Genomic DNA, 72,089 nt, shown 5'->3' on the forward strand with positions numbered 1-72,089 from the left:
GACAGTAGGAGAGTGACATCACAGTAGTAGTGACATCATAGTAGACAGAAGGAGAGTGACATCACAGTAGACAGTAGGAGAGTGACATCACAGTAGTAGTGACATCACAGTAGACAGAAGGAGAGTGACATCACAGTAGACAGAAGGAGAGTGACATCATAGTAGTAGTGACATCACAGTAGACAGTAGGAGAGTGACATCACAGTAGTAGTGACATCACAGTAGACAGAAGGAGAGTGACATCACAGTAGACAGTAGGAGAGTGACATCACAGTAGTAGTGACATCACAGTAGACAGAAGGAGAGTGACATCACAGTAGACAGAAGGAGAGTGACATCATAGTAGTAGTGACATCACAGTAGACAGTAGGAGAGTGACATCACAGTAGTAGTGACATCATAGTAGACAGAAGGAGAGTGACATCACAGTAGACAGTAGGAGAGTGACATCACAATAGTAGTGACATCATAGTAGACAGAAGGAGAGTGACATCACAGTAGACAGTAGGAGAGTGACATCACAGTAGTAGTGACATCACAGTAGACAGAAGGAGAGTGACATCACAGTAGACAGAAGGAGAGTGACATCATAGTAGTAGTGACATCACAGTAGTAGTGACATCATAGTAGACAGAAGGAGAGTGACATCACAGTAGACAGTAGGAGAGTGACATCACAGTAGTAGTGACATCATAGTAGACAGAAGGAGAGTGACATCACAGTAGACAGAAGGAGAGTGACATCACAGTAGACAGAAGGAGAGTGACATCACAGTAGACAGTAGGAGAGTGACATCACAGTAGTAGTGACATCACAGTAGACAGTAGGAGAGTGACATCACAGTAGTAATGACATCACAGTAGACAGTAGGAGAGTGACATCACAGTAGACAGAAGGAGAGTGACATCACAGTAGACAGTAGGAGAGTGACATCACAGTAGTAGTGACATCACAGTAGACAGAAGGAGAGTGACATCATAGTAGACAGAAGGAGAGTGACATCACCGTAGACAGTAGGAGAGTGACATCACAGTAGTAGTGACATCATAGTAGACAGAAGGAGAGTGACATCACAGTAGACAGAAGGAGAGTGACATCACAGTAGACAGAAGGAGAGTGACATCACAGTAGACAGTAGGAGAGTGACATCACAGTAGTAGTGACATCATAGTAGACAGAAGGAGAGTGACATCACAGTAAACAGAAGGAGAGTGACATCACAGTAGACAGAAGGAGAGTGACATCACAGTAGACAGTAGGAGAGTGACATCACAGTAGTAGTGACATCATAGTAGACAGAAGGAGAGTGACATCACAGTAGACAGTAGGAGAGTGACATCACAGTAGTAGTGACATCACAGTAGACAGAAGGATAGTGACATCACAGTAGACAGAATGAGAGTGACATCATAGTAGTAGTGACATCACAGTAGACAGTAGGAGAGTGACATCACAGTAGAAGTGACATCACAGTAGACAGTAGGAGAGTGACATCACAGTAGTAGTGACATCATAGTAGACAGAAGGAGAGTGACATCACAGTAGACAGTAGGAGAGTGACATCACAGTAGTAGTGACATCACAGTAAAAAGAAGGAGAGTGACATCATAGTAGTAGTGACATCACAGTAGTAGTGACATCACAGTAGACAGAAGGAGAGTGACATCACAGTAGACAGAAGGAGAGTGACATCATAGTAGTAGTGACATCACAGTAGTAGTGACATCATAGTAGACAGAAGGAGAGTGACATTACAGTAGACAGTAGGAGAGTGACATCACAGTAGTAGTGACATCATAGTAGACAGAAGGAGAGTGACATCACAGTAGACAGAAGGAGAGTGACATCACAGTAGACAGTAGGAGAGTGACATCACAGTAGTAGTGACATCACAGTAGACAGTAGGAGAGTGACATCACAGTAGACAGTAGGAGAGTGACATCACAGTAGTAATGACATCACAGTAGACAGTAGGAGAGTGCCATCACAGTAGTAATGACATCACAGTAGACAGTAGGAGAGTGACATCACAGTAGTAATGACATCACAGTATACAGAAGCAGAGTGACATCACAGTAGACAGAAGGAGAGTGACATCACAGTAGCAGCAGACAGAAGGAGAGTGACATCACAGTAGACAGAAGAAGAGTGACATCACAGTAGACAGTAGGAGAGTGACATCACAGTAGTAGTGACATCACAGTAGACAGTAGGAGAGTGACATCACAGTAGACAGAAGGAGAGTGACATCACAGTAGACAGAAGGAGAGTGACATCACAGTAGACAGTAGGAGAGTGACATCACAGTAGTAGTGACATTATAGTAGACAGAAGGAGAGTGACATCACAGTAGACAGTAGGAGAGTGTCATCACAGTAGTAGTGATCATAGTAGACAGAAGGAGAGTGACATCACAGTAGACAGAAGGAGAGTGACATCACAGTAGACAGAAGGAGAGTGACATCACAGTAGACAGTAGGAGAGTGACATCACAGTAGTAGTGACATTATAGTAGACAGAAGGAGAGTGACATCACAGTAGACAGTAGGAGAGTGTCATCACAGTAGTAGTGACATCATAGTAGACAGAAGGAGAGTGACATTACAGTAGACAGAAGGAGAGTGACATCACAGTAGACAGAAGGAGAGTGACATCACAGTAGACAGTAGGAGAGTGACATCACAGTAGTAGTGACATCACAGTAGACAGAAGGAGAGTGACATCACAGTAGACAGAAGGAGAGTGACATCATAGTAGTAGTGACATCACAGTAGACAGTAGGAGAGTGACATCACAGTAGTAGTGACATCACAGTAGACAGTAGGAGAGTGACATCACAGTAGTAGTGACATCATAGTAGACAGAAGGAGAGTGACATCACAGTAGACAGTAGGAGAGTGACATCACAATAGTAGTGACATCATAGTAGACAGAAGGAGAGTGACATCACAGTAGCAGCAGACAGAAGGAGAATGACATCACAGTAGACAGAAGGAGAGTGACATCACAGTAGCAGCAGACAGAAGGAGAGTGACATCACAGTAGACAGAAGAAGAGTGACATCACAGTAGACAGTAGGAGAGTGACATCACAGTAGTAGTGACATCACAGTAGACAGTAGGAGAGTGACATCACAGTAGTAATGACATCACAGTAGACAGTAGGAGAGTGACATCACAGTAGACAGAAGGAGAGTGACATCACAGTAGACAGTAGGAGAGTGACATCACAGTAGTAGTGACATCACAGTAGACAGAAGGAGAGTGACATCATAGTAGACAGAAGGAGAGTGACATCACCGTAGACAGTAGGAGAGTGACATCACAGTAGTAGTGACATCATAGTAGACAGAAGGAGAGTGACATCACAGTAGACAGAAGGAGAGTGACATCACAGTAGACAGAAGGAGAGTGACATCACAGTAGACAGTAGGAGAGTGACATCACAGTAGTAGTGACATCATAGTAGACAGAAGGAGAGTGACATCACAGTAGACAGAAGGAGAGTGACATCACAGTAGACAGAAGGAGAGTGACATCACAGTAGACAGTAGGAGAGTGACATCACAGTAGTAGTGACATCATAGTAGACAGAAGGAGAGTGACATCACAGTAGACAGTAGGAGAGTGACATCACAGTAGTAGTGACATCACAGTAGACAGAAGGATAGTGACATCACAGTAGACAGAATGAGAGTGACATCATAGTAGTAGTGACATCACAGTAGACAGTAGGAGAGTGACATCACAGTAGTAGTGACATCACAGTAGACAGTAGGAGAGTGACATCACAGTAGTAGTGACATCATAGTAGACAGAAGGAGAGTGACATCACAATAGATAGTAGGAGAGTGACATCACAGTAGTAGTGACATCACAGTAGAAAGAAGGAGAGTGACATCATAGTAGTAGTGACATCACAGTAGTAGTGACATCACAGTAGACAGAAGGAGAGTGACATCACAGTAGACAGAAGGAGAGTGACATCATAGTAGTAGTGACATCACAGTAGTAGTGACATCATAGTAGACAGAAGGAGAGTGACATCACAGTAGACAGTAGGAGAGTGACATCACAGTAGACAGTAGGAGAGTGACATCACAGTAGTAATGACATCACAGTAGACAGTAGGAGAGTGACATCACAGTAGTAATGACATCACAGTAGACAGTAGGAGAGTGACATCACAGTAGTAATGACATCACAGTATACAGAAGCAGAGTGACATCACAGTAGACAGAAGGAGAGTGACATCACAGTAGCAGCAGACAGAAGGAGAGTGACATCACAGTAGACAGAAGAAGAGTGACATCACAGTAGACAGTAGGAGAGTGACATCACAGTAGTATTGACATCACAGTAGACAGTAGGAGAGTGACATCACAGTAGACAGAAGGAGAGTGACATCACAGTAGACAGAAGGAGAGTGACATCACAGTAGACAGTAGGAGAGTGACATCACAGTAGTAGTGACATTATAGTAGACAGAAGGAGAGTGACATCACAGTAGACAGTAGGAGAGTGTCATCACAGTAGTAGTGACATCATAGTAGACAGAAGGAGAGTGACATCACAGTAGACAGAAGGAGAGTGACATCACAGTAGACAGAAGGAGAGTGACATCACAGTAGTAGTGACATTATAGTAGACAGAAGGAGAGTGACATCACAGTAGACAGTAGGAGAGTGTCATCACAGTAGTAGTGACATCATAGTAGACAGAAGGAGAGTGACATTACAGTAGACAGAAGGAGAGTGACATCACAGTAGACAGAAGGAGAGTGACATCACAGTAGACAGTAGGAGAGTGACATCACAGTAGTAGTGACATCACAGTAGACAGAAGGAGAGTGACATCACAGTAGACAGAAGGAGAGTGACATCATAGTAGTAGTGACATCACAGTAGACAGTAGGAGAGTGACATCACAGTAGTAGTGACATCACAGTAGACAGTAGGAGAGTGACATCACAGTAGTAGTGACATCATAGTAGACAGAAGGAGAGTGACATCACAGTAGACAGTAGGAGAGTGACATCACAATAGTAGTGACATCATAGTAGACAGAAGGAGAGTGACATCACAGTAGCAGCAGACAGAAGGAGAATGACATCACAGTAGACAGAGGGAGAGTGACATCACAGTAGCAGCAGACAGAAGGAGAGTGACATCACAGTAGACAGAAGAAGAGTGACATCACAGTAGACAGTAGGAGAGTGACATCACAGTAGTAGTGACATCACAGTAGACAGTAGGAGAGTGACATCACAGTAGTAATGACATCACAGTAGACAGTAGGAGAGTGACATCACAGTAGACAGAAGGAGAGTGACATCACAGTAGACAGTAGGAGAGTGACATCACAGTAGTAGTGACATCACAGTAGACAGAAGGAGAGTGACATCATAGTAGACAGAAGGAGAGTGACATCACCGTAGACAGTAGGAGAGTGACATCACAGTAGTAGTGACATCATAGTAGACAGAAGGAGAGTGACATCACAGTAGACAGAAGGAGAGTGACATCACAGTAGACAGAAGGAGAGTGACATCACAGTAGACAGTAGGAGAGTGACATCACAGTAGTAGTGACATCATAGTAGACAGAAGGAGAGTGACATCACAGTAGACAGAAGGAGAGTGACATCACAGTAGACAGAAGGAGAGTGACATCACAGTAGACAGTAGGAGAGTGACATCACAGTAGTAGTGACATCATAGTAGACAGAAGGAGAGTGACATCACAGTAGACAGTAGGAGAGTGACATCACAGTAGTAGTGACATCACAGTAGACAGAAGGATAGTGACATCACAGTAGACAGAATGAGAGTGACATCATAGTAGTAGTGACATCACAGTAGACAGTAGGAGAGTGACATCACAGTAGTAGTGACATCACAGTAGACAGTAGGAGAGTGACATCACAGTAGTAGTGACATCATAGTAGACAGAAGGAGAGTGACATCACAGTAGACAGTAGGAGAGTGACATCACAGTAGTAGTGACATCACAGTAGAAAGAAGGAGAGTGACATCATAGTAGTAGTGACATCACAGTAGTAGTGACATCACAGTAGACAGAAGGAGAGTGACATCACAGTAGACAGAAGGAGAGTGACATCATAGTAGTAGTGACATCACAGTAGTAGTGACATCATAGTAGACAGAAGGAGAGTGACATCACAGTAGACAGTAGGAGAGTGACATCACAGTAGACAGTAGGAGAGTGACATCTCAGTAGTAATGACATCACAGTAGACAGTAGGAGAGTGACATCACAGTAGTAATGACATCACAGTATACAGAAGCAGAGTGACATCACAGTAGACAGAAGGAGAGTGACATCACAGTAGCAGCAGACAGAAGGAGAGTGACATCACAGTAGACAGAAGAAGAGTGACATCACAGTAGACAGTAGGAGAGTGACATCACAGTAGTATTGACATCACAGTAGACAGTAGGAGAGTGACATCACAGTAGTAGTGACATCATAGTAGACAGAAGGAGAGTGACATCACAGTAGACAGTAGGAGAGTGACATCACAATAGTAGTGACATCATAGTAGACAGAAGGAGAGTGACATCACAGTAGCAGCAGACAGAAGGAGAATGACATCACAGTAGACAGAGGGAGAGTGACATCACAGTAGCAGCAGACAGAAGGAGAGTGACATCACAGTAGACAGAAGAAGAGTGACATCACAGTAGACAGTAGGAGAGTGACATCACAGTAGTAGTGACATCACAGTAGACAGTAGGAGAGTGACATCACAGTAGTAATGACATCACAGTAGACAGTAGGAGAGTGACATCACAGTAGACAGAAGGAGAGTGACATCACAGTAGACAGTAGGAGAGTGACATCACAGTAGTAGTGACATCACAGTAGACAGAAGGAGAGTGACATCATAGTAGACAGAAGGAGAGTGACATCACCGTAGACAGTAGGAGAGTGACATCACAGTAGTAGTGACATCATAGTAGACAGAAGGAGAGTGACATCACAGTAGACAGAAGGAGAGTGACATCACAGTAGACAGAAGGAGAGTGACATCACAGTAGACAGTAGGAGAGTGACATCACAGTAGTAGTGACATCATAGTAGACAGAAGGAGAGTGACATCACAGTAGACAGAAGGAGAGTGACATCACAGTAGACAGAAGGAGAGTGACATCACAGTAGACAGTAGGAGAGTGACATCACAGTAGTAGTGACATCATAGTAGACAGAAGGAGAGTGACATCACAGTAGACAGTAGGAGAGTGACATCACAGTAGTAGTGACATCACAGTAGACAGAAGGATAGTGACATCACAGTAGACAGAATGAGAGTGACATCATAGTAGTAGTGACATCACAGTAGACAGTAGGAGAGTGACATCACAGTAGTAGTGACATCACAGTAGACAGTAGGAGAGTGACATCACAGTAGTAGTGACATCATAGTAGACAGAAGGAGAGTGACATCACAGTAGACAGTAGGAGAGTGACATCACAGTAGTAGTGACATCACAGTAGAAAGAAGGAGAGTGACATCATAGTAGTAGTGACATCACAGTAGTAGTGACATCACAGTAGACAGAAGGAGAGTGACATCACAGTAGACAGAAGGAGAGTGACATCATAGTAGTAGTGACATCACAGTAGTAGTGACATCATAGTAGACAGAAGGAGAGTGACATCACAGTAGACAGTAGGAGAGTGACATCACAGTAGACAGTAGGAGAGTGACATCACAGTAGTAATGACATCACAGTAGACAGTAGGAGAGTGACATCACAGTAGTAATGACATCACAGTAGACAGTAGGAGAGTGACATCACAGTAGTAATGACATCACAGTATACAGAAGCAGAGTGACATCACAGTAGACAGAAGGAGAGTGACATCACAGTAGCAGCAGACAGAAGGAGAGTGACATCACAGTAGACAGAAGAAGAGTGACATCACAGTAGACAGTAGGAGAGTGACATCACAGTAGTATTGACATCACAGTAGACAGTAGGAGAGTGACATCACAGTAGACAGAAGGAGAGTGACATCACAGTAGACAGAAGGAGAGTGACATCACAGTAGACAGTAGGAGAGTGACATCACAGTAGTAGTGACATTATAGTAGACAGAAGGAGAGTGACATCACAGTAGACAGTAGGAGAGTGTCATCACAGTAGTAGTGACATCATAGTAGACAGAAGGAGAGTGACATCACAGTAGACAGAAGGAGAGTGACATCACAGTAGACAGAAGGAGAGTGACATCACAGTAGTAGTGACATTATAGTAGACAGAAGGAGAGTGACATCACAGTAGACAGTAGGAGAGTGTCATCACAGTAGTAGTGACATCATAGTAGACAGAAGGAGAGTGACATTACAGTAGACAGAAGGAGAGTGACATCACAGTAGACAGAAGGAGAGTGACATCACAGTAGACAGTAGGAGAGTGACATCACAGTAGTAGTGACATCACAGTAGACAGAAGGAGAGTGACATCACAGTAGACAGAAGGAGAGTGACATCATAGTAGTAGTGACATCACAGTAGACAGTAGGAGAGTGACATCACAGTAGTAGTGACATCACAGTAGACAGTAGGAGAGTGACATCACAGTAGTAGTGACATCATAGTAGACAGAAGGAGAGTGACATCACAGTAGACAGTAGGAGAGTGACATCACAATAGTAGTGACATCATAGTAGACAGAAGGAGAGTGACATCACAGTAGCAGCAGACAGAAGGAGAATGACATCACAGTAGACAGAAGGAGAGTGACATCACAGTAGCAGCAGACAGAAGGAGAGTGACATCACAGTAGACAGAAGAAGAGTGACATCACAGTAGACAGAAGGAGAGTGACATCACAGTAGTAGTGACATCACAGTAGACAGTAGGAGAGTGACATCACAGTAGTAATGACATCACAGTAGACAGTAGGAGAGTGACATCACAGTAGACAGAAGGAGAGTGACATCACAGTAGACAGTAGGAGAGTGACATCACAGTAGTAGTGACATCACAGTAGACAGAAGGAGAGTGACATCATAGTAGACAGAAGGAGAGTGACATCACCGTAGACAGTAGGAGAGTGACATCACAGTAGTAGTGACATCATAGTAGACAGAAGGAGAGTGACATCACAGTAGACAGAAGGAGAGTGACATCACAGTAGACAGAAGGAGAGTGACATCACAGTAGACAGTAGGAGAGTGACATCACAGTAGTAGTGACATCATAGTAGACAGAAGGAGAGTGACATCACAGTAAACAGAAGGAGAGTGACATCACAGTAGACAGAAGGAGAGTGACATCACAGTAGACAGTAGGAGAGTGACATCACAGTAGTAGTGACATCATAGTAGACAGAAGGAGAGTGACATCACAGTAGACAGTAGGAGAGTGACATCACAGTAGTAGTGACATCACAGTAGACAGAAGGATAGTGACATCACAGTAGACAGAATGAGAGTGACATCATAGTAGTAGTGACATCACAGTAGACAGAAGGAGAGTGACATCACAGTAGACAGAAGGAGAGTGACATCATAGTAGTAGTGACATCATAGTAGACAGAAGGAGAGTGACATCACAGTAGACAGTAGGAGAGTGACATCACAGTAGAAGTGACATCATAGTAGACAGAAGGAGAGTGACATCACAGTAGACAGAAGGAGAGTGACATCACAGTAGACAGAAGGAGAGTGACATCACAGTAGACAGTAGGAGAGTGACATCACAGTAGTAGTGACATCACAGTAGACAGTAGGAGAGTGACATCACAGTAGACAGTAGGAGAGTGACATCACAGTAGTAATGACATCACAGTAGACAGTAGGAGAGTGACATCACAGTAGTAATGACATCACAGTAGACAGTAGGAGAGTGACATCACAGTGGTAATGACATCACAGTAGACAGTAGGAGAGTGACATCACAGTAGTAATGACATCACAGTATACAGAAGCAGAGTGACATCACAGTAGACAGAAGGAGAGTGACATCACAGTAGCAGCAGACAGAAGGAGAGTGACATCACAGTAGACAGAAGAAGAGTGACATCACAGTAGACAGTAGGAGAGTGACATCACAGTAGACAGAAGGAGAGTGACATCACAGTAGACAGTAGGAGAGTGACATCACAGTAGTAGTGACATTATAGTAGACAGAAGGAGAGTGACATCACAGTAGACAGTAGGAGAGTGTCATCACAGTAGTAGTGACATCATAGTAGACAGAAGGAGAGTGAGATTACAGTAGACAGAAGGAGAGTGACATCACAGTAGACAGAAGGAGAGTGACATCACAGTAGACAGTAGGAGAGTGACATCACAGTAGTAGTGACATCAAAGTAGACAGAAGGAGAGTGACATCACAGTAGACAGTAGGAGAGTGACATCACAATAGTAATGACATCACAGTAGTAGTGACATCACAGTGGCAGCAGACAGAAGGAGAGTGACATCACAGAAGACAGTAGGAGAGTGACATCACAGTAGTAGTGACATCACAGTAGACAGAAGGAGAGTGACATCACAGTAGACAGAAGGAGAGTGACATCATAGTAGTAGTGACATCACAGTAGACAGTAGGAGAGTGACATCACAGTAGTAGTGACATCATAGTAGACAGAAGGAGAGTGACATCACAGTAGACAGTAGGAGAGTGACATCACAATAGTAGTGACATCATAGTAGACAGAAGGAGAGTGACATCACAGTAGACAGTAGGAGAGTGACATCACAGTAGTAGTGACATCACAGTAGACAGAAGGAGAGTGACATCACAGTAGACAGAAGGAGAGTGACATCATAGTAGTAGTGACATCACAGTAGTAGTGACATCATAGTAGACAGAAGGAGAGTGACATCACAGTAGACAGTAGGAGAGTGACATCACAGTAGTAGTGACATCATAGTAGACAGAAGGAGAGTGACATCACAGTAGACAGAAGGAGAGTGACATCACAGTAGACAGAAGGAGAGTGACATCACAGTAGACAGTAGGAGAGTGACATCACAGTAGTAGTGACATCATAGTAGACAGAAGGAGAGTGACATCACAGTAGACAGTAGGAGAGTGACATCACAGTAGTAGTGACATCACAGTAGACAGAAGGAGAGTGACATCACAGTAGACAGAAGGAGAGTGACATCATAGTAGTAGTGACATCACAGTAGACAGTAGGAGAGTGACATCACAGTAGTAGTGACATCACAGTAGACAGAAGGAGAGTGACATCACAGTAGACAGTAGGAGAGTGACATCACAGTAGTAGTGACATCACAGTAGACAGAAGGAGAGTGACATCACAGTAGACAGAAGGAGAGTGACATCATAGTAGTAGTGACATCACAGTAGACAGTAGGAGAGTGACATCACAGTAGTAGTGACATCATAGTAGACAGAAGGAGAGTGACATCACAGTAGACAGTAGGAGAGTGACATCACAATAGTAGTGACATCATAGTAGACAGAAGGAGAGTGACATCACAGTAGACAGTAGGAGAGTGACATCACAGTAGTAGTGACATCACAGTAGACAGAAGGAGAGTGACATCACAGTAGACAGAAGGAGAGTGACATCACAGTAGACAGTAGGAGAGTGACATCACAGTAGTAGTGACATCATAGTAGACAGAAGGAGAGTGACATCACAGTAGACAGTAGGAGAGTGACATCACAGTAGTAGTGACATCACAGTAGACAGAAGGATAGTGACATCACAGTAGACAGAATGAGAGTGACATCATAGTAGTAGTGACATCACAGTAGACAGAAGGAGAGTGACATCACAGTAGACAGAAGGAGAGTGACATCATAGTAGTAGTGACATCACAGTAGTAGTGACATCATAGTAGACAGAAGGAGAGTGACATCACAGTAGACAGTAGGAGAGTGACATCACAGTAGAAGTGACATCATAGTAGACAGAAGGAGAGTGACATCACAGTAGACAGAAGGAGAGTGACATCACAGTAGACAGAAGGAGAGTGACATCACAGTAGACAGTAGGAGAGTGACATCACAGTAGTAGTGACATCACAGTAGACAGTAGGAGAGTGACATCACAGTAGACAGTAGGAGAGTGACATCACAGTAGTAATGACATCACAGTAGACAGTAGGAGAGTGACATCACAGTAGTAATGACATCACAGTAGACAGTAGGAGAGTGACATCACAGTGGTAATGACATCACAGTAGACAGTAGGAGAGTGACATCACAGTAGTAATGACATCACAGTATACAGAAGCAGAGTGACATCACAGTAGACAGAAGGAGAGTGACATCACAGTAGCAGCAGACAGAAGGAGAGTGACATCACAGTAGACAGAAGAAGAGTGACATCACAGTAGACAGTAGGAGAGTGACATCACAGTAGACAGAAGGAGAGTGACATCACAGTAGACAGTAGGAGAGTGACATCACAGTAGTAGTGACATTATAGTAGACAGAAGGAGAGTGACATCACAGTAGACAGTAGGAGAGTGTCATCACAGTAGTAGTGACATCATAGTAGACAGAAGGAGAGTGAGATTACAGTAGACAGAAGGAGAGTGACATCACAGTAGACAGAAGGAGAGTGACATCACAGTAGACAGTAGGAGAGTGACATCACAGTAGTAGTGACATCAAAGTAGACAGAAGGAGAGTGACATCACAGTAGACAGTAGGAGAGTGACATCACAATAGTAATGACATCACAGTAGTAGTGACATCACAGTGGCAGCAGACAGAAGGAGAGTGACATCACAGAAGACAGTAGGAGAGTGACATCACAGTAGTAGTGACATCACAGTAGACAGAAGGAGAGTGACATCACAGTAGACAGAAGGAGAGTGACATCATAGTAGTAGTGACATCACAGTAGACAGTAGGAGAGTGACATCACAGTAGTAGTGACATCATAGTAGACAGAAGGAGAGTGACATCACAGTAGACAGTAGGAGAGTGACATCACAATAGTAGTGACATCATAGTAGACAGAAGGAGAGTGACATCACAGTAGACAGTAGGAGAGTGACATCACAGTAGTAGTGACATCACAGTAGACAGAAGGAGAGTGACATCACAGTAGACAGAAGGAGAGTGACATCATAGTAGTAGTGACATCACAGTAGTAGTGACATCATAGTAGACAGAAGGAGAGTGACATCACAGTAGACAGTAGGAGAGTGACATCACAGTAGTAGTGACATCATAGTAGACAGAAGGAGAGTGACATCACAGTAGACAGAAGGAGAGTGACATCACAGTAGACAGAAGGAGAGTGACATCACAGTAGACAGTAGGAGAGTGACATCACAGTAGTAGTGACATCATAGTAGACAGAAGGAGAGTGACATCACAGTAGACAGTAGGAGAGTGACATCACAGTAGTAGTGACATCACAGTAGACAGAAGGAGAGTGACATCACAGTAGACAGAAGGAGAGTGACATCATAGTAGTAGTGACATCACAGTAGACAGTAGGAGAGTGACATCACAGTAGTAGTGACATCACAGTAGACAGAAGGAGAGTGACATCACAGTAGACAGTAGGAGAGTGACATCACAGTAGTAGTGACATCACAGTAGACAGAAGGAGAGTGACATCACAGTAGACAGAAGGAGAGTGACATCATAGTAGTAGTGACATCACAGTAGACAGTAGGAGAGTGACATCACAGTAGTAGTGACATCATAGTAGACAGAAGGAGAGTGACATCACAGTAGACAGTAGGAGAGTGACATCACAATAGTAGTGACATCATAGTAGACAGAAGGAGAGTGACATCACAGTAGACAGTAGGAGAGTGACATCACAGTAGTAGTGACATCACAGTAGACAGAAGGAGAGTGACATCACAGTAGACAGAAGGAGAGTGACATCATAGTAGTAGTGACATCACAGTAGTAGTGACATCATAGTAGACAGAAGGAGAGTGACATCACAGTAGACAGTAGGAGAGTGACATCACAGTAGTAGTGACATCATAGTAGACAGAAGGAGAGTGACATCACAGTAGACAGAAGGAGAGTGACATCACAGTAGACAGAAGGAGAGTGACATCACAGTAGACAGTAGGAGAGTGACATCACAGTAGTAGTGACATCACAGTAGACAGTAGGAGAGTGACATCACAGTAGTAATGACATCACAGTAGACAGTAGGAGAGTGACATCACAGTAGACAGAAGGAGAGTGACATCACAGTAGACAGTAGGAGAGTGACATCACAGTAGTAGTGACATCACAGTAGACAGAAGGAGAGTGACATCATAGTAGACAGAAGGAGAGTGACATCACCGTAGACAGTAGGAGAGTGACATCACAGTAGTAGTGACATCATAGTAGACAGAAGGAGAGTGACATCACAGTAGACAGAAGGAGAGTGACATCACAGTAGACAGAAGGAGAGTGACATCACAGTAGACAGTAGGAGAGTGACATCACAGTAGTAGTGACATCATAGTAGACAGAAGGAGAGTGACATCACAGTAAACAGAAGGAGAGTGACATCACAGTAGACAGAAGGAGAGTGACATCACAGTAGACAGTAGGAGAGTGACATCACAGTAGTAGTGACATCATAGTAGACAGAAGGAGAGTGACATCACAGTAGACAGTAGGAGAGTGACATCACAGTAGTAGTGACATCACAGTAGACAGAAGGATAGTGACATCACAGTAGACAGAATGAGAGTGACATCATAGTAGTAGTGACATCACAGTAGACAGTAGGAGAGTGACATCACAGTAGAAGTGACATCACAGTAGACAGTAGGAGAGTGACATCACAGTAGTAGTGACATCATAGTAGACAGAAGGAGAGTGACATCACAGTAGACAGTAGGAGAGTGACATCACAGTAGTAGTGACATCACAGTAAAAAGAAGGAGAGTGACATCATAGTAGTAGTGACATCACAGTAGTAGTGACATCACAGTAGACAGAAGGAGAGTGACATCACAGTAGACAGAAGGAGAGTGACATCATAGTAGTAGTGACATCACAGTAGTAGTGACATCATAGTAGACAGAAGGAGAGTGACATTACAGTAGACAGTAGGAGAGTGACATCACAGTAGTAGTGACATCATAGTAGACAGAAGGAGAGTGACATCACAGTAGACAGAAGGAGAGTGACATCACAGTAGACAGTAGGAGAGTGACATCACAGTAGTAGTGACATCACAGTAGACAGTAGGAGAGTGACATCACAGTAGACAGTAGGAGAGTGACATCACAGTAGTAATGACATCACAGTAGACAGTAGGAGAGTGCCATCACAGTAGTAATGACATCACAGTAGACAGTAGGAGAGTGACATCACAGTAGTAATGACATCACAGTATACAGAAGGAGAGTGACATCACAGTAGCAGCAGACAGAAGGAGAGTGACATCACAGTAGACAGAAGAAGAGTGACATCACAGTAGACAGTAGGAGAGTGACATCACAGTAGTAGTGACATCACAGTAGACAGTAGGAGAGTGACATCACAGTAGCAGCAGACAGAAGGAGAGTGACATCACAGTAGACAGAAGAAGAGTGACATCACAGTAGACAGTAGGAGAGTGACATCACAGTAGTAGTGACATCACAGTAGACAGTAGGAGAGTGACATCACAGTAGACAGAAGGAGAGTGACATCACAGTAGACAGAAGGAGAGTGACATCACAGTAGACAGTAGGAGAGTGACATCACAGTAGTAGTGACATTATAGTAGACAGAAGGAGAGTGACATCACAGTAGACAGTAGGAGAGTGTCATCACAGTAGTAGTGATCATAGTAGACAGAAGGAGAGTGACATCACAGTAGACAGAAGGAGAGTGACATCACAGTAGACAGAAGGAGAGTGACATCACAGTAGACAGTAGGAGAGTGACATCACAGTAGTAGTGACATTATAGTAGACAGAAGGAGAGTGACATCACAGTAGACAGTAGGAGAGTGTCATCACAGTAGTAGTGACATCATAGTAGACAGAAGGAGAGTGACATTACAGTAGACAGAAGGAGAGTGACATCACAGTAGACAGAAGGAGAGTGACATCACAGTAGACAGTAGGAGAGTGACATCACAGTAGTAGTGACATCACAGTAGACAGAAGGAGAGTGACATCACAGTAGACAGAAGGAGAGTGACATCATAGTAGTAGTGACATCACAGTAGACAGTAGGAGAGTGACATCACAGTAGTAGTGACATCACAGTAGACAGTAGGAGAGTGACATCACAGTAGTAGTGACATCATAGTAGACAGAAGGAGAGTGACATCACAGTAGACAGTAGGAGAGTGACATCACAATAGTAGTGACATCATAGTAGACAGAAGGAGAGTGACATCACAGTAGCAGCAGACAGAAGGAGAATGACATCACAGTAGACAGAAGGAGAGTGACATCACAGTAGCAGCAGACAGAAGGAGAGTGACATCACAGTAGACAGAAGAAGAGTGACATCACAGTAGACAGTAGGAGAGTGACATCACAGTAGTAGTGACATCACAGTAGACAGTAGGAGAGTGACATCACAGTAGTAATGACATCACAGTAGACAGTAGGAGAGTGACATCACAGTAGACAGAAGGAGAGTGACATCACAGTAGACAGTAGGAGAGTGACATCACAGTAGTAGTGACATCACAGTAGACAGAAGGAGAGTGACATCATAGTAGACAGAAGGAGAGTGACATCACCGTAGACAGTAGGAGAGTGACATCACAGTAGTAGTGACATCATAGTAGACAGAAGGAGAGTGACATCACAGTAGACAGAAGGAGAGTGACATCACAGTAGACAGAAGGAGAGTGACATCACAGTAGACAGTAGGAGAGTGACATCACAGTAGTAGTGACATCATAGTAGACAGAAGGAGAGTGACATCACAGTAGACAGAAGGAGAGTGACATCACAGTAGACAGAAGGAGAGTGACATCACAGTAGACAGTAGGAGAGTGACATCACAGTAGTAGTGACATCATAGTAGACAGAAGGAGAGTGACATCACAGTAGACAGTAGGAGAGTGACATCACAGTAGTAGTGACATCACAGTAGACAGAAGGATAGTGACATCACAGTAGACAGAATGAGAGTGACATCATAGTAGTAGTGACATCACAGTAGACAGTAGGAGAGTGACATCACAGTAGTAGTGACATCACAGTAGACAGTAGGAGAGTGACATCACAGTAGTAGTGACATCATAGTAGACAGAAGGAGAGTGACATCACAATAGACAGTAGGAGAGTGACATCACAGTAGTAGTGACATCACAGTAGAAAGAAGGAGAGTGACATCATAGTAGTAGTGACATCACAGTAGTAGTGACATCACAGTAGACAGAAGGAGAGTGACATCACAGTAGACAGAAGGAGAGTGACATCATAGTAGTAGTGACATCACAGTAGTAGTGACATCATAGTAGACAGAAGGAGAGTGACATCACAGTAGACAGTAGGAGAGTGACATCACAGTAGACAGTAGGAGAGTGACATCACAGTAGTAATGACATCACAGTAGACAGTAGGAGAGTGACATCACAGTAGTAATGACATCACAGTAGACAGTAGGAGAGTGACATCACAGTAGTAATGACATCACAGTATACAGAAGCAGAGTGACATCACAGTAGACAGAAGGAGAGTGACATCACAGTAGACAGAAGAAGAGTGACATCACAGTAGACAGTAGGAGAGTGACATCACAGTAGTATTGACATCACAGTAGACAGTAGGAGAGTGACATCACAGTAGACAGAAGGAGAGTGACATCACAGTAGACAGAAGGAGAGTGACATCACAGTAGACAGTAGGAGAGTGACATCACAGTAGTAGTGACATTATAGTAGACAGAAGGAGAGTGACATCACAGTAGACAGTAGGAGAGTGTCATCACAGTAGTAGTGACATCATAGTAGACAGAAGGAGAGTGACATCACAGTAGACAGAAGGAGAGTGACATCACAGTAGACAGAAGGAGAGTGACATCACAGTAGTAGTGACATTATAGTAGACAGAAGGAGAGTGACATCACAGTAGACAGTAGGAGAGTGTCATCACAGTAGTAGTGACATCATAGTAGACAGAAGGAGAGTGACATTACAGTAGACAGAAGGAGAGTGACATCACAGTAGACAGAAGGAGAGTGACATCACAGTAGACAGTAGGAGAGTGACATCACAGTAGTAGTGACATCACAGTAGACAGAAGGAGAGTGACATCACAGTAGACAGAAGGAGAGTGACATCATAGTAGTAGTGACATCACAGTAGACAGTAGGAGAGTGACATCACAGTAGTAGTGACATCACAGTAGACAGTAGGAGAGTGACATCACAGTAGTAGTGACATCATAGTAGACAGAAGGAGAGTGACATCACAGTAGACAGTAGGAGAGTGACATCACAATAGTAGTGACATCATAGTAGACAGAAGGAGAGTGACATCACAGTAGCAGCAGACAGAAGGAGAATGACATCACAGTAGACAGAGGGAGAGTGACATCACAGTAGCAGCAGACAGAAGGAGAGTGACATCACAGTAGACAGAAGAAGAGTGACATCACAGTAGACAGTAGGAGAGTGACATCACAGTAGTAGTGACATCACAGTAGACAGTAGGAGAGTGACATCACAGTAGTAATGACATCACAGTAGACAGTAGGAGAGTGACATCACAGTAGACAGAAGGAGAGTGACATCACAGTAGACAGTAGGAGAGTGACATCACAGTAGTAGTGACATCACAGTAGACAGAAGGAGAGTGACATCATAGTAGACAGAAGGAGAGTGACATCACCGTAGACAGTAGGAGAGTGACATCACAGTAGTAGTGACATCATAGTAGACAGAAGGAGAGTGACATCACAGTAGACAGAAGGAGAGTGACATCACAGTAGACAGAAGGAGAGTGACATCACAGTAGACAGTAGGAGAGTGACATCACAGTAGTAGTGACATCATAGTAGACAGAAGGAGAGTGACATCACAGTAGACAGAAGGAGAGTGACATCACAGTAGACAGAAGGAGAGTGACATCACAGTAGACAGTAGGAGAGTGACATCACAGTAGTAGTGACATCATAGTAGACAGAAGGAGAGTGACATCACAGTAGACAGTAGGAGAGTGACATCACAGTAGTAGTGACATCACAGTAGACAGAAGGATAGTGACATCACAGTAGACAGAATGAGAGTGACATCATAGTAGTAGTGACATCACAGTAGACAGTAGGAGAGTGACATCACAGTAGTAGTGACATCACAGTAGACAGTAGGAGAGTGACATCACAGTAGTAGTGACATCATAGTAGACAGAAGGAGAGTGACATCACAGTAGACAGTAGGAGAGTGACATCACAGTAGTAGTGACATCACAGTAGAAAGAAGGAGAGTGACATCATAGTAGTAGTGACATCACAGTAGTAGTGACATCACAGTAGACAGAAGGAGAGTGACATCACAGTAGACAGAAGGAGAGTGACATCATAGTAGTAGTGACATCACAGTAGTAGTGACATCATAGTAGACAGAAGGAGAGTGACATCACAGTAGACAGTAGGAGAGTGACATCACAGTAGACAGTAGGAGAGTGACATCACAGTAGTAATGACATCACAGTAGACAGTAGGAGAGTGACATCTCAGTAGTAATGACATCACAGTAGACAGTAGGAGAGTGACATCACAGTAGTAATGACATCACAGTAGACAGAAGGAGAGTGACATCACAGTAGCAGCAGACAGAAGGAGAGTGACATCACAGTAGACAGAAGAAGAGTGACATCACAGTAGACAGTAGGAGAGTGACATCACAGTAGTATTGACATCACAGTAGACAGTAGGAGAGTGACATCACAGTAGTAGTGACATCATAGTAGACAGAAGGAGAGTGACATCACAGTAGACAGTAGGAGAGTGACATCACAATAGTAGTGACATCATAGTAGACAGAAGGAGAGTGACATCACAGTAGCAGCAGACAGAAGGAGAATGACATCACAGTAGACAGAGGGAGAGTGACATCACAGTAGCAGCAGACAGAAGGAGAGTGACATCACAGTAGACAGAAGAAGAGTGACATCACAGTAGACAGTAGGAGAGTGACATCACAGTAGTAGTGACATCACAGTAGACAGTAGGAGAGTGACATCACAGTAGTAATGACATCACAGTAGACAGTAGGAGAGTGACATCACAGTAGACAGAAGGAGAGTGACATCACAGTAGACAGTAGGAGAGTGACATCACAGTAGTAGTGACATCACAGTAGACAGAAGGAGAGTGACATCATAGTAGACAGAAGGAGAGTGACATCACCGTAGACAGTAGGAGAGTGACATCACAGTAGTAGTGACATCATAGTAGACAGAAGGAGAGTGACATCACAGTAGACAGAAGGAGAGTGACATCACAGTAGACAGAAGGAGAGTGACATCACAGTAGACAGTAGGAGAGTGACATCACAGTAGTAGTGACATCATAGTAGACAGAAGGAGAGTGACATCACAGTAGACAGAAGGAGAGTGACATCACAGTAGACAGAAGGAGAGTGACATCACAGTAGACAGTAGGAGAGTGACATCACAGTAGTAGTGACATCATAGTAGACAGAAGGAGAGTGACATCACAGTAGACAGTAGGAGAGTGACATCACAGTAGTAGTGACATCACAGTAGACAGAAGGATAGTGACATCACAGTAGACAGAATGAGAGTGACATCATAGTAGTAGTGACATCACAGTAGACAGTAGGAGAGTGACATCACAGTAGTAGTGACATCACAGTAGACAGTAGGAGAGTGACATCACAGTAGTAGTGACATCATAGTAGACAGAAGGAGAGTGACATCACAGTAGACAGTAGGAGAGTGACATCACAGTAGTAGTGACATCACAGTAGAAAGAAGGAGAGTGACATCATAGTAGTAGTGACATCACAGTAGTAGTGACATCACAGTAGACAGAAGGAGAGTGACATCACAGTAGACAGAAGGAGAGTGACATCATAGTAGTAGTGACATCACAGTAGTAGTGACATCATAGTAGACAGAAGGAGAGTGACATCACAGTAGACAGTAGGAGAGTGACATCACAGTAGACAGTAGGAGAGTGACATCACAGTAGTAATGACATCACAGTAGACAGTAGGAGAGTGACATCTCAGTAGTAATGACATCACAGTAGACAGTAGGAGAGTGACATCACAGTAGTAATGACATCACAGTATACAGAAGCAGAGTGACATCACAGTAGACAGAAGGAGAGTGACATCACAGTAGCAGCAGACAGAAGGAGAGTGACATCACAGTAGACAGAAGAAGAGTGACATCACAGTAGACAGTAGGAGAGTGACATCACAGTAGTATTGACATCACAGTAGACAGTAGGAGAGTGACATCACAGTAGACAGAAGGAGAGTGACATCACAGTAGACAGAAGGAGAGTGACATCACAGTAGACAGTAGGAGAGTGACATCACAGTAGTAGTGACATTATAGTAGACAGAAGGAGAGTGACATCACAGTAGACAGTAGGAGAGTGTCATCACAGTAGTAGTGACATCATAGTCGACAGAAGGAGAGTGACATCACAGTAGACAGAAGGAGAGTGACATCACAGTAGACAGAAGGAGAGTGACATCACAGTAGTAGTGACATTATAGTAGACAGAAGGAGAGTGACATCACAGTAGACAGTAGGAGAGTGTCATCACAGTAGTAGTGACATCATAGTAGACAGAAGGAGAGTGACATTACAGTAGACAGAAGGAGAGTGACATCACAGTAGACAGAAGGAGAGTGACATCACAGTAGACAGTAGGAGAGTGACATCACAGTAGTAGTGACATCACAGTAGACAGAAGGAGAGTGACATCACAGTAGACAGAAGGAGAGTGACATCATAGTAGTAGTGACATCACAGTAGACAGTAGGAGAGTGACATCACAGTAGTAGTGACATCACAGTAGACAGTAGGAGAGTGACATCACAGTAGTAGTGACATCATAGTAGACAGAAGGAGAGTGACATCACAGTAGACAGTAGGAGAGTGACATCACAATAGTAGTGACATCATAGTAGACAGAAGGAGAGTGACATCACAGTAGCAGCAGACAGAAGGAGAATGACATCACAGTAGACAGAAGGAGAGTGACATCACAGTAGCAGCAGACAGAAGGAGAGTGACATCACAGTAGACAGAAGAAGAGTGACATCACAGTAGACAGTAGGAGAGTGACATCACAGTAGTAGTGACATCACAGTAGACAGTAGGAGAGTGACATCACAGTAGTAATGACATCACAGTAGACAGTAGGAGAGTGACATCACAGTAGACAGAAGGAGAGTGACATCACAGTAGACAGTAGGAGAGTGACATCACAGTAGTAGTGACATCACAGTAGACAGAAGGAGAGTGACATCATAGTAGACAGAAGGAGAGTGACATCACCGTAGACAGTAGGAGAGTGACATCACAGTAGTAGTGACATCATAGTAGACAGAAGGAGAGTGACATCACAGTAGACAGAAGGAGAGTGACATCACAGTAGACAGAAGGAGAGTGACATCACAGTAGACAGTAGGAGAGTGACATCACAGTAGTAGTGACATCATAGTAGACAGAAGGAGAGTGACATCACAGTAAACAGAAGGAGAGTGACATCACAGTAGACAGAAGGAGAGTGACATCACAGTAGACAGTAGGAGAGTGACATCACAGTAGTAGTGACATCATAGTAGACAGAAGGAGAGTGACATCACAGTAGACAGTAGGAGAGTGACATCACAGTAGTAGTGACATCACAGTAGACAGAAGGATAGTGACATCACAGTAGACAGAATGAGAGTGACATCATAGTAGTAGTGACATCACAGTAGACAGAAGGAGAGTGACATCATAGTAGTAGTGACATCACAGTAGTAGTGACATCATAGTAGACAGAAGGAGAGTGACATCACAGTAGACAGTAGGAGAGTGACATCACAGTAGAAGTGACATCATAGTAGACAGAAGGAGAGTGACATCACAGTAGACAGAAGGAGAGTGACATCACAGTAGACAGAAGGAGAGTGACATCACAGTAGACAGTAGGAGAGTGACATCACAGTAGTAGTGACATCACAGTAGACAGTAGGAGAGTGACATCACAGTAGACAGTAGGAGAGTGACATCACAGTAGTAATGACATCACAGTAGACAGTAGGAGAGTGACATCACAGTGGTAATGACATCACAGTAGACAGTAGGAGAGTGACATCACAGTAGTAATGACATCACAGTATACAGAAGCAGAGTGACATCACAGTAGACAGAAGGAGAGTGACATCACAGTAGCAGCAGACAGAAGGAGAGTGACATCACAGTAGACAGAAGAAGAGTGACATCACATTAGACAGTAGGAGAGTGACATCACAGTAGACAGAAGGAGAGTGACATCACAGTAGACAGTAGGAGAGTGACATCACAGTAGTAGTGACATTATAGTAGACAGAAGGAGAGTGACATCACAGTAGACAGTAGGAGAGTGTCATCACAGTAGTAGTGACATCATAGTAGACAGAAGGAGAGTGAGATTACAGTAGACAGAAGGAGAGTGACATCACAGTAGACAGAAGGAGAGTGACATCACAGTAGACAGTAGGAGAGTGACATCACAGTAGTAGTGACATCAAAGTAGACAGAAGGAGAGTGACATCACAGTAGACAGTAGGAGAGTGACATCACAATAGTAATGACATCACAGTAGTAGTGACATCACAGTGGCAGCAGACAGAAGGAGAGTGACATCACAGAAGACAGTAGGAGAGTGACATCACAGTAGTAGTGACATCACAGTAGACAGAAGGAGAGTGACATCACAGTAGACAGAAGGAGAGTGACATCATAGTAGTAGTGACATCACAGTAGACAGTAGGAGAGTGACATCACAGTAGTAGTGACATCATAGTAGACAGAAGGAGAGTGACATCACAGTAGACAGTAGGAGAGTGACATCACAATAGTAGTGACATCATAGTAGACAGAAGGAGAGTGACATCACAGTAGACAGTAGGAGAGTGACATCACAGTAGTAGTGACATCACAGTAGACAGAAGGAGAGTGACATCACAGTAGACAGAAGGAGAGTGACATCATAGTAGTAGTGACATCACAGTAGTAGTGACATCATAGTAGACAGAAGGAGAGTGACATCACAGTAGACAGTAGGAGAGTGACATCACAGTAGTAGTGACATCATAGTAGACAGAAGGAGAGTGACATCACAGTAGACAGAAGGAGAGTGACATCACAGTAGACAGAAGGAGAGTGACATCACAGTAGACAGTAGGAGAGTGACATCACAGTAGTAGTGACATCATAGTAGACAGAAGGAGAGTGACATCACAGTAGACAGTAGGAGAGTGACATCACAGTAGTAGTGACATCACAGTAGACAGAAGGAGAGTGACATCACAGTAGACAGAAGGAGAGTGACATCATAGTAGTAGTGACATCACAGTAGACAGTAGGAGAGTGACATCACAGTAGTAGTGACATCACAGTAGACAGAAGGAGAGTGACATCACAGTAGACAGTAGGAGAGTGACATCACAGTAGTAGTGACATCACAGTAGACAGAAGGAGAGTGACATCACAGTAGACAGAAGGAGAGTGACATCATAGTAGTAGTGACATCACAGTAGACAGTAGGAGAGTGACATCACAGTAGTAGTGACATCATAGTAGACAGAAGGAGAGTGACATCACAGTAGACAGTAGGAGAGTGACATCACAATAGTAGTGACATCATAGTAGACAGAAGGAGAGTGACATCACAGTAGACAGTAGGAGAGTGACATCACAGTAGTAGTGACATCACAGTAGACAGAAGGAGAGTGACATCACAGTAGACAGAAGGAGAGTGACATCATAGTAGTAGTGACATCACAGTAGTAGTGACATCATAGTAGACAGAAGGAGAGTGACATCACAGTAGACAGTAGGAGAGTGACATCACAGTAGTAGTGACATCATAGTAGACAGAAGGAGAGTGACATCACAGTAGACAGAAGGAGAGTGACATCACAGTAGACAGAAGGAGAGTGACATCACAGTAGACAGTAGGAGAGTGACATCACAGTAGTAGTGACATCACAGTAGACAGTAGGAGAGTGACATCACAGTAGTAATGACATCACAGTAGACAGTAGGAGAGTGACATCACAGTAGACAGAAGGAGAGTGACATCACAGTAGACAGTAGGAGAGTGACATCACAGTAGTAGTGACATCACAGTAGACAGAAGGAGAGTGACATCATAGTAGACAGAAGGAGAGTGACATCACCGTAGACAGTAGGAGAGTGACATCACAGTAGTAGTGACATCATAGTAGACAGAAGGAGAGTGACATCACAGTAGACAGAAGGAGAGTGACATCACAGTAGACAGAAGGAGAGTGACATCACAGTAGACAGTAGGAGAGTGACATCACAGTAGTAGTGACATCATAGTAGACAGAAGGAGAGTGACATCACAGTAAACAGAAGGAGAGTGACATCACAGTAGACAGAAGGAGAGTGACATCACAGTAGACAGTAGGAGAGTGACATCACAGTAGTAGTGACATCATAGTAGACAGAAGGAGAGTGACATCACAGTAGACAGTAGGAGAGTGACATCACAGTAGTAGTGACATCACAGTAGACAGAAGGATAGTGACATCACAGTAGACAGAATGAGAGTGACATCATAGTAGTAGTGACATCACAGTAGACAGTAGGAGAGTGACATCACAGTAGAAGTGACATCACAGTAGACAGTAGGAGAGTGACATCACAGTAGTAGTGACATCATAGTAGACAGAAGGAGAGTGACATCACAGTAGACAGTAGGAGAGTGACATCACAGTAGTAGTGACATCACAGTAGACAGAAGGAGAGTGACATCACAGTAGACAGAAGGAGAGTGACATCATAGTAGTAGTGACATCACAGTAGACAGTAGGAGAGTGACATCACAGTAGTAGTGACATCATAGTAGACAGAAGGAGAGTGACATCACAGTAGACAGTAGGAGAGTGACATCACAATAGTAGTGACATCATAGTAGACAGAAGGAGAGTGACATCACAGTAGACAGTAGGAGAGTGACATCACAGTAGTAGTGACATCACAGTAGACAGAAGGAGAGTGACATCACAGTAGACAGAAGGAGAGTGACATCATAGTAGTAGTGACATCACAGTAGTAGTGACATCATAGTAGACAGAAGGAGAGTGACATCACAGTAGACAGTAGGAGAGTGACATCACAGTAGTAGTGACATCATAGTAGACAGAAGGAGAGTGACATCACAGTAGACAGAAGGAGAGTGACATCACAGTAGACAGAAGGAGAGTGACATCACAGTAGACAGTAGGAGAGTGACATCACAGTAGTAGTGACATCACAGTAGACAGTAGGAGAGTGACATCACAGTAGTATTGACATCACAGTAGACAGTAGGAGAGTGACATCACAGTAGACAGAAGGAGAGTGACATCACAGTAGACAGTAGGAGAGTGACATCACAGTAGTAGTGACATCACAGTAGACAGAAGGAGAGTGACATCATAGTAGACAGAAGGAGAGTGACATCACCGTAGACAGTAGGAGAGTGACATCACAGTAGTAGTGACATCATAGTAGACAGAAGGAGAGTGACATCACAGTAGACAGAAGGAGAGTGACATCACAGTAGACAGAAGGAGAGTGACATCACAGTAGACAGTAGGAGAGTGACATCACAGTAGTAGTGACATCATAGTAGACAGAAGGAGAGTGACATCACAGTAAACAGAAGGAGAGTGACATCACAGTAGACAGAAGGAGAGTGACATCACAGTAGACAGTAGGAGAGTGACATCACAGTAGTAGTGACATCATAGTAGACAGAAGGAGAGTGACATCACAGTAGACAGTAGGAGAGTGACATCACAGTAGTAGTGACATCACAGTAGACAGAAGGATAGTGACATCACAGTAGACAGAATGAGAGTGACATCATAGTAGTAGTGACATCACAGTAGACAGTAGGAGAGTGACATCACAGTAGAAGTGACATCACAGTAGACAGTAGGAGAGTGACATCACAGTAGTAGTGACATCATAGTAGACAGAAGGAGAGTGACATCACAGTAGACAGTAGGAGAGTGACATCACAGTAGTAGTGACATCACAGTAGAAAGAAGGAGAGTGACATCATAGTAGTAGTGACATCACAGTAGTAGTGACATCACAGTAGACAGAAGGAGAGTGACATCACAGTAGACAGAAGGAGAGTGACATCACAGTAGACAGAAGGAGAGTGACATCACAGTAGACAGTAGGAGAGTGACATCACAGTAGTAGTGACATCATAGTAGACAGAAGGAGAGTGACATCACAGTAGACAGTAGGAGAGTGACATCACAGTAGTAGTGACATCACAGTAGACAGAAGGAGAGTGACATCACAGTAGACAGAAGGAGAGTGACATCATAGTAGTAGTGACATCACAGTAGACAGTAGGAGAGTGACATCACAGTAGTAGTGACATCACAGTAGACAGAAGGAGAGTGACATCACAGTAGACAGTAGGAGAGTGACATCACAGTAGTAGTGACATCACAGTAGACAGAAGGAGAGTGACATCACAGTAGACAGAAGGAGAGTGACATCATAGTAGTAGTGACATCACAGTAGACAGTAGGAGAGTGACATCACAGTAGTAGTGACATCATAGTAGACAGAAGGAGAGTGACATCACAGTAGACAGTAGGAGAGTGACATCACAATAGTAGTGACATCATAGTAGACAGAAGGAGAGTGACATCACAGTAGACAGTAGGAGAGTGACATCACAGTAGTAGTGACATCACAGTAGACAGAAGGAGAGTGACATCACAGTAGACAGAAGGAGAGTGACATCATAGTAGTAGTGACATCACAGTAGTAGTGACATCATAGTAGACAGAAGGAGAGTGACATCACAGTAGACAGTAGGAGAGTGACATCACAGTAGTAGTGACATCATAGTAGACAGAAGGAGAGTGACATCACAGTAGACAGAAGGAGAGTGACATCACAGTAGACAGAAGGAGAGTGACATCACAGTAGACAGTAGGAGAGTGACATCACAGTAGTAGTGACATCACAGTAGACAGTAGGAGAGTGACATCACAGTAGTAATGACATCACAGTAGACAGTAGGAGAGTGACATCACAGTAGACAGAAGGAGAGTGACATCACAGTAGACAGTAGGAGAGTGACATCACAGTAGTAGTGACATCACAGTAGACAGAAGGAGAGTGACATCATAGTAGACAGAAGGAGAGTGACATCACCGTAGACAGTAGGAGAGTGACATCACAGTAGTAGTGACATCATAGTAGACAGAAGGAGAGTGACATCACAGTAGACAGAAGGAGAGTGACATCACAGTAGACAGAAGGAGAGTGACATCACAGTAGACAGTAGGAGAGTGACATCACAGTAGTAGTGACATCATAGTAGACAGAAGGAGAGTGACATCACAGTAAACAGAAGGAGAGTGACATCACAGTAGACAGAAGGAGAGTGACATCACAGTAGACAGTAGGAGAGTGACATCACAGTAGTAGTGACATCATAGTAGACAGAAGGAGAGTGACATCACAGTAGACAGTAGGAGAGTGACATCACAGTAGTAGTGACATCACAGTAGACAGAAGGATAGTGACATCACAGTAGACAGAATGAGAGTGACATCATAGTAGTAGTGACATCACAGTAGACAGTAGGAGAGTGACATCACAGTAGAAGTGACATCACAGTAGACAGTAGGAGAGTGACATCACAGTAGTAGTGACATCATAGTAGACAGAAGGAGAGTGACATCACAGTAGACAGTAGGAGAGTGACATCACAGTAGTAGTGACATCACAGTAGAAAGAAGGAGAGTGACATCATAGTAGTAGTGACATCACAGTAGTAGTGACATCACAGTAGACAGAAGGAGAGTGACATCACAGTAGACAGAAGGAGAGTGACATCATAGTAGTAGTGACATCACAGTAGTAGTGACATCATAGTAGACAGAAGGAGAGTGACATTACAGTAGACAGTAGGAGAGTGACATCACAGTAGTAGTGACATCATAGTAGACAGAAGGAGAGTGACATCACAGTAGACAGAAGGAGAGTGACATCACAGTAGACAGTAGGAGAGTGACATCACAGTAGTAGTGACATCACAGTAGACAGTAGGAGAGTGACATCACAGTAGACAGTAGGAGAGTGACATCACAGTAGTAATGACATCACAGTAGACAGTAGGAGAGTGACATCACAGTAGTAATGACATCACAGTAGACAGTAGGAGAGTGACATCACAGTAGTAATGACATCACAGTATACAGAAGCAGAGTGACATCACAGTAGACAGAAGGAGAGTGACATCACAGTAGCAGCAGACAGAAGGAGAGTGACATCACAGTAGACAGAAGAAGAGTGACATCACAGTAGACAGTAGGAGAGTGACATCACAGTAGTAGTGACATCACAGTAGACAGTAGGAGAGTGACATCACAGTAGACAGAATGAGAGTGACATCACAGTAGACAGAAGGAGAGTGACATCACAGTAGACAGTAGGAGAGTGACATCACAGTAGTAGTGACATTATAGTAGACAGAAGGAGAGTGACATCACAGTAGACAGTAGGAGAGTGTCATCACAGTAGTAGTGACATCATAGTAGACAGAAGGAGAGTGACATCACAGTAGACAGAAGGAGAGTGACATCACAGTAGACAGAAGGAGAGTGACATCACAGTAGACAGTAGGAGAGTGACATCACAGTAGTAGTGACATTATAGTAGACAGAAGGAGAGTGACATCACAGTAGACAGTAGGAGAGTGTCATCACAGTAGTAGTGACATCATAGTAGACAGAAGGAGAGTGACATTACAGTAGACAGAAGGAGAGTGACATCACAGTAGACAGAAGGAGAGTGACATCACAGTAGACAGTAGGAGAGTGACATCACAGTAGTAGTGACATCACAGTAGACAGAAGGAGAGTGACATCACAGTAGACAGAAGGAGAGTGACATCATAGTAGTAGTGACATCACAGTAGACAGTAGGAGAGTGACATCACAGTAGTAGTGACATCACAGTAGACAGTAGGAGAGTGACATCACAGTAGTAGTGACATCATAGTAGACAGAAGGAGAGTGACATCACAGTAGACAGAAGGAGAGTGACATCACAGTAGACAGTAGGAGAGTGACATCACAGTAGTAGTGACATCACAGTAGACAGAAGGAGAGTGACATCACAGTAGACAGAAGGAGAGTGACATCACAGTAGTAGTGACATCACAGTAGACAGTAGGAGAGTGACATCACAATAGTAGTGACATCATAGTAGACAGAAGGAGAGTGACATCACAGTAGCAGCAGACAGAAGGAGAATGACATCACAGTAGACAGAAGGAGAGTGACATCACAGTAGCAGCAGACAGAAGGAGAGTGACATCACAGTAGACAGAAGAAGAGTGACATCACAGTAGACAGTAGGAGAGTGACATCACAGTAGTAGTGACATCACAGTAGACAGTAGGAGAGTGACATCACAGTAGTAATGACATCACAGTAGACAGTAGGAGAGTGACATCACAGTAGACAGAAGGAGAGTGACATCACAGTAGACCGTAGGAGAGTGACATCACAGTAGTAGTGACATCACAGTAGACAGAAGGAGAGTGACATCATAGTAGACAGAAGGAGAGTGACATCACCGTAGACAGTAGGAGAGTGACATCACAGTAGTAGTGACATCATAGTAGACAGAAGGAGAGTGACATCACAGTAGACAGAAGGAGAGTGACATCACAGTAGACAGAAGGAGAGTGACATCACAGTAGACAGTAGGAGAGTGACATCACAGTAGTAGTGACATCATAGTAGACAGAAGGAGAGTGACATCACAGTAGACAGAAGGAGAGTGACATCACAGTAGACAGAAGGAGAGTGACATCACAGTAGACAGTAGGAGAGTGACATCACAGTAGTAGTGACATCATAGTAGACAGAAGGAGAGTGACATCACAGTAGACAGTAGGAGAGTGACATCACAGTAGTAGTGACATCACAGTAGACAGAAGGATAGTGACATCACAGTAGACAGAATGAGAGTGACATCATAGTAGTAGTGACATCACAGTAGACAGTAGGAGAGTGACATCACAGTAGTAGTGACATCACAGTAGACAGTAGGAGAGTGACATCACAGTAGTAGTGACATCATAGTAGACAGAAGGAGAGTGACATCACAGTAGACAGTAGGAGAGTGACATCACAGTAGTAGTGACATCACAGTAGAAAGAAGGAGAGTGACATCATAGTAGTAGTGACATCACAGTAGTAGTGACATCACAGTAGACAGAAGGAGAGTGACATCACAGTAGACAGAAGGAGAGTGACATCATAGTAGTAGTGACATCACAGTAGTAGTGACATCATAGTAGACAGAAGGAGAGTGACATCACAGTAGACAGTAGGAGAGTGACATCACAGTAGACAGTAGGAGAGTGACATCACAGTAGTAATGACATCACAGTAGACAGTAGGAGAGTGACATCACAGTAGTAATGACATCACAGTATACAGAAGCAGAGTGACATCACAGTAGACAGAAGGAGAGTGACATCACAGTAGCAGCAGACAGAAGGAGAGTGACATCACAGTAGACAGAAGAAGAGTGACATCACAGTAGACAGTAGGAGAGTGACATCACAGTAGTATTGACATCACAGTAGACAGTAGGAGAGTGACATCACAGTACACAGAAGGAGAGTGACATCACAGTAGACAGAAGGAGAGTGACATCACAGTAGACAGTAGGAGAGTGACATCACAGTAGTAGTGACATTATAGTAGACAGAAGGAGAGTGACATCACAGTAGACAGTAGGAGAGTGTCATCACAGTAGTAGTGACATCATAGTAGACAGAAGGAGAGTGACATCACAGTAGACAGAAGGAGAGTGACATCACAGTAGACAGAAGGAGAGTGACATCACAGTAGACAGTAGGAGAGTGACATCACAGTAGTAGTGACATCACAGTAGACAGTAGGAGAGTGACATCACAGTAGTAGTGACATCATAGTAGACAGAAGGAGAGTGACATCACAGTAGACAGTAGGAGAGTGACATCACAGTAGTAGTGACATCACAGTAGAAAGAAGGAGAGTGACATCATAGTAGTAGTGACATCACAGTAGTAGTGACATCACAGTAGACAGAAGGAGAGTGACATCACAGTAGACAGAAGGAGAGTGACATCATAGTAGTAGTGACATCACAGTAGTAGTGACATCATAGTAGACAGAAGGAGAGTGACATTACAGTAGACAGTAGGAGAGTGACATCACAGTAGTAGTGACATCATAGTAGACAGAAGGAGAGTGACATCACAGTAGACAGAAGGAGAGTGACATCACAGTAGACAGAAGGAGAGTGACATCACAGTAGACAGTAGGAGAGTGACATCACAGTAGTAGTGACATCATAGTAGACAGAAGGAGAGTGACATCACAGTAAACAGAAGGAGAGTGACATCACAGTAGACAGAAGGAGAGTGACATCACAGTAGACAGTAGGAGAGTGACATCACAGTAGTAGTGACATCATAGTAGACAGAAGGAGAGTGACATCACAGTAGACAGTAGGAGAGTGACATCACAGTAGTAGTGACATCACAGTAGACAGAAGGATAGTGACATCACAGTAGACAGAATGAGAGTGACATCATAGTAGTAGTGACATCACAGTAGACAGAAGGAGAGTGACATCACAGTAGACAGAAGGAGAGCGACATCATAGTAGTAGTGACATCATAGTAGACAGAAGGAGAGTGACATCACAGTAGACAGTAGGAGAGTGACATCACAGTAGTAGTGACATCATAGTAGACAGAAGGAGAGTGACATCACAGTAGACAGTAGGAGAGTGACATCACAATAGTAGTGACATCATAGTAGACAGAAGGAGAGTGACATCACAGTAGACAGTAGGAGAGTGACATCACAGTAGTAGTGACATCACAGTAGACAGAAGGAGAGTGACATCACAGTAGACAGAAGGAGAGTGACATCATAGTAGTAGTGACATCACAGTAGTAGTGACATCATAGTAGACAGAAGGAGAGTGACATCACAGTAGACAGTAGGAGAGTGACATCACAGTAGTAGTGACATCATAGTAGACAGAAGGAGAGTGACATCACAGTAGACAGAAGGAGAGTGACATCACAGTAGACAGAAGGAGAGTGACATCACAGTAGACAGTAGGAGAGTGACATCACAGTAGTAGTGACATCATAGTAGACAGAAGGAGAGTGACATCACAGTAGACAGTAGGAGAGTGACATCACAGTAGTAGTGACATCACAGTAGACAGAAGGAGAGTGACATCACAGTAGACAGAAGGAGAGTGACATCATAGTAGTAGTGACATCACAGTAGACAGTAGGAGAGTGACATCACAGTAGTAGTGACATCACAGTAGACAGAAGGAGAGTGACATCACAGTAGACAGTAGGAGAGTGACATCACAGTAGTAGTGACATCACAGTAGACAGAAGGAGAGTGACATCACAGTAGACAGAAGGAGAGTGACATCATAGTAGTAGTGACATCACAGTAGACAGTAGGAGAGTGACATCACAGTAGTAGTGACATCATAGTAGACAGAAGGAGAGTGACATCACAGTAGACAGTAGGAGAGTGACATCACAATAGTAGTGACATCATAGTAGACAGAAGGAGAGTGACATCACAGTAGACAGTAGGAGAGTGACATCACAGTAGTAGTGACATCACAGTAGACAGAAGGAGAGTGACATCACAGTAGACAGAAGGAGAGTGACATCATAGTAGTAGTGACATCACAGTAGTAGTGACATCATAGTAGACAGAAGGAGAGTGACATCACAGTAGACAGTAGGAGAGTGACATCACAGTAGTAGTGACATCATAGTAGACAGAAGGAGAGTGACATCACAGTAGACAGAAGGAGAGTGACATCACAGTAGACAGAAGGAGAGTGACATCACAGTAGACAGTAGGAGAGTGACATCACAGTAGTAGTGACATCACAGTAGACAGTAGGAGAGTGACATCACAGTAGTAATGACATCACAGTAGACAGTAGGAGAGTGACATCACAGTAGACAGAAGGAGAGTGACATCACAGTAGACAGTAGGAGAGTGACATCACAGTAGTAGTGACATCACAGTAGACAGTAGGAGAGTGACATCATAGTAGACAGAAGGAGAGTGACATCACCGTAGACAGTAGGAGAGTGACATCACAGTAGTAGTGACATCATAGTAGACAGAAGGAGAGTGACATCACAGTAGACAGAAGGAGAGTGACATCACAGTAGACAGAAGGAGAGTGACATCACAGTAGACAGTAGGAGAGTGACATCACAGTAGTAGTGACATCATAGTAGACAGAAGGAGAGTGACATCACAGTAAACAGAAGGAGAGTGACATCACAGTAGACAGAAGGAGAGTGACATCACAGTAGACAGTAGGAGAGTGACATCACAGTAGTAGTGACATCATAGTAGACAGAAGGAGAGTGACATCACAGTAGACAGTAGGAGAGTGACATCACAGTAGTAGTGACATCACAGTAGACAGAAGGATAGTGACATCACAGTAGACAGAATGAGAGTGACATCATAGTAGTAGTGACATCACAGTAGACAGTAGGAGAGTGACATCACAGTAGAAGTGACATCACAGTAGACAGTAGGAGAGTGACATCACAGTAGTAGTGACATCATAGTAGACAGAAGGAGAGTGACATCACAGTAGACAGTAGGAGAGTGACATCACAGTAGTAGTGACATCACAGTAGAAAGAAGGAGAGTGACATCATAGTAGTAGTGACATCACAGTAGTAGTGACATCACAGTAGACAGAAGGAGAGTGACATCACAGTAGACAGAAGGAGAGTGACATCATAGTAGTAGTGACATCACAGTAGTAGTGACATCATAGTAGACAGAAGGAGAGTGACATTACAGTAGACAGTAGGAGAGTGACATCACAGTAGTAGTGACATCATAGTAGACAGAAGGAGAGTGACATCACAGTAGACAGAAGGAGAGTGACATCACAGTAGACAGTAGGAGAGTGACATCACAGTAGTAGTGACATCACAGTAGACAGTAGGAGAGTGACATCACAGTAGACAGTAGGAGAGTGACATCACAGTAGTAATGACATCACAGTAGACAGTAGGAGAGTGACATCACAGTAGTAATGACATCACAGTAGACAGTAGGAGAGTGACATCACAGTAGTAATGACATCACAGTATACAGAAGCAGAGTGACATCACAGTAGACAGAAGGAGAGTGACATCACAGTAGCAGCAGACAGAAGGAGAGTGACATCACAGTAGACAGAAGAAGAGTGACATCACAGTAGACAGTAGGAGAGTGACATCACAGTAGTAGTGACATCACAGTAGACAGTAGGAGAGTGACATCACAGTAGACAGAATGAGAGTGACATCACAGTAGACAGAAGGAGAGTGACATCACAGTAGACAGAAGGAGAGTGACATCACAGTAGACAGAAGGAGAGTGACATCACAGTAGACAGTAGGAGAGTGACATCACAGTAGTAGTGACATTATAGTAGACAGAAGGAGAGTGACATCACAGTAGACAGTAGGAGAGTGTCATCACAGTAGTAGTGACATCATAGTAGACAGAAGGAGAGTGACATCACAGTAGACAGAAGGAGAGTGACATCACAGTAGACAGAAGGAGAGTGACATCACAGTAGACAGTAGGAGAGTGACATCACAGTAGTAGTGACATTATAGTAGACAGAAGGAGAGTGACATCACAGTAGACAGTAGGAGAGTGTCATCACAGTAGTAGTGACATCATAGTAGACAGAAGGAGAGTGACATTACAGTAGACAGAAGGAGAGTGACATCACAGTAGACAGAAGGAGAGTGACATCACAGTAGACAGTAGGAGAGTGACATCACAGTAGTAGTGACATCACAGTAGACAGAAGGAGAGTGACATCACAGTAGACAGAAGGAGAGTGACATCATAGTAGTAGTGACATCACAGTAGACAGTAGGAGAGTGACATCACAGTAGTAGTGACATCACAGTAGACAGTAGGAGAGTGACATCACAGTAGTAGTGACATCATAGTAGACAGAAGGAGAGTGACATCACAGTAGACAGAAGGAGAGTGACATCACAGTAGACAGTAGGAGAGTGACATCACAGTAGTAGTGACATCACAGTAGACAGAAGGAGAGTGACATCACAGTAGACAGAAGGAGAGTGACATCACAGTAGTAGTGACATCACAGTAGACAGTAGGAGAGTGACATCACAATAGTAGTGACATCATAGTAGACAGAAGGAGAGTGACATCACAGTAGCAGCAGACAGAAGGAGAATGACATCACAGTAGACAGAAGGAGAGTGACATCACAGTAGCAGCAGACAGAAGGAGAGTGACATCACAGTAGACAGAAGAAGAGTGACATCACAGTAGACAGTAGGAGAGTGACATCACAGTAGTAGTGACATCACAGTAGACAGTAGGAGAGTGACATCACAGTAGTAATGACATCACAGTAGACAGTAGGAGAGTGACATCACAGTAGACAGAAGGAGAGTGACATCACAGTAGACCGTAGGAGAGTGACATCACAGTAGTAGTGACATCACAGTAGACAGAAGGAGAGTGACATCACCGTAGACAGTAGGAGAGTGACATCACAGTAGTAGTGACATCATAGTAGACAGAAGGAGAGTGACATCACAGTAGACAGAAGGAGAGTGACATCACAGTAGACAGAAGGAGAGTGACATCACAGTAGACAGTAGGAGAGTGACATCACAGTAGTAGTGACATCATAGTAGACAGAAGGAGAGTGACATCACAGTAGACAGAAGGAGAGTGACATCACAGTAGACAGAAGGAGAGTGACATCACAGTAGACAGTAGGAGAGTGACATCACAGTAGTAGTGACATCATAGTAGACAGAAGGAGAGTGACATCACAGTAGACAGTAGGAGAGTGACATCACAGTAGTAGTGACATCACAGTAGACAGAAGGATAGTGACATCACAGTAGACAGAATGAGAGTGACATCATAGTAGTAGTGACATCACAGTAGACAGTAGGAGAGTGACATCACAGTAGTAGTGACATCACAGTAGACAGTAGAAGAGTGACATCACAGTAGTAGTGACATCATAGTAGACAGAAGGAGAGTGACATCACAGTAGACAGTAGGAGAGTGACATCACAGTAGTAGTGACATCACAGTAGAAAGAAGGAGAGTGACATCATAGTAGTAGTGACATCACAGTAGTAGTGACATCACAGTAGACAGAAGGAGAGTGACATCACAGTAGACAGAAGGAGAGTGACATCATAGTAGTAGTGACATCACAGTAGTAGTGACATCATAGTAGACAGAAGGAGAGTGACATCACAGCAGACAGTAGGAGAGTGACATCACAGTAGACAGTAGGAGAGTGACATCACAGTAGTAATGACATCACAGTAGACAGTAGGAGAGTGACATCACAGTAGTAATGACATCACAGTAGACAGTAGGAGAGTGACATCACAGTAGTAATGACATCACAGTATACAGAAGCAGAGTGACATCACAGTAGACAGAAGGAGAGTGACATCACAGTAGCAGCAGACAGAAGGAGAGTGACATCACAGTAGACAGAAGAAGAGTGACATCACAGTAGACAGTAGGAGAGTGACATCACAGTAGTATTGACATCACAGTAGACAGTAGGAGAGTGACATCACAGTAGACAGAAGGAGAGTGACATCACAGTAGACAGAAGGAGAGTGACATCACAGTAGACAGTAGGAGAGTGACATCACAGTAGTAGTGACATTATAGTAGACAGAAGGAGAGTGACATCACAGTAGACAGTAGGAGAGTGACATCACAGTAGACAGTAGGAGAGTGTCATCACAGTAGTAGTGACATCATAGTAGACAGAAGGAGAGTGACATCACAGTAGACAGAAGGAGAGTGACATCACAGTAGACAGAAGGAGAGTGACATCATAGTAGTAGTGACATCACAGTAGTAGTGACATCACAGTAGACAGAAGGAGAGTGACATCATAGTAGTAGTGACATCACAGTAGTAGTGACATCATAGTAGACAGAAGGAGAGTGACATCACAGTAGACAGAAGGAGAGTGACATCACAGTAGACAGTAGGAGAGTGTCATCACAGTAGTAGTGACATCATAGTAGACAGAAGGAGAGTGACATCAGAGTAGACAGAAGGAGAGTGACATCACAGTAGACAGAAGGAGAGTGACATCACAGTAGACAGTAGGAGAGTGACATCACAGTAGTAGTGACATTATAGTAGACAGAAGGAGAGTGACATCACAGTAGACAGTAGGAGAGTGTCATCACAGTAGTAGTGACATCATAGTAGACAGAAGGAGAGTGACATTACAGTAGACAGAAGGAGAGTGACATCACAGTAGACAGAAGGAGAGTGACATCACAGTAGACAGTAGGAGAGTGACATCACAGTAGTAGTGACATCACAGTAGACAGAAGGAGAGTGACATCACAGTAGACAGAAGGAGAGTAACATCATAGTAGTAGTGACATCACAGTAGACAGTAGGAGAGTGACATCACAGTAGTAGTGACATCACAGTAGACAGTAGGAGAGTGACATCACAGTAGTAGTGACATCATAGTAGACAGAAGGAGAGTGACATCACAGTAGACAGTAGGAGAGTGACATCACAATAGTAGTGACATCATAGTAGACAGAAGGAGAGTGACATCACAGTAGCAGCAGACAGAAGGAGAATGACATCACAGTAGACAGAAGGAGAGTGACATCACAGTAGCAGCAGACAGAAGGAGAGTGACATCACAGTAGACAGAAGAAGAGTGACATCACAGTAGACAGTAGGAGAGTGACATCACAGTAGTAGTGACATCACAGTAGACAGTAGGAGAGTGACATCACAGTAGTAATGACATCACAGTAGACAGTAGGAGAGTGACATCACAGTAGACAGAAGGAGAGTGACATCACAGTAGACAGTAGGAGAGTGACATCACAGTAGTAGTGACATCACAGTAGACAGAAGGATAGTGACATCACAGTAGTAGTGACATCACAGTAGACAGAAGGAGAGTGACATCACCGTAGACAGTAGGAGAGTGACATCACAGTAGTAGTGACATCATAGTAGACAGAAGGAGAGTGACATCACAGTAGACAGAAGGAGAGTGACATCACAGTAGACAGAAGGAGAGTGACATCACAGTAGACAGTAGGAGAGTGACATCACAGTAGTAGTGACATCATAGTAGACAGAAGGAGAGTGACATCACAGTAGACAGAAGGAGAGTGACATCACAGTAGACAGAAGGAGAGTGACATCACAGTAGACAGTAGGAGAGTGACATCACAGTAGTAGTGACATCATAGTAGACAGAAGGAGAGTGACATCACAGTAGACAGTAGGAGAGTGACATCACAGTAGTAGTGACATCACAGTAGACAGAAGGATAGTGACATCACAGTAGACAGAATGAGAGTGACATCATAGTAGTAGTGACATCACAGTAGACAGTAGGAGAGTGACATCACAGTAGTAGTGACATCACAGTAGACAGTAGGAGAGTGACATCACAGTAGTAGTGACATCATAGTAGACAGAAGGAGAGTGACATCACAGTAGACAGTAGGAGAGTGACATCACAGTAGTAGTGACATCACAGTAGAAAGGAGGAGAGTGACATCATAGTAGTAGTGACATTACAGTAGTAGTGACATCACAGTAGACAGAAGGAGAGTGACATCACAGTAGACAGAAGGAGAGTGACATCATAAGGAGAGTGACATCACAGTAGACAGTAGGAGAGTGACATCACAGTAGTAGTGACATCACAGTAGACAGTAGGAGAGTGACATCACAGTAGACAGTAGGAGAGTGACATCACAGTAGTAATGACATCACAGTAGACAGTAGGAGAGTGACATCACAGTAGCAGCAGACAGAAGGAGAATGACATGACAGTAGACAGAAGGAGAGTGACATCATAGTAGTAGTGACATCACAGTAGTAGTGACATCATAGTAGACAGAAGGAGAGTGACATCACAGTAGACAGTAGGAGAGTGACATCACAGTAGTAGTGACATCATAGTAGACAGAAGGAGAGTGACATCACAGTAGACAGAAGGAGAGTGACATCACAGTAGACAGTAGGAGAGTGACATCACAGTAGTAGTGACATCACAGTAGACAGTAGGAGAGTGACATCACAGTAGACAGTAGGAGAGTGACATCACAGTAGTAATGACATCACAGTAGACAGTAGGAGAGTGACATCACAGTAGTAATGACATCACAGTAGACAGAAGGAGAGTGACATCACAGTAGCAGCAGACAGAAGGAGAATGACATCACAGTAGACAGAAGGAGAGTGACATCACATTAGTAATGACATCACAGTAGTAGTGACATCACAGTGGCAGCAGACAGAAGGAGAGTGACATCACAGTAGACAGTAGGAGAGTGACATCACAGTAGTAGTGACATCATAGTAGACAGAAGGAGAGTGACATCACAGTAGACAGTAGGAGAGTGACATCACAGTAGTAGTGACATCACAGTAGACAGAAGGATAGTGACATCACAGTAGACAGAATGAGAGTGACATCATAGTAGTAGTGACATCACAGTAGACAGTAGGAGAGTGACATCACAGTAGTAGTGACATCACAGTAGACAGTAGGAGAGTGACATCACAGTAGTAGTGACATCATAGTAGACAGAAGGAGAGTGACATCACAGTAGACAGTAGGAGAGTGACATCACAGTAGTAGTGACATCACAGTAGAAAGAAGGAGAGTGACATCATAGTAGTAGTGACATTACAGTAGTAGTGACATCACAGTAGACAGAAGGAGAGTGACATCACAGTAGACAGAAGGAGAGTGACATCATAAGGAGAGTGACATCACAGTAGACAGTAGGAGAGTGACATCACAGTAGTAGTGACATCACAGTAGACAGTAGGAGAGTGACATCACAGTAGACAGTAGGAGAGTGACATCACAGTAGTAATGACATCACAGTAGACAGTAGGAGAGTGACATCACAGTAGCAGCAGACAGAAGGAGAATGACATCACAGTAGACAGAAGGAGAGTGACATCATAGTAGTAGTGACATCACAGTAGTAGTGACATCATAGTAGACAGAAGGAGAGTGACATCACAGTAGACAGTAGGAGAGTGACATCACAGTAGTAGTGACATCATAGTAGACAGAAGGAGAGTGACATCACAGTAGACAGAAGGAGAGTGACATCACAGTAGACAGTAGGAGAGTGACATCACAGTAGTAGTGACATCACAGTAGACAGTAGGAGAGTGACATCACAGTAGACAGTAGGAGAGTGACATCACAGTAGTAATGACATCACAGTAGACAGTAGGAGAGTGACATCACAGTAGTAATGACATCACAGTAGACAGAAGGAGAGTGACATCACAGTAGCAGCAGACAGAAGGAGAATGACATCACAGTAGACAGAAGGAGAGTGACATCACATTAGTAATGACATCACAGTAGTAGTGACATCACAGTGGCAGCAGACAGAAGGAGAGTGACATCACAGTAGACAGTAGGAGAGTGACATCACAGTAGTAGTGACATCATAGTAGACAGAAGGAGAGTGACATCACAGTAGACAGTAGGAGAGTGACATCACAGTAGTAGTGACATCACAGTAGACCGAAGGAGAGTGACATCACAGTAGACAGAAGGAGAGTGACATCATAGTAGTAGTGACATCACAGTAGACAGTAGGAGAGTGACATCACAGTAGACAGAAGGAGAGTGACATCACAGTAGTAATGACATCACAGTAGTAGTGACATCATGGTAGACAGTAGGAGAGTGACATCACAGTAGACAGTAGGAGATTGACATCACAGTAGTAATGAAATCACAGTAGACAGTAGGAGAGTGACATCACAGTAGACAGAAGGAGAGTGACTTCACAGTAGACAGAAGGATAGTGACATCACAGTAGACAGAATGAGAGTGACATCATAGTAGTAGTGACATCACAGTAGACAGTAGGAGAGTGACATCACAGTAGTAGTGACATCACAGTAGACAGTAGGAGATTGACATCACAGTAGTAGTGACATCATAGTAGACAGAAGGAGAGTGACATCACAGTAGACAGTAGGAGAGTGACATCACAGTAGTAGTGACATCACAGTAGAAAGAAGGAGAGTGACATCATAGTAGTAGTGACATCACAGTAGTAGTGACATCACAGTAGACAGAAGGAGAGTGACATCACAGTAGACAGAAGGAGAGTGACATCATAGTAGTAGTGACATCACAGTAGTAGTGACATCATAGTAGACAGAAGGAGAGTGACATCACAGTAGACAGTAGGAGAGTGACATCACAGTAGTAGTGACATCATAGTAGACAGAAGGAGAGTGACATCACAGTAGACAGAAGGAGAGTGACATCACAGTAGACAGTAGGAGAGTGACATCACAGTAGTAGTGACATCATAGTAGACAGTAGGAGAGTGACATCACAGTAGACAGTAGGAGAGTGACATCACAGTAGTAATGACATCACAGTAGACAGTAGGAGAGTGACATCACAGTAGTAATGACATCACAGTAGACAGTAGGAGAGTGACATCACAGTAGTAATGACATCACAGTAGACAGTAGGAGAGTGACATCACAGTAGTAATGACATCACAGTAGACAGAAGCAGAGTGACATCACAGTAGACAGAAGGAGAGTGACATCACAGTAGCAGCAGACAGAAGGAGAGTGACATCACAGTAGTAGTGACATCACAGTAGACAGTAGGAGAGTGACATCACAGTAGACAGAAGGAGAGTGACATCACAGTAGACAGTAGGAGAGTGTCATCACAGTAGTAGTGACATCATAGTAGACAGAAGGAGAGTGACATCACAGTAGACAGAAGGAGAGTGACATCACAGTAGACAATAGGAGAGTGACATCACAGTAGTAGTGACATTATAGTAGACAGAAGGAGAGTGACATCACAGTAGACAGTAGGAGAGTGTCATCACAGTAGTAGTGACATCATAGTAGACAGAAGGAGAGTGACATTACAGTAGACAGAAGGAGAGTGACATCACAGTAGACAGAAGGAGAGTGACATCACAGTAGACAGTAGGAGAGTGACATCACAGTAGTAGTGACATCACAGTAGACAGAAGGAGAGTGACATCACAGTAGACAGAAGGAGAGTGACATCATAGTAGTAGTGACATCACAGTAGACAGTAGGAGAGTGACATCACAGTAGTAGTGACATCACAGTAGACAGTAGGAGAGTGACATCACAGTAGTAGTGACATCATAGTAGACAGAAGGAGAGTGACATCACAGTAGACAGTAGGAGAGTGACATCACAGTAGTAGTGACATCATAGTAGACAGAAGGAGAGTGACATCACAGTAGACAGAAGGAGAGTGACATCACAGTAGACAGTAGGAGAGTGACATCACAGTAGTAGTGACATCACAGTAGACAGTAGGAGAGTGACATCACAGTAGACAGTAGGAGAGTGACATCACAGTAGTAATGACATCACAGTAGACAGTAGGAGAGTGACATCACAGTAGTAATGACATCACAGTAGACAGAAGGAGAGTGACATCACAGTAGCAGCAGACAGAAGGAGAATGACATCACAGTAGACAGAAGGAGAGTGACATCACATTAGTAATGACATCACAGTAGTAGTGACATCACAGTGGCAGCAGACAGAAGGAGAGTGACATCACAGTAGACAGTAGGAGAGTGACATCACAGTAGTAGTGACATCATAGTAGACAGAAGGAGAGTGACATCACAGTAGACAGTAGGAGAGTGACATCACAGTAGTAGTGACATCACAGTAGACAGAAGGAGAGTGACATCACAGTAGACAGAAGGAGAGTGACATCATAGTAGTAGTGACATCACAGTAGACAGTAGGAGAGTGAGATCACAGTAGACAGAAGGAGAGTGACATCACAGTAGTAATGACATCACAGTAGTAGTGACATCATGGTAGACAGTAGGAGAGTGACATCACAGTAGACAGTAGGAGAGTGACATCACAGTAGTAATGAAATCACAGTAGACAGTAGGAGAGTGACATCACAGTAGACAGAAGGAGAGTGACTTCACAGTAGACAGAAGGATAGTGACATCACAGTAGACAGAATGAGAGTGACATCATAGTAGTAGTGACATCACAGTAGACAGTAGGAGAGTGACATCACAGTAGTAGTGACATCACAGTAGACAGTAGGAGATTGACATCACAGTAGTAGTGACATCATAGTAGACAGAAGGAGAGTGACATCACAGTAGACAGTAGGAGAGTGACATCACAGTAGTAGTGACATCACAGTAGAAAGAAGGAGAGTGACATCATAGTAGTAGTGACATCACAGTAGTAGTGACATCACAGTAGACAGAAGGAGAGTGACATCACAGTAGACAGAAGGAGAGTGACATCATAGTAGTAGTGACATCACAGTAGTAGTGACATCATAGTAGACAGAAGGAGAGTGACATCACAGTAGACAGTAGGAGAGTGACATCACAGTAGTAGTGACATCATAGTAGACAGAAGGAGAGTGACATCACAGTAGACAGAAGGAGAGTGACATCACAGTAGACAGTAGGAGAGTGACATCACAGTAGTAGTGACATCATAGTAGACAGTAGGAGAGTGACATCACAGTAGACAGTAGGAGAGTGACATCACAGTAGTAATGACATCACAGTAGACAGTAGGAGAGTGACATCACAGTAGTAATGACATCACAGTAGACAGTAGGAGAGTGACATCACAGTAGTAATGACATCACAGTAGACAGTAGGAGAGTGACATCACAGTAGTAATGACATCACAGTATACAGAAGCAGAGTGACATCACAGTAGACAGAAGGAGAGTGACATCACAGTAGCAGCAGACAGAAGGAGAGTGACATCACAGTAGTAGTGACATCACAGTAGACAGTAGGAGAGTGAGATCACAGTAGACAGAAGGAGAGTGACATCACAGTAGACAGTAGGAGAGTGTCATCACAGTAGTAGTGACATCATAGTAGACAGAAGGAGAGTGACATCACAGTAGACAGAAGGAGAGTGACATCACAGTAGACAGAAGGAGAGTGACATCACAGTAGACAGTAGGAGAGTGACATCACAGTAGTAGTGACATTATAGTAGACAGAAGGAGAGTGACATCACAGTAGACAGTAGGAGAGTGTCATCACAGTAGTAGTGACATCATAGTAGACAGAAGGAGCGTGACATTACAGTAGACAGAAGGAGAGTGACATCACAGTAGACAGAAGGAGAGTGACATCACAGTAGACAGTAGGAGAGTGACATCACAGTAGTAGTGACATCACAGTAGACAGAAGGAGAGTGACATCACAGTAGACAGAAGGAGAGTGACATCATAGTAGTAGTGACATCACAGTAGACAGTAGGAGAGTGACATCACAGTAGTAGTGACATCACAGTAGACAGTAGGAGAGTGACATCACAGTAGTAGTGACATCATAGTAGACAGAAGGAGAGTGACATCACAGTAGACAGTAGGAGAGTGACATCACAATAGTAGTGACATCATAGTAGACAGAAGGAGAGTGACATCACAGTAGCAGCAGACAGAGTGACATCACAGTAGACAGTAGGAGAGTGACATCACAGTAGTAGTGACATCATAGTAGACAGAAGGAGAGTGACATCACAGTAGACAGAAGGAGAGTGACTTCACAGTAGACAGAAGGAGAGTGACATCATAGTAGTAGTGACATCACAGTAGACAGTAGGAGAGTGACATCACAGTAGACAGAAGGAGAGTGACTTCACAGTAGACAGAAGGAGAGTGACATCATAGTAGTAGTGACATCACAGTAGACAGTAGGAGAGTGACATCATAGTAGACAGAAGGAGAGTGACATCACAGTAGACAGAAGGAGAGTGACATCACAGTAGACAGTAGGAGAGTGACATCACAGTAGTAGTGACATCACAGTAGACAGTAGGAGAGTGACATCACAGTAGACAGTAGGAGAGTGACATCACAGTAGTAATGACATCACAGTAGACAGTAGGAGAGTGACATCACAGTAGTAATGACATCACAGTAGACAGAAGGAGAGTGACATCACAGTTTTAGCAGACAGAAGGAGAATGACATCACAGTAGACAGAAGGAGAGTGACATCACAGTAGTAATGACATCACAGTAGTAGTGACATCACAGTGGCAGCAGACAGAAGGAGAGTGACATCACAGTAGACAGTAGGAGAGTGACATCACAGTAGTAGTGACATCATAGTAGACAGAAGGAGAGTGACATCACAGTAGACAGTAGGAGAGTGACATCACAGTAGTAGTGACATCACAGTAGACAGAAGGAGAGTGACATCACAGTAGACAGAAGGAGAGTGACATCATAGTAGTAGTGACATCACAGTAGACAGTAGGAGAGTGACATCACAGTAGACAGTAGGAGAGTGACATCACAGTAGTAATGAAATCACAGTAGACAGTAGGAGAGTGACATCACAGTAGTAATGACATCACAGTAGACAGAAGGAGAGTGACATCACAGTAGCAGCAGACAGAAGGAGAATGACATCACAGTAGACAGAAGGAGAGTGACATCACAGTAGTAGTGACATCATAGTAGACAGAAGGAGAGTGACATCACAGTAGACAGTAGGAGAGTGACATCACAGTAGTAGTGACATCATAGTAGACAGAAGGAGAGTGACATCACAGTAGACAGTAGGAGAGTGACATCACAGTAGTAGTGACATCATAGTAGACAGAAGGAGAGTGACATCACAGTAGACAGAAGGATAGTGACATCACAGTAGACAGTAGGAGAGTGACATCACAGTAGTAGTGACATCACAGTAGACAGTAGGAGAGTGACATCACAGTAGACAGTAGGAGAGTGACATCACAGTAGTAATGACATCACAGTAGACAGTAGGAGAGTGACATCACAGTAGTAATGACATCACAGTAGACAGAAGGAGAGTGACATCACAGTAGCAGCAGACAGAAGGAGAATGACATCACAGTAGACAGAAGGAGAGTGACATCACAGTAGTAATGACATTACAGTAGTAGTGACATCACATTGGCAGCAGACAGAAGGAGAGTGACATCACAGTAGACAGTAGGAGAGTGACATCACAGTAGTAGTGACATCATAGTAGACAGAAGGAGAGTGACATCACAGTAGACAGTAGGATAGTGACATCACAGTAGTAGTGACATCATAGTAGACAGAAGGAGAGTGACATCACAGTAGACAGTAGGAGAGTGACATCACAGTAGTAGTGACATCACAGTAGACAGAAGGAGAGTGACATCACAGTAGACAGAAGGAGAGTGACATCATAGTAGTAGTGACATCACAGTAGTAGTGACATCATGGTAGACAGTAGAAGGAGAGTGACATCATGGTAGACAGTAGACAGTAGTAGTGACATCATGGTAGACAGTAGAAGGAGAGTGACATCACAGTAGACAGTAGGAGAGTGACATCACAGTAGTAGTGACATCATAGTAGACAGAAGGAGAGTGACATCACAGTAGACAGAAGGAGAGTGACTTCACAGTAGACAGAAGGAGAGTGACATCATAGTAGTAGTGACATCACAGTAGACAGTAGGAGAGTGACATCACAGTAGACAGAAGGAGAGTGACTTCACAGTAGACAGAAGGAGAGTGACATCATAGTAGTAGTGACATCACAGTAGACAGTAGGAGAGTGACATCATAGTAGACAGAAGGAGAGTGACATCACAGTAGACAGAAGGAGAGTGACATCACAGTAGACAGTAGGAGAGTGACATCACAGTAGTAGTGACATCACAGTAGACAGTAGGAGAGTGACATCACAGTAGACAGTAGGAGAGTGACATCACAGTAGTAATGACATCACAGTAGACAGTAGGAGAGTGACATCACAGTAGTAATGACATCACAGTAGACAGTAGGAGAGTGACATCACAGTAGCAGCAGACAGAAGGAGAATGACATCACAGTAGACAGAAGGAGAGTGACATCACAGTAGTAGTGACATCATAGTAGACAGAAGGAGAGTGACATCACAGTATCAGCAGACAGAAGGAGAATGACATCACAGTAGACAGAAGGAGAGTGACATCACAGTAGTAATGACATCACAGTAGTAGTGACATCACAGTGGCAGCAGACAGAAGGAGAGTGACATCACAGTAGACAGTAGGAGAGTGACATCACAGTAGTAGTGACATCATAGTAGACAGAAGGAGAGTGACATCACAGTAGACAGTAGGAGAGTGACATCACAGTAGTAGTGACATCACAGTAGACAGAAGGAGAGTGACATCACAGTAGACAGAAGGAGAGTGACATCATAGTAGTAGTGACATCACAGTAGACAGTAGGAGAGTGACATCACAGTAGACAGTAGGAGAGTGACATCACAGTAGTAATGAAATCACAGTAGACAGTAGGAGAGTGACATCACAGTAGTAATGACATCACAGTAGACAGAAGGAGAGTGACATCACAGTAGCAGCAGACAGAAGGAGAATGACATCACAGTAGACAGAAGGAGAGTGACATCACAGTAGTAGTGACATCATAGTAGACAGAAGGAGAGTGACATCACAGTAGACAGTAGGAGAGTGACATCACAGTAGTAGTGACATCATAGTAGACAGAAGGAGAGTGACATCACAGTAGACAGTAGGAGAGTGACATCACAGTAGTAGTGACATCATAGTAGACAGAAGGAGAGTGACATCACAGTAGACAGAAGGAGAGTGACATCACAGTAGACAGTAGGAGAGTGACATCACAGTAGTAGTGACATCACAGTAGACAGTAGGAGAGTGACATCACAGTAGACAGTAGGAGAGTGACATCACAGTAGTAATGACATCACAGTAGACAGTAGGAGAGTGACATCACAGTAGTAATGACATCACAGTAGACAGAAGGAGAGTGACATCACAGTAGCAGCAGACAGAAGGAGAATGACATCACAGTAGACAGAAGGAGAGTGACATCACAGTAGTAATGACATTACAGTAGTAGTGACATCACATTGGCAGCAGACAGAAGGAGAGTGACATCACAGTAGACAGTAGGAGAGTGACATCACAGTAGTAGTGACATCATAGTAGACAGAAGGAGAGTGACATCACAGTAGACAGTAGGATAGTGACATCACAGTAGTAGTGACATCATAGTAGACAGAAGGAGAGTGACATCACAGTAGACAGTAGGAGAGTGACATCACAGTAGTAGTGACATCACAGTAGACAGAAGGAGAGTGACATCACAGTAGACAGAAGGAGAGTGACATCATAGTAGTAGTGACATCACAGTAGTAGTGACATCATGGTAGACAGTAGAAGGAGAGTGACATCATGGTAGACAGTAGACAGTAGTAGTGACATCATGGTAGACAGTAGAAGGAGAGTGACATCACAGTAGACAGTAGGAGAGTGACATCACAGTAGTAGTGACATCATAGTAGACAGAAGGAGAGTGACATCACAGTAGACAGTAGGAGAGTGACTTCACAGTAGACAGAAGGAGAGTGACATCATAGTAGTAGTGACATCACAGTAGACAGTAGGAGAGTGACATCACAGTAGACAGAAGGAGAGTGACTTCACAGTAGACAGAAGGAGAGTGACATCATAGTAGTAGTGACATCACAGTAGACAGTAGGAGAGTGACATCATAGTAGACAGAAGGAGAGTGACATCACAGTAGACAGAAGGAGAGTGACATCACAGTAGACAGTAGGAGAGTGACATCACAGTAGTAGTGACATCACAGTAGACAGTAGGAGAGTGACATCACAGTAGACAGTAGGAGAGTGACATCACAGTAGTAATGACATCACAGTAGACAGTAGGAGAGTGACATCACAGTAGTAATGACATCACAGTAGACAGAAGGAGAGTGACATCACAGTATCAGCAGACAGAAGGAGAATGACATCACAGTAGACAGAAGGAGAGTGACATCACAGTAGTAATGACATCACAGTAGTAGTGACATCACAGTGGCAGCAGACAGAAGGAGAGTGACATCACAGTAGACAGTAGGAGAGTGACATCACAGTAGTAGTGACATCATAGTAGACAGAAGGAGAGTGACATCACAGTAGACAGTAGGAGAGTGACATCACAGTAGTAGTGACATCACAGTAGACAGAAGGAGAGTGACATCACAGTAGACAGAAGGAGAGTGACATCATAGTAGTAGTGACATCACAGTAGACAGTAGGAGAGTGACATCACAGTAGACAGTAGGAGAGTGACATCACAGTAGTAATGAAATCACAGTAGACAGTAGGAGAGTGACATCACAGTAGTAATGACATCACAGTAGACAGAAGGAGAGTGACATCACAGTAGCAGCAGACAGAAGGAGAATGACATCACAGTAGACAGAAGGAGAGTGACATCACAGTAGTAGTGACATCATAGTAGACAGAAGGAGAGTGACATCACAGTAGACAGTAGGAGAGTGACATCACAGTAGTAATGACATCACAGTAGACAGTAGGAGAGTGACATCACAGTAGTAATGACATCACAGTAGACAGAAGGAGAGTGACATCACAGTAGCAGCAGACAGAAGGAGAATGACATCACAGTAGACAGAAGGAGAGTGACATCACAGTAGTAATGACATTACAGTAGTAGTGACATCACATTGGCAGCAGACAGAAGGAGAGTGACATCACAGTAGACAGTAGGAGAGTGACATCACAGTAGTAGTGACATCATAGTAGACAGAAGGAGAGTGACATCACAGTAGACAGTAGGATAGTGACATCACAGTAGTAGTGACATCATAGTAGACAGAAGGAGAGTGACATCACAGTAGACAGTAGGAGAGTGACATCACAGTAGTAGTGACATCACAGTAGACAGAAGGATAGTGACATCACAGTAGACAGAATGAGAGTGACATCATAGTAGTAGTGACATCACAGTAGACAGTAGGAGAGTGACATCACAGTAGTAGTGACATCACAGTAGACAGTAGGAGAGTGACATCACAGTAGTAGTGACATCATAGTAGACAGAAGGAGAGTGACATCACAGTAGACAGTAGGAGAGTGACATCACAGTAGTAGTGACATCACAGTAGAAAGAAGGAGAGTGACATCATAGTAGTAGTGACATCACAGTAGTAGTGACATCACAGTAGACAGAAGGAGAGTGACATCACAGTAGACAGAAGGAGAGTGACATCATAGTAGTAGTGACATCACAGTAGTAGTGACATCATAGTAGACAGAAGGAGAGTGACATCACAGTAGACAGTAGGAGAGTGACATCACAGTAGACAGTAGGAGAGTGACATCACAGTAGTAATGACATCACAGTAGACAGTAGGAGAGTGACATCACAGTAGTAATGACATCACAGTAGACAGTAGGAGAGTGACATCACAGTAGTAATGACATCACAGTATACAGAAGCAGAGTGACATCACAGTAGACAGAAGGAGAGTGACATCACAGTAGCAGCAGACAGAAGGAGAGTGACATCACAGTAGACAGAAGAAGAGTGACATCACAGTAGACAGTAGGAGAGTGACATCACAGTAGTATTGACATCACAGTAGACAGTAGGAGAGTGACATCACAGTAGACAGAAGGAGAGTGACATCACAGTAGACAGAAGGAGAGTGACATCACAGTAGACAGTAGGAGAGTGACATCACAGTAGTAGTGACATTATAGTAGACAGAAGGAGAGTGACATCACAGTAGACAGTAGGAGAGTGTCATCACAGTAGTAGTGACATCATAGTAGACAGAAGGAGAGTGACATCACAGTAGACAGAAGGAGAGTGACATCACAGTAGACAGAAGGAGAGTGACATCACAGTAGACAGTAGGAGAGTGACATCACAGTAGTAGTGACATCACAGTAGACAGTAGGAGAGTGACATCACAGTAGTAGTGACATCATAGTAGACAGAAGGAGAGTGACATCACAGTAGACAGTAGGAGAGTGACATCACAGTAGTAGTGACATCACAGTAGAAAGAAGGAGAGTGACATCATAGTAGTAGTGACATCACAGTAGTAGTGACATCACAGTAGACAGAAGGAGAGTGACATCACAGTAGACAGAAGGAGAGTGACATCATAGTAGTAGTGACATCACAGTAGTAGTGACATCATAGTAGACAGAAGGAGAGTGACATTACAGTAGACAGTAGGAGAGTGACATCACAGTAGTAGTGACATCATAGTAGACAGAAGGAGAGTGACATCACAGTAGACAGAAGGAGAGTGACATCACAGTAGACAGAAGGAGAGTGACATCACAGTAGACAGTAGGAGAGTGACATCACAGTAGTAGTGACATCATAGTAGACAGAAGGAGAGTGACATCACAGTAAACAGAAGGAGAGTGACATCACAGTAGACAGAAGGAGAGTGACATCACAGTAGACAGTAGGAGAGTGACATCACAGTAGTAGTGACATCATAGTAGACAGAAGGAGAGTGACATCACAGTAGACAGTAGGAGAGTGACATCACAGTAGTAGTGACATCACAGTAGACAGAAGGATAGTGACATCACAGTAGACAGAATGAGAGTGACATCATAGTAGTAGTGACATCACAGTAGACAGAAGGAGAGTGACATCACAGTAGACAGAAGGAGAGTGACATCATAGTAGTAGTGACATCATAGTAGACAGAAGGAGAGTGACATCACAGTAGACAGTAGGAGAGTGACATCACAGTAGTAGTGACATCATAGTAGACAGAAGGAGAGTGACATCACAGTAGACAGTAGGAGAGTGACATCACAATAGTAGTGACATCATAGTAGACAGAAGGAGAGTGACATCACAGTAGACAGTAGGAGAGTGACATCACAGTAGTAGTGACATCACAGTAGACAGAAGGAGAGTGACATCACAGTAGACAGAAGGAGAGTGACATCATAGTAGTAGTGACATCACAGTAGTAGTGACATCATAGTAGACAGAAGGAGAGTGACATCACAGTAGACAGTAGGAGAGTGACATCACAGTAGTAGTGACATCATAGTAGACAGAAGGAGAGTGACATCACAGTAGACAGAAGGAGAGTGACATCACAGTAGACAGAAGGAGAGTGACATCACAGTAGACAGTAGGAGAGTGACATCACAGTAGTAGTGACATCATAGTAGACAGAAGGAGAGTGACATCACAGTAGACAGTAGGAGAGTGACATCACAGTAGTAGTGACATCACAGTAGACAGAAGGAGAGTGACATCACAGTAGACAGAAGGAGAGTGACATCATAGTAGTAGTGACATCACAGTAGACAGTAGGAGAGTGACATCACAGTAGTAGTGACATCACAGTAGACAGAAGGAGAGTGACATCACAGTAGACAGTAGGAGAGTGACATCACAGTAGTAGTGACATCACAGTAGACAGAAGGAGAGTGACATCACAGTAGACAGAAGGAGAGTGACATCATAGTAGTAGTGACATCACAGTAGACAGTAGGAGAGTGACATCACAGTAGTAGTGACATCATAGTAGACAGAAGGAGAGTGACATCACAGTAGACAGTAGGAGAGTGACATCACAATAGTAGTGACATCATAGTAGACAGAAGGAGAGTGACATCACAGTAGACAGTAGGAGAGTGACATCACAGTAGTAGTGACATCACAGTAGACAGAAGGAGAGTGACATCACAGTAGACAGAAGGAGAGTGACATCATAGTAGTAGTGACATCACAGTAGTAGTGACATCATAGTAGACAGAAGGAGAGTGACATCACAGTAGACAGTAGGAGAGTGACATCACAGTAGTAGTGACATCATAGTAGACAGAAGGAGAGTGACATCACAGTAGACAGAAGGAGAGTGACATCACAGTAGACAGAAGGAGAGTGACATCACAGTAGACAGTAGGAGAGTGACATCACAGTAGTAGTGACATCACAGTAGACAGTAGGAGAGTGACATCACAGTAGTAATGACATCACAGTAGACAGTAGGAGAGTGACATCACAGTAGACAGAAGGAGAGTGACATCACAGTAGACAGTAGGAGAGTGACATCACAGTAGTAGTGACATCACAGTAGACAGAAGGAGAGTGACATCATAGTAGACAGAAGGAGAGTGACATCACCGTAGACAGTAGGAGAGTGACATCACAGTAGTAGTGACATCATAGTAGACAGAAGGAGAGTGACATCACAGTAGACAGAAGGAGAGTGACATCACAGTAGACAGAAGGAGAGTGACATCACAGTAGACAGTAGGAGAGTGACATCACAGTAGTAGTGACATCATAGTAGACAGAAGGAGAGTGACATCACAGTAAACAGAAGGAGAGTGACATCACAGTAGACAGAAGGAGAGTGACATCACAGTAGACAGTAGGAGAGTGACATCACAGTAGTAGTGACATCATAGTAGACAGAAGGAGAGTGACATCACAGTAGACAGTAGGAGAGTGACATCACAGTAGTAGTGACATCACAGTAGACAGAAGGATAGTGACATCACAGTAGACAGAATGAGAGTGACATCATAGTAGTAGTGACATCACAGTAGACAGTAGGAGAGTGACATCACAGTAGAAGTGACATCACAGTAGACAGTAGGAGAGTGACATCACAGTAGTAGTGACATCATAGTAGACAGAAGGAGAGTGACATCACAGTAGACAGTAGGAGAGTGACATCACAGTAGTAGTGACATCACAGTAGAAAGAAGGAGAGTGACATCATAGTAGTAGTGACATCACAGTAGTAGTGACATCACAGTAGACAGAAGGAGAGTGACATCACAGTAGACAGAAGGAGAGTGACATCATAGTAGTAGTGACATCACAGTAGTAGTGACATCATAGTAGACAGAAGGAGAGTGACATTACAGTAGACAGTAGGAGAGTGACATCACAGTAGTAGTGACATCATAGTAGACAGAAGGAGAGTGACATCACAGTAGACAGAAGGAGAGTGACATCACAGTAGACAGTAGGAGAGTGACATCACAGTAGTAGTGACATCACAGTAGACAGTAGGAGAGTGACATCACAGTAGACAGTAGGAGAGTGACATCACAGTAGTAATGACATCACAGTAGACAGTAGGAGAGTGACATCACAGTAGTAATGACATCACAGTAGACAGTAGGAGAGTGACATCACAGTAGTAATGACATCACAGTATACAGAAGCAGAGTGACATCACAGTAGACAGAAGGAGAGTGACATCACAGTAGCAGCAGACAGAAGGAGAGTGACATCACATTAGACAGAAGAAGAGTGACATCACAGTAGACAGTAGGAGAGTGACATCACAGTAGTAGTGACATCACAGTAGACAGTAGGAGAGTGACATCACAGTAGACAGAATGAGAGTGACATCACAGTAGACAGAAGGAGAGTGACATCACAGTAGACAGAAGGAGAGTGACATCACAGTAGACAGAAGGAGAGTGACATCACAGTAGACAGTAGGAGAGTGACATCACAGTAGTAGTGACATTATAGTAGACAGAAGGAGAGTGACATCACAGTAGACAGTAGGAGAGTGTCATCACAGTAGTAGTGACATCATAGTAGACAGAAGGAGAGTGACATCACAGTAGACAGAAGGAGAGTGACATCACAGTAGACAGAAGGAGAGTGACATCACAGTAGACAGTAGGAGAGTGACATCACAGTAGTAGTGACATTATAGTAGACAGAAGGAGAGTGACATCACAGTAGACAGTAGGAGAGTGTCATCACAGTAGTAGTGACATCATAGTAGACAGAAGGAGAGTGACATTACAGTAGACAGAAGGAGAGTGACATCACAGTAGACAGAAGGAGAGTGACATCACAGTAGACAGTAGGAGAGTGACATCACAGTAGTAGTGACATCACAGTAGACAGAAGGAGAGTGACATCACAGTAGACAGAAGGAGAGTGACATCATAGTAGTAGTGACATCACAGTAGACAGTAGGAGAGTGACATCACAGTAGTAGTGACATCACAGTAGACAGTAGGAGAGTGACATCACAGTAGTAGTGACATCATAGTAGACAGAAGGAGAGTGACATCACAGTAGACAGAAGGAGAGTGACATCACAGTAGACAGTAGGAGAGTGACATCACAGTAGTAGTGACATCACAGTAGACAGAAGGAGAGTGACATCACAGTAGACAGAAGGAGAGTGACATCACAGTAGTAGTGACATCAAAGTAGACAGTAGGAGAGTGACATCACAATAGTAGTGACATCATAGTAGACAGAAGGAGAGTGACATCACAGTAGCAGCAGACAGAAGGAGAATGACATCACAGTAGACAGAAGGAGAGTGACATCACAGTAGCAGCAGACAGAAGGAGAGTGACATCACAGTAGACAGAAGAAGAGTGACATCACAGTAGACAGTAGGAGAGTGACATCACAGTAGTAGTGACATCACAGTAGACAGTAGGAGAGTGACATCACAGTAGTAATGACATCACAGTAGACAGTAGGAGAGTGACATCACAGTAGACAGAAGGAGAGTGACATCACAGTAGACCGTAGGAGAGTGACATCACAGTAGTAGTGACATCACAGTAGACAGAAGGAGAGTGACATCACCGTAGACAGTAGGAGAGTGACATCACAGTAGTAGTGACATCATAGTAGACAGAAGGAGAGTGACATCACAGTAGACAGAAGGAGAGTGACATCACAGTAGACAGAAGGAGAGTGACATCACAGTAGACAGTAGGAGAGTGACATCACAGTAGTAGTGACATCATAGTAGACAGAAGGAGAGTGACATCACAGTAGACAGAAGGAGAGTGACATCACAGTAGACAGAAGGAGAGTGACATCACAGTAGACAGTAGGAGAGTGACATCACAGTAGTAGTGACATCATAGTAGACAGAAGGAGAGTGACATCACAGTAGACAGTAGGAGAGTGACATCACAGTAGTAGTGACATCACAGTAGACAGAAGGATAGTGACATCACAGTAGACAGAATGAGAGTGACATCATAGTAGTAGTGACATCACAGTAGACAGTAGGAGAGTGACATCACAGTAGTAGTGACATCACAGTAGACAGTAGAAGAGTGACATCACAGTAGTAGTGACATCATAGTAGACAGAAGGAGAGTGACATCACAGTAGACAGTAGGAGAGTGACATCACAGTAGTAGTGACATCACAGTAGAAAGAAGGAGAGTGACATCATAGTAGTAGTGACATCACAGTAGTAGTGACATCACAGTAGACAGAAGGAGAGTGACATCACAGTAGACAGAAGGAGAGTGACATCATAGTAGTAGTGACATCACAGTAGTAGTGACATCATAGTAGACAGAAGGAGAGTGACATCACAGTAGACAGTAGGAGAGTGACATCACAGTAGACAGTAGGAGAGTGACATCACAGTAGTAATGACATCACAGTAGACAGTAGGAGAGTGACATCACAGTAGTAATGACATCACAGTAGACAGTAGGAGAGTGACATCACAGTAGTAATGACATCACAGTATACAGAAGCAGAGTGACATCACAGTAGACAGAAGGAGAGTGACATCACAGTAGCAGCAGACAGAAGGAGAGTGACATCACAGTAGACAGAAGAAGAGTGACATCACAGTAGACAGTAGGAGAGTGACATCACAGTAGTATTGACATCACAGTAGACAGTAGGAGAGTGACATCACAGTAGACAGAAGGAGAGTGACATCACAGTAGACAGAAGGAGAGTGACATCACAGTAGACAGTAGGAGAGTGACATCACAGTAGTAGTGACATTATAGTAGACAGAAGGAGAGTGACATCACAGTAGACAGTAGGAGAGTGACATCACAGTAGACAGTAGGAGAGTGTCATCACAGTAGTAGTGACATCATAGTAGACAGAAGGAGAGTGACATCACAGTAGACAGAAGGAGAGTGACATCACAGTAGACAGAAGGAGAGTGACATCATAGTAGTAGTGACATCACAGTAGTAGTGACATCACAGTAGACAGAAGGAGAGTGACATCATAGTAGTAGTGACATCACAGTAGTAGTGACATCATAGTAGACAGAAGGAGAGTGACATCACAGTAGACAGAAGGAGAGTGACATCACAGTAGACAGTAGGAGAGTGTCATCACAGTAGTAGTGACATCATAGTAGACAGAAGGAGAGTGACATCAGAGTAGACAGAAGGAGAGTGACATCACAGTAGACAGAAGGAGAGTGACATCACAGTAGACAGTAGGAGAGTGACATCACAGTAGTAGTGACATTATAGTAGACAGAAGGAGAGTGACATCACAGTAGACAGTAGGAGAGTGTCATCACAGTAGTAGTGACATCATAGTAGACAGAAGGAGAGTGACATTACAGTAGACAGAAGGAGAGTGACATCACAGTAGACAGAAGGAGAGTGACATCACAGTAGACAGTAGGAGAGTGACATCACAGTAGTAGTGACATCACAGTAGACAGAAGGAGAGTGACATCACAGTAGACAGAAGGAGAGTAACATCATAGTAGTAGTGACATCACAGTAGACAGTAGGAGAGTGACATCACAGTAGTAGTGACATCACAGTAGACAGTAGGAGAGTGACATCACAGTAGTAGTGACATCATAGTAGACAGAAGGAGAGTGACATCACAGTAGACAGTAGGAGAGTGACATCACAATAGTAGTGACATCATAGTAGACAGAAGGAGAGTGACATCACAGTAGCAGCAGACAGAAGGAGAATGACATCACAGTAGACAGAAGGAGAGTGACATCACAGTAGCAGCAGACAGAAGGAGAGTGACATCACAGTAGACAGAAGAAGAGTGACATCACAGTAGACAGTAGGAGAGTGACATCACAGTAGTAGTGACATCACAGTAGACAGTAGGAGAGTGACATCACAGTAGTAATGACATCACAGTAGACAGTAGGAGAGTGACATCACAGTAGACAGAAGGAGAGTGACATCACAGTAGACAGTAGGAGAGTGACATCACAGTAGTAGTGACATCACAGTAGACAGAAGGATAGTGACATCACAGTAGTAGTGACATCACAGTAGACAGAAGGAGAGTGACATCACCGTAGACAGTAGGAGAGTGACATCACAGTAGTAGTGACATCATAGTAGACAGAAGGAGAGTGACATCACAGTAGACAGAAGGAGAGTGACATCACAGTAGACAGAAGGAGAGTGACATCACAGTAGACAGTAGGAGAGTGACATCACAGTAGTAGTGACATCATAGTAGACAGAAGGAGAGTGACATCACAGTAGACAGAAGGAGAGTGACATCACAGTAGACAGAAGGAGAGTGACATCACAGTAGACAGTAGGAGAGTGACATCACAGTAGTAGTGACATCATAGTAGACAGAAGGAGAGTGACATCACAGTAGACAGTAGGAGAGTGACATCACAGTAGTAGTGACATCACAGTAGACAGAAGGATAGTGACATCACAGTAGACAGAATGAGAGTGACATCATAGTAGTAGTGACATCACAGTAGACAGTAGGAGAGTGACATCACAGTAGTAGTGACATCACAGTAGACAGTAGGAGAGTGACATCACAGTAGTAGTGACATCATAGTAGACAGAAGGAGAGTGACATCACAGTAGACAGTAGGAGAGTGACATCACAGTAGTAGTGACATCACAGTAGAAAGAAGGAGAGTGACATCATAGTAGTAGTGACATTACAGTAGTAGTGACATCACAGTAGACAGAAGGAGAGTGACATCACAGTAGACAGAAGGAGAGTGACATCATAAGGAGAGTGACATCACAGTAGACAGTAGGAGAGTGACATCACAGTAGTAGTGACATCACAGTAGACAGTAGGAGAGTGACATCACAGTAGACAGTAGGAGAGTGACATCACAGTAGTAATGACATCACAGTAGACAGTAGGAGAGTGACATCACAGTAGCAGCAGACAGAAGGAGAATGACATGACAGTAGACAGAAGGAGAGTGACATCATAGTAGTAGTGACATCACAGTAGTAGTGACATCATAGTAGACAGAAGGAGAGTGACATCACAGTAGACAGTAGGAGAGTGACATCACAGTAGTAGTGACATCATAGTAGACAGAAGGAGAGTGACATCACAGTAGACAGAAGGAGAGTGACATCACAGTAGACAGTAGGAGAGTGACATCACAGTAGTAGTGACATCACAGTAGACAGTAGGAGAGTGACATCACAGTAGACAGTAGGAGAGTGACATCACAGTAGTAATGACATCACAGTAGACAGTAGGAGAGTGACATCACAGTAGTAATGACATCACAGTAGACAGAAGGAGAGTGACATCACAGTAGCAGCAGACAGAAGGAGAATGACATCACAGTAGACAGAAGGAGAGTGACATCACATTAGTAATGACATCACAGTAGTAGTGACATCACAGTGGCAGCAGACAGAAGGAGAGTGACATCACAGTAGACAGTAGGAGAGTGACATCACAGTAGTAGTGACATCATAGTAGACAGAAGGAGAGTGACATCACAGTAGACAGTAGGAGAGTGACATCACAGTAGTAGTGACATCACAGTAGACAGAAGGATAGTGACATCACAGTAGACAGAATGAGAGTGACATCATAGTAGTAGTGACATCACAGTAGACAGTAGGAGAGTGACATCACAGTAGTAGTGACATCACAGTAGACAGTAGGAGAGTGACATCACAGTAGTAGTGACATCATAGTAGACAGAAGGAGAGTGACATCACAGTAGACAGTAGGAGAGTGACATCACAGTAGTAGTGACATCACAGTAGAAAGAAGGAGAGTGACATCATAGTAGTAGTGACATTACAGTAGTAGTGACATCACAGTAGACAGAAGGAGAGTGACATCACAGTAGACAGAAGGAGAGTGACATCATAAGGAGAGTGACATCACAGTAGACAGTAGGAGAGTGACATCACAGTAGTAGTGACATCACAGTAGACAGTAGGAGAGTGACATCACAGTAGACAGTAGGAGAGTGACATCACAGTAGTAATGACATCACAGTAGACAGTAGGAGAGTGACATCACAGTAGCAGCAGACAGAAGGAGAATGACATCACAGTAGACAGAAGGAGAGTGACATCATAGTAGTAGTGACATCACAGTAGTAGTGACATCATAGTAGACAGAAGGAGAGTGACATCACAGTAGACAGTAGGAGAGTGACATCACAGTAGTAGTGACATCATAGTAGACAGAAGGAGAGTGACATCACAGTAGACAGAAGGAGAGTGACATCACAGTAGACAGTAGGAGAGTGACATCACAGTAGTAGTGACATCACAGTAGACAGTAGGAGAGTGACATCACAGTAGACAGTAGGAGAGTGACATCACAGTAGTAATGACATCACAGTAGACAGTAGGAGAGTGACATCACAGTAGTAATGACATCACAGTAGACAGAAGGAGAGTGACATCACAGTAGCAGCAGACAGAAGGAGAATGACATCACAGTAGACAGAAGGAGAGTGACATCACATTAGTAATGACATCACAGTAGTAGTGACATCACAGTGGCAGCAGACAGAAGGAGAGTGACATCACAGTAGACAGTAGGAGAGTGACATCACAGTAGTAGTGACATCATAGTAGACAGAAGGAGAGTGACATCACAGTAGACAGTAGGAGAGTGACATCACAGTAGTAGTGACATCACAGTAGACCGAAGGAGAGTGACATCACAGTAGACAGAAGGAGAGTGACATCATAGTAGTAGTGACATCACAGTAGACAGTAGGAGAGTGACATCACAGTAGACAGAAGGAGAGTGACATCACAGTAGTAATGACATCACAGTAGTAGTGACATCATGGTAGACAGTAGGAGAGTGACATCACAGTAGACAGTAGGAGATTGACATCACAGTAGTAATGAAATCACAGTAGACAGTAGGAGAGTGACATCACAGTAGACAGAAGGAGAGTGACTTCACAGTAGACAGAAGGATAGTGACATCACAGTAGACAGAATGAGAGTGACATCATAGTAGTAGTGACATCACAGTAGACAGTAGGAGAGTGACATCACAGTAGTAGTGACATCACAGTAGACAGTAGGAGATTGACATCACAGTAGTAGTGACATCATAGTAGACAGAAGGAGAGTGACATCACAGTAGACAGTAGGAGAGTGACATCACAGTAGTAGTGACATCACAGTAGAAAGAAGGAGAGTGACATCATAGTAGTAGTGACATCACAGTAGTAGTGACATCACAGTAGACAGAAGGAGAGTGACATCACAGTAGACAGAAGGAGAGTGACATCATAGTAGTAGTGACATCACAGTAGTAGTGACATCATAGTAGACAGAAGGAGAGTGACATCACAGTAGACAGTAGGAGAGTGACATCACAGTAGTAGTGACATCATAGTAGACAGAAGGAGAGTGACATCACAGTAGACAGAAGGAGAGTGACATCACAGTAGACAGTAGGAGAGTGACATCACAGTAGTAGTGACATCATAGTAGACAGTAGGAGAGTGACATCACAGTAGACAGTAGGAGAGTGACATCACAGTAGTAATGACATCACAGTAGACAGTAGGAGAGTGACATCACAGTAGTAATGACATCACAGTAGACAGTAGGAGAGTGACATCACAGTAGTAATGACATCACAGTAGACAGTAGGAGAGTGACATCACAGTAGTAATGACATCACAGTAGACAGAAGCAGAGTGACATCACAGTAGACAGAAGGAGAGTGACATCACAGTAGCAGCAGACAGAAGGAGAGTGACATCACAGTAGTAGTGACATCACAGTAGACAGTAGGAGAGTGACATCACAGTAGACAGAAGGAGAGTGACATCACAGTAGACAGTAGGAGAGTGTCATCACAGTAGTAGTGACATCATAGTAGACAGAAGGAGAGTGACATCACAGTAGACAGAAGGAGAGTGACATCACAGTAGACAATAGGAGAGTGACATCACAGTAGTAGTGACATTATAGTAGACAGAAGGAGAGTGACATCACAGTAGACAGTAGGAGAGTGTCATCACAGTAGTAGTGACATCATAGTAGACAGAAGGAGAGTGACATTACAGTAGACAGAAGGAGAGTGACATCACAGTAGACAGAAGGAGAGTGACATCACAGTAGACAGTAGGAGAGTGACATCACAGTAGTAGTGACATCACAGTAGACAGAAGGAGAGTGACATCACAGTAGACAGAAGGAGAGTGACATCATAGTAGTAGTGACATCACAGTAGACAGTAGGAGAGTGACATCACAGTAGTAGTGACATCACAGTAGACAGTAGGAGAGTGACATCACAGTAGTAGTGACATCATAGTAGACAGAAGGAGAGTGACATCACAGTAGACAGTAGGAGAGTGACATCACAGTAGTAGTGACATCATAGTAGACAGAAGGAGAGTGACATCACAGTAGACAGAAGGAGAGTGACATCACAGTAGACAGTAGGAGAGTGACATCACAGTAGTAGTGACATCACAGTAGACAGTAGGAGAGTGACATCACAGTAGACAGTAGGAGAGTGACATCACAGTAGTAATGACATCACAGTAGACAGTAGGAGAGTGACATCACAGTAGTAATGACATCACAGTAGACAGAAGGAGAGTGACATCACAGTAGCAGCAGACAGAAGGAGAATGACATCACAGTAGACAGAAGGAGAGTGACATCACATTAGTAATGACATCACAGTAGTAGTGACATCACAGTGGCAGCAGACAGAAGGAGAGTGACATCACAGTAGACAGTAGGAGAGTGACATCACAGTAGTAGTGACATCATAGTAGACAGAAGGAGAGTGACATCACAGTAGACAGTAGGAGAGTGACATCACAGTAGTAGTGACATCACAGTAGACAGAAGGAGAGTGACATCACAGTAGACAGAAGGAGAGTGACATCATAGTAGTAGTGACATCACAGTAGACAGTAGGAGAGTGAGATCACAGTAGACAGAAGGAGAGTGACATCACAGTAGTAATGACATCACAGTAGTAGTGACATCATGGTAGACAGTAGGAGAGTGACATCACAGTAGACAGTAGGAGAGTGACATCACAGTAGTAATGAAATCACAGTAGACAGTAGGAGAGTGACATCACAGTAGACAGAAGGAGAGTGACTTCACAGTAGACAGAAGGATAGTGACATCACAGTAGACAGAATGAGAGTGACATCATAGTAGTAGTGACATCACAGTAGACAGTAGGAGAGTGACATCACAGTAGTAGTGACATCACAGTAGACAGTAGGAGATTGACATCACAGTAGTAGTGACATCATAGTAGACAGAAGGAGAGTGACATCACAGTAGACAGTAGGAGAGTGACATCACAGTAGTAGTGACATCACAGTAGAAAGAAGGAGAGTGACATCATAGTAGTAGTGACATCACAGTAGTAGTGACATCACAGTAGACAGAAGGAGAGTGACATCACAGTAGACAGAAGGAGAGTGACATCATAGTAGTAGTGACATCACAGTAGTAGTGACATCATAGTAGACAGAAGGAGAGTGACATCACAGTAGACAGTAGGAGAGTGACATCACAGTAGTAGTGACATCATAGTAGACAGAAGGAGAGTGACATCACAGTAGACAGAAGGAGAGTGACATCACAGTAGACAGTAGGAGAGTGACATCACAGTAGTAGTGACATCATAGTAGACAGTAGGAGAGTGACATCACAGTAGACAGTAGGAGAGTGACATCACAGTAGTAATGACATCACAGTAGACAGTAGGAGAGTGACATCACAGTAGTAATGACATCACAGTAGACAGTAGGAGAGTGACATCACAGTAGTAATGACATCACAGTAGACAGTAGGAGAGTGACATCACAGTAGTAATGACATCACAGTATACAGAAGCAGAGTGACATCACAGTAGACAGAAGGAGAGTGACATCACAGTAGCAGCAGACAGAAGGAGAGTGACATCACAGTAGTAGTGACATCACAGTAGACAGTAGGAGAGTGAGATCACAGTAGACAGAAGGAGAGTGACATCACAGTAGACAGTAGGAGAGTGTCATCACAGTAGTAGTGACATCATAGTAGACAGAAGGAGAGTGACATCACAGTAGACAGAAGGAGAGTGACATCACAGTAGACAGAAGGAGAGTGACATCACAGTAGACAGTAGGAGAGTGACATCACAGTAGTAGTGACATTATAGTAGACAGAAGGAGAGTGACATCACAGTAGACAGTAGGAGAGTGTCATCACAGTAGTAGTGACATCATAGTAGACAGAAGGAGCGTGACATTACAGTAGACAGAAGGAGAGTGACATCACAGTAGACAGAAGGAGAGTGACATCACAGTAGACAGTAGGAGAGTGACATCACAGTAGTAGTGACATCACAGTAGACAGAAGGAGAGTGACATCACAGTAGACAGAAGGAGAGTGACATCATAGTAGTAGTGACATCACAGTAGACAGTAGGAGAGTGACATCACAGTAGTAGTGACATCACAGTAGACAGTAGGAGAGTGACATCACAGTAGTAGTGACATCATAGTAGACAGAAGGAGAGTGACATCACAGTAGACAGTAGGAGAGTGACATCACAATAGTAGTGACATCATAGTAGACAGAAGGAGAGTGACATCACAGTAGCAGCAGACAGAGTGACATCACAGTAGACAGTAGGAGAGTGACATCACAGTAGTAGTGACATCATAGTAGACAGAAGGAGAGTGACATCACAGTAGACAGAAGGAGAGTGACTTCACAGTAGACAGAAGGAGAGTGACATCATAGTAGTAGTGACATCACAGTAGACAGTAGGAGAGTGACATCACAGTAGACAGAAGGAGAGTGACTTCACAGTAGACAGAAGGAGAGTGACATCATAGTAGTAGTGACATCACAGTAGACAGTAGGAGAGTGACATCATAGTAGACAGAAGGAGAGTGACATCACAGTAGACAGAAGGAGAGTGACATCACAGTAGACAGTAGGAGAGTGACATCACAGTAGTAGTGACATCACAGTAGACAGTAGGAGAGTGACATCACAGTAGACAGTAGGAGAGTGACATCACAGTAGTAATGACATCACAGTAGACAGTAGGAGAGTGACATCACAGTAGTAATGACATCACAGTAGACAGAAGGAGAGTGACATCACAGTTTTAGCAGACAGAAGGAGAATGACATCACAGTAGACAGAAGGAGAGTGACATCACAGTAGTAATGACATCACAGTAGTAGTGACATCACAGTGGCAGCAGACAGAAGGAGAGTGACATCACAGTAGACAGTAGGAGAGTGACATCACAGTAGTAGTGACATCATAGTAGACAGAAGGAGAGTGACATCACAGTAGACAGTAGGAGAGTGACATCACAGTAGTAGTGACATCACAGTAGACAGAAGGAGAGTGACATCACAGTAGACAGAAGGAGAGTGACATCATAGTAGTAGTGACATCACAGTAGACAGTAGGAGAGTGACATCACAGTAGACAGTAGGAGAGTGACATCACAGTAGTAATGAAATCACAGTAGACAGTAGGAGAGTGACATCACAGTAGTAATGACATCACAGTAGACAGAAGGAGAGTGACATCACAGTAGCAGCAGACAGAAGGAGAATGACATCACAGTAGACAGAAGGAGAGTGACATCACAGTAGTAGTGACATCATAGTAGACAGAAGGAGAGTGACATCACAGTAGACAGTAGGAGAGTGACATCACAGTAGTAGTGACATCATAGTAGACAGAAGGAGAGTGACATCACAGTAGACAGTAGGAGAGTGACATCACAGTAGTAGTGACATCATAGTAGACAGAAGGAGAGTGACATCACAGTAGACAGAAGGATAGTGACATCACAGTAGACAGTAGGAGAGTGACATCACAGTAGTAGTGACATCACAGTAGACAGTAGGAGAGTGACATCACAGTAGACAGTAGGAGAGTGACATCACAGTAGTAATGACATCACAGTAGACAGTAGGAGAGTGACATCACAGTAGTAATGACATCACAGTAGACAGAAGGAGAGTGACATCACAGTAGCAGCAGACAGAAGGAGAATGACATCACAGTAGACAGAAGGAGAGTGACATCACAGTAGTAATGACATTACAGTAGTAGTGACATCACATTGGCAGCAGACAGAAGGAGAGTGACATCACAGTAGACAGTAGGAGAGTGACATCACAGTAGTAGTGACATCATAGTAGACAGAAGGAGAGTGACATCACAGTAGACAGTAGGATAGTGACATCACAGTAGTAGTGACATCATAGTAGACAGAAGGAGAGTGACATCACAGTAGACAGTAGGAGAGTGACATCACAGTAGTAGTGACATCACAGTAGACAGAAGGAGAGTGACATCACAGTAGACAGAAGGAGAGTGACATCATAGTAGTAGTGACATCACAGTAGTAGTGACATCATGGTAGACAGTAGAAGGAGAGTGACATCATGGTAGACAGTAGACAGTAGTAGTGACATCATGGTAGACAGTAGAAGGAGAGTGACATCACAGTAGACAGTAGGAGAGTGACATCACAGTAGTAGTGACATCATAGTAGACAGAAGGAGAGTGACATCACAGTAGACAGAAGGAGAGTGACTTCACAGTAGACAGAAGGAGAGTGACATCATAGTAGTAGTGACATCACAGTAGACAGTAGGAGAGTGACATCACAGTAGACAGAAGGAGAGTGACTTCACAGTAGACAGAAGGAGAGTGACATCATAGTAGTAGTGACATCACAGTAGACAGTAGGAGAGTGACATCATAGTAGACAGAAGGAGAGTGACATCACAGTAGACAGAAGGAGAGTGACATCACAGTAGACAGTAGGAGAGTGACATCACAGTAGTAGTGACATCACAGTAGACAGTAGGAGAGTGACATCACAGTAGACAGTAGGAGAGTGACATCACAGTAGTAATGACATCACAGTAGACAGTAGGAGAGTGACATCACAGTAGTAATGACATCACAGTAGACAGTAGGAGAGTGACATCACAGTAGCAGCAGACAGAAGGAGAATGACATCACAGTAGACAGAAGGAGAGTGACATCACAGTAGTAGTGACATCATAGTAGACAGAAGGAGAGTGACATCACAGTATCAGCAGACAGAAGGAGAATGACATCACAGTAGACAGAAGGAGAGTGACATCACAGTAGTAATGACATCACAGTAGTAGTGACATCACAGTGGCAGCAGACAGAAGGAGAGTGACATCACAGTAGACAGTAGGAGAGTGACATCACAGTAGTAGTGACATCATAGTAGACAGAAGGAGAGTGACATCACAGTAGACAGTAGGAGAGTGACATCACAGTAGTAGTGACATCACAGTAGACAGAAGGAGAGTGACATCACAGTAGACAGAAGGAGAGTGACATCATAGTAGTAGTGACATCACAGTAGACAGTAGGAGAGTGACATCACAGTAGACAGTAGGAGAGTGACATCACAGTAGTAATGAAATCACAGTAGACAGTAGGAGAGTGACATCACAGTAGTAATGACATCACAGTAGACAGAAGGAGAGTGACATCACAGTAGCAGCAGACAGAAGGAGAATGACATCACAGTAGACAGAAGGAGAGTGACATCACAGTAGTAGTGACATCATAGTAGACAGAAGGAGAGTGACATCACAGTAGACAGTAGGAGAGTGACATCACAGTAGTAGTGACATCATAGTAGACAGAAGGAGAGTGACATCACAGTAGACAGTAGGAGAGTGACATCACAGTAGTAGTGACATCATAGTAGACAGAAGGAGAGTGACATCACAGTAGACAGAAGGAGAGTGACATCACAGTAGACAGTAGGAGAGTGACATCACAGTAGTAGTGACATCACAGTAGACAGTAGGAGAGTGACATCACAGTAGACAGTAGGAGAGTGACATCACAGTAGTAATGACATCACAGTAGACAGTAGGAGAGTGACATCACAGTAGTAATGACATCACAGTAGACAGAAGGAGAGTGACATCACAGTAGCAGCAGACAGAAGGAGAATGACATCACAGTAGACAGAAGGAGAGTGACATCACAGTAGTAATGACATTACAGTAGTAGTGACATCACATTGGCAGCAGACAGAAGGAGAGTGACATCACAGTAGACAGTAGGAGAGTGACATCACAGTAGTAGTGACATCATAGTAGACAGAAGGAGAGTGACATCACAGTAGACAGTAGGATAGTGACATCACAGTAGTAGTGACATCATAGTAGACAGAAGGAGAGTGACATCACAGTAGACAGTAGGAGAGTGACATCACAGTAGTAGTGACATCACAGTAGACAGAAGGAGAGTGACATCACAGTAGACAGAAGGAGAGTGACATCATAGTAGTAGTGACATCACAGTAGTAGTGACATCATGGTAGACAGTAGAAGGAGAGTGACATCATGGTAGACAGTAGACAGTAGTAGTGACATCATGGTAGACAGTAGAAGGAGAGTGACATCACAGTAGACAGTAGGAGAGTGACATCACAGTAGTAGTGACATCATAGTAGACAGAAGGAGAGTGACATCACAGTAGACAGTAGGAGAGTGACTTCACAGTAGACAGAAGGAGAGTGACATCATAGTAGTAGTGACATCACAGTAGACAGTAGGAGAGTGACATCACAGTAGACAGAAGGAGAGTGACTTCACAGTAGACAGAAGGAGAGTGACATCATAGTAGTAGTGACATCACAGTAGACAGTAGGAGAGTGACATCATAGTAGACAGAAGGAGAGTGACATCACAGTAGACAGAAGGAGAGTGACATCACAGTAGACAGTAGGAGAGTGACATCACAGTAGTAGTGACATCACAGTAGACAGTAGGAGAGTGACATCACAGTAGACAGTAGGAGAGTGACATCACAGTAGTAATGACATCACAGTAGACAGTAGGAGAGTGACATCACAGTAGTAATGACATCACAGTAGACAGAAGGAGAGTGACATCACAGTATCAGCAGACAGAAGGAGAATGACATCACAGTAGACAGAAGGAGAGTGACATCACAGTAGTAATGACATCACAGTAGTAGTGACATCACAGTGGCAGCAGACAGAAGGAGAGTGACATCACAGTAGACAGTAGGAGAGTGACATCACAGTAGTAGTGACATCATAGTAGACAGAAGGAGAGTGACATCACAGTAGACAGTAGGAGAGTGACATCACAGTAGTAGTGACATCACAGTAGACAGAAGGAGAGTGACATCACAGTAGACAGAAGGAGAGTGACATCATAGTAGTAGTGACATCACAGTAGACAGTAGGAGAGTGACATCACAGTAGACAGTAGGAGAGTGACATCACAGTAGTAATGAAATCACAGTAGACAGTAGGAGAGTGACATCACAGTAGTAATGACATCACAGTAGACAGAAGGAGAGTGACATCACAGTAGCAGCAGACAGAAGGAGAATGACATCACAGTAGACAGAAGGAGAGTGACATCACAGTAGTAGTGACATCATAGTAGACAGAAGGAGAGTGACATCACAGTAGACAGTAGGAGAGTGACATCACAGTAGTAATGACATCACAGTAGACAGTAGGAGAGTGACATCACAGTAGTAATGACATCACAGTAGACAGAAGGAGAGTGACATCACAGTAGCAGCAGACAGAAGGAGAATGACATCACAGTAGACAGAAGGAGAGTGACATCACAGTAGTAATGACATTACAGTAGTAGTGACATCACATTGGCAGCAGACAGAAGGAGAGTGACATCACAGTAGACAGTAGGAGAGTGACATCACAGTAGTAGTGACATCATAGTAGACAGAAGGAGAGTGACATCACAGTAGACAGTAGGATAGTGACATCACAGTAGTAGTGACATCATAGTAGACAGAAGGAGAGTGACATCACAGTAGACAGTAGGAGAGTGACATCACAGTAGTAGTGACATCACAGTAGACAGAAGGAGAGTGACATCACAGTAGACAGAAGGAGAGTGACATCATAGTAGTAGTGACATCACAGTAGTAGTGACATCATGGTAGACAGTAGAAGGAGAGTGACATCATGGTAGACAGTAGACAGTAGTAGTGACATCATGGTAGACAGTAGAAGGAGAGTGACATCACAGTAGACAGTAGGAGAGTGACATCACAGTAGTAGTGACATCATAGTAGACAGAAGGAGAGTGACATCACAGTATCAGCAGACAGAAGGAGAATGACATCACAGTAGACAGAAGGAGAGTGACATCACAGTAGTAATGACATCACAGTAGTAGTGACATCACAGTGGCAGCAGACAGAAGGAGAGTGACATCACAGTAGACAGTAGGAGAGTGACATCACAGTAGTAGTGACATCATAGTAGACAGAAGGAGAGTGACATCACAGTAGACAGTAGGAGAGTGACATCACAGTAGTAGTGACATCACAGTAGACAGAAGGAGAGTGACATCACAGTAGACAGAAGGAGAGTGACATCATAGTAGTAGTGACATCACAGTAGACAGTAGGAGAGTGACATCACAGTAGACAGTAGGAGAGTGACATCACAGTAGTAATGAAATCACAGTAGACCGTAGGAGAGTGACATCACAGTAGTAATGACATCACAGTAGACAGAAGGAGAGTGACATCACAGTAGCAGCAGACAGAAGGAGAATGACATCACAGTAGACAGAAGGAGAGTGACATCACAGTAGTAGTGACATCATAGTAGACAGAAGGAGAGTGACATCACAGTAGACAGTAGGAGAGTGACATCACAGTAGTAGTGACATCATAGTAGACAGAAGGAGAGTGACATCACAGTAGACAGTAGGAGAGTGACATCACAGTAGTAGTGACATCATAGTAGACAGAAGGAGAGTGACATCACAGTAGACAGAAGGAGAGTGACATCACAGTAGACAGTAGGAGAGTGACATCACAGTAGTAGTGACATCAC

This window comes from Nansenia antarctica (genome assembly GCF_963989245.1).
Source record: "Nansenia antarctica genome assembly, chromosome: 12".
In the NCBI taxonomy this organism is placed as follows: domain Eukaryota; kingdom Metazoa; phylum Chordata; class Actinopteri; order Argentiniformes; family Microstomatidae; genus Nansenia; species Nansenia antarctica.